Source organism: Anopheles coluzzii, chromosome 2, assembly GCF_943734685.1.
Source record: "Anopheles coluzzii chromosome 2, AcolN3, whole genome shotgun sequence".
Taxonomy (NCBI): domain Eukaryota; kingdom Metazoa; phylum Arthropoda; class Insecta; order Diptera; family Culicidae; genus Anopheles; species Anopheles coluzzii.
This window is the reverse complement of record NC_064670.1, coordinates 60,117,675-60,189,763: the sequence shown is the minus strand read 5'-3', so window position 1 is coordinate 60,189,763 and position 72,089 is coordinate 60,117,675. Positions and strand designations below refer to the sequence as shown.

The following is a 72,089-nucleotide window of genomic DNA, read 5'->3' as shown; positions in this document are numbered from 1 at the left end:
GGGATATGAAAATCTGCAGATGATTCAAGTCTATTGTAGCTGACACACATTTTAATTAATGGGTCGTTAGCGCCAAATGAAGAAGATCGAAATGGGATCCTGATTAAAGACCTGCTTCTAAGATCCCTAGTAGGTTCAGAAAAACTGATCAGATTTAAAATTTTAGGTGCATCAATAAGCCCATTTAATAATTTATGCATGAAAATACATTGAGCATTCTTTCTCCTGTGTCCTAAAGTTTCGAGACCAAATAACTGAAACCTGACATGGTACGGGGGGCGTGGCATTTGGTTTGACCAAGGAAGACGATAAAACATAGCGCGTGTCACCTTTTTCTCAACCTTTTCTATCATGTCTATATAGGTCACTGGGTTTGGACACCAAACAACGCAAGCAAATTCTAGTATAGGACGGACTAGGGCACAGTATAACGATTTAAGACAGAAAGGATCTTTAATGTCGGAAGAAGCACGTAGAATAAGTTTGGGGGGTTTTCCAAGTAGGGTTTCGGATGATGAGTTTGTAGCGGTTTTACTCACGTCCGTTCTCTTAGGTTGGTGAAATAGAAGAGAGCGTTTATTCGTATAATCGTGGGGAGATTGTGTGGTCGGCTCAGAGCCCGGTTTATGTCCTCAAGTAGAGCGTTTGTACCTTTATATATTCACCACATCACATCCCCCTTTCTTTTAAAATTTCCTTGGCTGGTAAATATTCCTACCGTAGCGCGATTGGTGAACTAGTATGCGTTTAGTCTCTGAGTGTTGCTGTGTGTTTTTCTCTACTTCGCTGTCTTGATTCGCGCTATCTACATATGCAGGCTTAAGCCGATCAATCGAGATTGAGGCTTTTTTTCCTTTCACTTCGAGTGTGTATGTTTTTTTGTTCCTGTCTAATACTTTGTAAGGACCGTCATACGGAGGTGTTAGTGATGGCCTGATCTTATCTACTCGCACAAATACATGAGTACAACTATCTAAACTCGAATGTACGTAAACTCCTTTGTTTGTGTTATGATTGGATGTTTGTGTTGGCTTTAGCTTCCTCATCACTACTCTCAAATTGTTTACAAATTCGCACGTTGCATTCGCTATCGTTTTGTTGTGGTCGAAAAACTCTCCTGGTAGGCGTAAACAAGTACCATAAGTTAATTCGGCAACGGTTGCTCCTATATCTTCTTTTAACGACGATCGCATTCCTAACAAAACGAGTGGTAGTGTCTCAGTCCACCTGGATCGATCGTGGCACATTAGAGCTGCTTTAAGTTGGCGGTGAACTCGTTCGATGTGCCCGTTTGCCTGAGGATGGTAAGGAGAAGATTTGAGGTGATCAATACCGAGTGTTTCGGAAAGCTTTTTGAACAGATCGCTTTCAAACTGTCGACCGCGGTCGGTGGTGATTTTGCTAGGTACACCAAACCTAGCAATCCAGTGTGTGACGAATGCGCGTGCGACGGTATCAGCCGTCATATTTGGTAAGGGAATCGCCTCCGGCCAACGCGTAAACTTATCGATACCGGTTAAACAATAAGCATTTCCTTCGGACGGAGGTAAAGGGCCGATGAGATCCATGTGCACGTGCTGGAATCTGTGTTGTGGTACTTCGATGTGTTCTACTTCGGTGAAATTGTGTCTAGTTACCTTGCTTCTTTGGCATTCTATGCAGTTTTTTACGAATTGTTTACAGTCCTTTCTCAGGGCTGGCCAAACGTAGCGTTGTGAAACGAGATGCGTGGTAGCTCGAATGCCGGGATGAGAAATACCATGTATTTTTTTAATTACGTGTGCTCGGAGTGCTTCGAGAACTAGTGGTCGGATTTCTTGTGTGGAAACGTCGCAATATAGTGTACCTTTTTTCGATGGTAGTTCCAATTCCTTCAGAACAATTGAGCTAGATTGTGGTGGGTTTCTTATGAATTTTTGTATGTCATTATCCATTCTCTGTAGCTCTGCCATTTTTTCGTAATCGATGGAATCGGAAGAGACGGCTTCGATGCGACTTAGCATGTCTGCAACGTTGTTTTCGTTACCAGGGATGTGGCGAATATCTGTTGAATATTCGCTAATGAAAGCCAGTCGTCGCTGCTGAGTGGGGTTAGCTCGCTCTGGACGTTGGTGAAACGCCGTCACTAAGGGCTTGTGGTCGGTGTAAATGCAAAATGTTCGTCCTTCAAGAAAATCGCGAAAGTATTTAACTGATTGATATATGGCATACAGTTCCCTATCATACGTGCTTGCTTTTAGCATGCTGGTGCATTGTTTTTTTGAAAAGAATGCTAAGGGTGTTATGCTTTTTTTCCACCTGATGGAGTGCGCCTCCTATGGCAACATTTGAAGCGTCGACGTACAAGCTGAGTTTAGCATATGGTGATGGATGAGCGAGTAATGTTGCACTCGCCAATTCTTTTTTAGAGTTTTCAAATGCATCAATTGTCTCTTTGTTCCAGTTAAGTGGAGTATTGTCATTTCGCACATTTCCTGGTATCATTTTTTGTAAAACGTCCTGATTTGCAGCCGCGTGCGGGATAAAACGCCGGCAAAAATTTATCGTGCCAAGGAATGTTTTTAGTTGTTTTGTAACCTTCGGTCTTGGGAAATCGATAATGGCTTGTACTTTTGATGGGTTCGGTTTGATTCCCTCCGGAGTTATTAAATGACCGAGGAAAGTTACGGAAGATTTTCCTATTTGGCATTTACAGAAAGATCAGAAAGATCGACTACCCAGAATCTCTGGCGTATGGCGGCAATTACTGTTTCGGTTTTTTTATGTTGATATTTTTCATGGTAAAATCGTACGATGAGCATGGTTATATAGTGAGATTTAGGTAATAAAATTGGATATTTTGTATCTGAACGTAAAATTTCGACTTTATCTAGCCTTCCATTTGCTCTCATAATGTTGTTTTCATCTATGATAGGGCAGAGATTTTTTATGTTGCTATTTTTCGATATTGGCAATTTCATGCTAAGGGCTGTTACCTCCTCTTCAAATCCTTCCCATTGTGCTTTCCTAATTAATAGATTTTCAGCCATGTCTAAAATGGGCTTATCTATTATTTTTGGACTTTCTTTATTTTTTGATTTAAGTCGTTTTAAATATGTTAGCCCTATTGCCAATGCTTTCATCAATCTTTTCCAGCTGGAGCACCAATTGACATTTATGACTTCCCAGTCTATTTTTTCCGTTGTGCTAATTGCGTTAAGGTAAATCGATTGCATTTCTTCTACAGTTTCTGACTCGAGATCGAGTTTTGGAATTTCCTGATCTTGCAAAAATTTCGGTCCTGTTAGCCAAATGGATTGCCGCGATGATTGTTTGGTGGCTTCATCGGCCGGATTATCTTTTGAACAAACCCAGTTCCATTGTGCGGCTGAAGTTTTACTTAATATTTCTCCTACTCTTGCAGCTACGAATTGTGTGTACCTTTTTGGTTCTGCAGCAGCTATCCATGCCATTACTGTTTTAGAATCAGTCCAGTAGAACGTGTCGTTAATGTGTACCCTGAGCTCTTTTAAAATTGTATCGGCTAATCTTACTCCGAGAACTGCACCTTGCAGCTCCAAACAGGGAATTGATAAAGGCTTTATCGGCGCAACGCGAGATTTCGCTGCTATAGGAGAGACTTCAATACCATTTGAACTAATTGTTCTCATATAAACGATGGCTGCAAAAGCTTTGTCGGATGCATCGACAAAAACGTGAATTTCCCGCCGAGTTATGCTGTGATTTGTTTGGGAATAACATCTTTTAATATTGATTTTTTCAACTATTTTCATGCTCTTAACCCAAGCGTTCCATTGATTAATTATAACAATTGGAAGCTTGTCATCCCAATTATGCCCTAATCTCCACATTTCCTGCATTATTAATTTGGCTTCTATAAGGTGGTTTGCTAATAATCCTAATGGATCGTATATTTTCATTATTACTGACAAAACTTCACGCTTTGTTGTAAATTCGTTGGCCATATTAAGAAATTTAAGTATATATTTGAAACAATCGCCTTCTGTATCCCACCATTGGCCTAATATTTTTGGGTAAGTTTGATCCTTTTCAGTGATTTTTAATAAACTGCTTTCACTTACACGCTCTGCTGCCAAGTTATTTAATAAGCCTTTTGAATTTGATATAAAATTTCTAATAAAAAAGTTTGCTTCGTCGTGAATGGTAATTACTTCGCTTACTCTTTCTAGAGCTGCTTCTTCTGTATCAAAACTGTCAAGGTAATCATCGACGTAGTGATTTTGAATAATTGCTGTGACAGCTTCGGGGTGAATATTTATAAATTGCTTAGCATTTTCATTTTTTACATATTGAGCGCACGCTGGTGAGCAGGTAGCTCCAAATATCATTACATTCATTTTTAATGTTTTTGGAATACTAGTAGGACTTTCTCTATACAAGAAAAGCTGTGCGGATTGATCTTGCTGTCTTATTTTAACCTGGTGGAACATTTCTTTTATGTCCCCTGAAACCCCTACACTTCCTTCGCGAAAACGAACAAGAATTCCGAAAAGAGATGCAACTGCATCGGGACCTGTTAGTAACTGCGAATTTAATGAAATTCCTGCGTTTTTCGCGGCAGCATCGAAAACTAATCTTGGTTTTGGTTTGGGCTTATTATAATTTATCACTGCGAAATGGGGAATATAATTTATTTTGTTCCCGAGCAATTGATGATGATTATCCTTCACAACTTCAGCATAACCCTTTTCACAATATGATGCAATTTCTGCATGATACCATTCCTTCAGCGCATTATCCTTTTCTAATTTTCGTTCAAGACCTTGTAAGCGTCTCAAGGCTTGTTCATAGCTTTCTGGTAAAACAACTTTATCATCCTTCCAAAGCAAACCTATTTCGTAACCAAGATTTACCTTTTTCATTGTACTTTTCATAAGCGTATTAGCTCTTTCTTCTGATTTTGAGATCAATTTATCCGATCCCGGTTTGACCCCAAATTCTTCTGTTGAGAAATAGTCTCTCATAAGTTTATGCAAGGACATTTTTTGCTCGTTGTTTTCTATGACGGTAAAGAGCTCATGTTTTTCAGCCATGTTTTTTTCTGTGTATTGTGTTTGAATTTCATTGTTTTCACCAAATAGCACCCACCCCAAATTTGTCTCATTAGCTATCGGTTCTCCTGGTTTGCCTGCGCGACTTTGTCGTGCATATATCAAATGTGCGTGAGGTAGCCCAAGTAATACTGTTGGCCTACCATTTTCAAAACTCGCTAACGTTATATCTTCGAGATGTTTGTATCGTGTTTTAATTTGTTCTGCGTTGACTGATTGAGCTGGCAGACGCATTTCTTGCACTGTTCGTAACCCGTTTAGATCTAGGAATTGTCCTTCGACATTTTTAATTTTAACACTTATCACTTCACTTTCGGGCTCCTCTTGACGTACCCCGTTTGTCCACGACAATGATAAAGGTAGCTTAGGACCCGTGGCCTTTAACGCTTCCTTCGTTTGCTTGAGAATCAAGCTAGCCGATGAACCCGTATCGATGAATGCAAATGTATTCAATTGTTTCGCGTTATGTTTAAGTGTTATGGGCAATATTTGAAATAGACATTGTTTGTGATTATGGACATTTAATCTTTCAACGGTATGCGTATTTGGTCGAAAATTGTGAAGAAGAGTATGATGTTTTTTGTGGCAATTATTTTCTCTGCACTGTGGTGGAAGGTAGCAAGTTCGCGATTCATGATTTGTTTGGTTACAGCAATTTGCACATATTCTACCTTGCTTTATGACATTCCAACGCTCATTAACATGCATGTATTGAAATCTACAACAATCAATTAATTTATGACCAAGGCCACAAATGAAACATTTTGCTCTTTGCCTTTGGACAGGCTCTTGAATTACGCGTTGTTGGGGCTGTGCATATGAGCTTGGTTGGTCTGCTTCCTTTGCTCCCTTCGCCTTTAATAAGATTGCCAATTGCTCCTGGGGTCTGAGCCATGCCGCAAGGTCGCCTAAAGTTCTAACCCTTTTTTCACTTAAAGTGTATTGATACCATTTTCGCATTAGTTCGACCGGTAGTTTTCCCACTAAGTTTTCTATGAGCATAGTATCTTGCAAATAATCTGCTCGACCCAACGTGGTCATACTTCCTATCATATTGTCGATTGCATGCATAAAGGTAAGAAAAGTTTTAGGGTTATCCATGTTTGGGTTATCTATGCTCATGAGGTCTTTAACGAGCGTTTGGTAAATTATATTTGGGTTGCCATATTCATTTTCAAGGCGCTCCATGATGGCTTCTATGTTAGCTTCATCGAAAAGCATTCCGCTGACACTTTCAGCTGCCTCCCCTTTCAAACTTTTCTGTAAGGCTCTTAGAATTTCTAAGGCTGAAAAATCTTCCTCGCGTTTAAATTTATCAAACACAGTTTTAAATCGCGTCCAGGTTCTGAAGTTGCCATCAAATTCTGGCAAGTCCATTGTCTGGGGCCTAGGAGGACTTGCGGTTCGTTCCTTTAAAACTTGCACCATGCTCCTGATAAACTCCATTAAATCCGGGCTCGGTTCGGCTTTCGGTATATTTGCGATAGGATTTGTTGTGACATTTTCCTCCTCCTCTTCACCTAAGCTGAAATCTTCCATCTCTTGGGCTTGATTCCGCGTTTTCTTTTTTTAACCGTTCAACTTCTTCCCTTTCGTACGCCCGTTTTTTCTCTAGTTCTTCTTTCTCCCTTTTAACCCGCACTAATTCTTCGTTGTCCCTTTTAAGTTCCGCAATAACATTATATAATTCTGACGGGTCAACGTCGGACCCCTTAGTAGACTTAGATCTAGTTAAAACGTTTGTAGTACTCACAACCTTTTTCGCCGTTTTGCTGGTCTGCATCTCTTCGCTCTGCTGTTGCTGTTGTTGTGACTGCTGCAGCTGCATCCTTTGCTGCTGCTGCAGTTGTATATGTTGCTGTTGTTGCGCCTGCTGCTGTTGTTGCGGCTGCTGCTGCGGCTGCTGTTGTGGCAGCTGCGGGGGCAGCGGCGGCTGGGGCTGCGGCGGCTGGGGCTGCGGCTGCGGCTGCGGCTGCTGTTGAGGCATGCTGTCTCGCCTTGCTGTTCACTGCTTCACTTTTTTTTTTTTTTTTTTTTTTTTTTTTTAATCACTCTCCGTCACTACTTCGCTGCTACACTGCTACACTGCTCACTGCTGCACTGCTTCACTGCTTCGCTGCTTCACTGCAACACTGCGACTTCAGTTTTTTTTTTTTTTTTAATAACTCTCCGTCACTGCTTCGCTGCTACACTGGTTCCTGGTTCTGTCCAAATCGATGGACACATACTGCTCCGTCAAACTTTTCACCAATTTTCCTCCTCTGCTCGCACGCCACTAGCACTTTCCGTATCTTCGATACAAAGCGTTTTCTTTATTCACTGCACTTTTACACACTTCTGCTGCTGCTTCTTTTATCGTCCTAGCTCGGTCCGAGCTGCTGCACTGCTTCACTGCTTCACTGCTACACTGCGGCTTCAGTTTTTTTTAATCACTCTCCGTCACTTCGCTGCTCACCGGTTCCTGGTTCTGTCCAAATCGATGGACACACACTGCTCCGTCAAACTTTTCACCAATTTTCCTCCTCTGCTCGCACGCCACTAGCACTTTTTTTTTTTAATCACTCTCCGTCACTTCGCTGCTCACCGGTTCCTGGTTCTGTCCAAATCGATGGACACACACTGCTCCGTGAAACTTTTCACCAATTTCCTCCTCTGCTCGCACGCCACTAGCACTTTCCCTTTCACTGCTTCTCCTAGCGTCCTAGAGCTCGGTCCGAGCTTTTAAGCGAGAGATTTCGCCCCCTCCGTCCTGGCCTGCCCTGGCTTGGGCTTTCGCGGGGACAGTCCGTCCTGGCCTGCCCTGGCTTGGGCTTTCGTGGGGACAGTCCGTCCGTCCTGGCCTGCCCTGGCTTGGGCTTTCGTGGGGACAGTCCGTCCGTCCTGGCCTGCCCTGGCTTGGGCTTTCGCGGGGACAGTCCGTCCGTCCTGGCCTGCCCTGGCTTGGGCTTTCGTGGGGACAGTCCGTCCGTCCTGGCCTGCCCTGGCTTGGGCTTTCGCGGGGACAGTCCGTCCGTCCTGGCCTGGCCTGGTTTGGGCTTTCGTGGGGACAGTCCGTCCGTCCTGGCCTGCCCTGGCTTGGGCTTTCGTGGGGACAGTCCGTCCGTCCTGGCCTGCCATGGCTTGGGCTTTCGCGGGGACAGTCCGTACGTCCTGGCCTGCCCTGGCTTGGGCTTTCGCGGGGACAGTCCTCCGTCCTGGCCTGCCCTGGCTTGGGCTTTCGTGGGGACAGTCCGTCCGTCCTGGCCTGCCCTGGCTTGGGCTTTCGCGGGGACAGTCCGTCCGTCCTGGCCTGGCCTGGTTTGGGCTTTCGTGGGGACAGTCCGTCCGTCCTGGCCTGCCCTGGCTTGGGCTTTCGTGGGGACAGTCCGTCCGTCCTGGCCTGCCCTGGCTTGGGCTTTCGCGGGGACAGTCCGTACGTCCTAGCCTGCCCTGGCTTGGGCTTTCGCGGGGACAGTCCGTCCGTCCTGGCCTGCCCTGGCTTGGGCTTTCGTGGGGACAGTCCGTCCGTCCTGGCCTGCCCTAGCTTGGGCTTTCGTGGGGACAGTCCGTCCGTCCTGGCCTGCCCTGGCTTGGGCTTTCGAGGGAATCGTCCTTCCTGGCTGTACCCCGACCGGGTTTTCGAGTGAATCGTCCTTCCTGGATCCTCTACTCTGAGTTCCTGTGTAGGTTTACTTCCTCTCTGGAGCCACCATATCCTTAACCGGGCAATAATCCCAATAGAAGGTCTGCAGTGACGGAATCGCAACCCCGTATGCAAGCGGAGTAAGTAACGCTACACTGTTCTTAGGGAAGAACGGAACTAACTTTATTCATTCATATCGGCGTAGCCGTTCTACGCCGCTATCTTACTCTAGCGATGCCTAATCCTAATTTTCCTAATCCTAGTTTCCTTATGCCCTATGTCCTTATCATGAATACCCCCACCCTTATTTTAATGTGGCTTCTATGCCCACGCAATTTACGCGCGCATCCTAATTACTAATACTACTTAAACTACTAATCGCACTAGCTGTCCTAATCTATAAAGTGGGCGTGGCCTTCCTATCTAATCCTATGCTATAGTTCATCCTACTTCCGAATTCATCCTAGTTCTAGTCTTTATCCTAATTAGTTCATTTCTATTTTTAGAATCCACCTTGTTCATTTCTGTCGGCGACAGTCGTTGCCACCTAATTTTGGCTCTAAGGCATCAATTTTTGACAGTGCGCATCAATTTTTGCCTCTAAGGCATCAATTTTTGACAGTGCGCATTAATTTTTGACACTTACGCACCTATTTTTGTCTGTAAGTCATCAATTTTTGACTCTTGTAGGAATCATGACAATTTTACAAGGTATTTAAGCAGATTTTTAACAATTATCATTCCACATCTCATTAAAAATACAAAAACTGTGTAAATTGATTGTTTCTTGAGAAAAAATGATGAAATTTTAGAAATTCTAAAGCTTTTGTTTACAGCTGAAAATACATGCCAATATTTTTCACTCCATTAAATCTTCTAAATTGGCAAAACAATTATTTTATTTTAAATTCTTTCAATAAAATTATTCACTACTTAACCTAATTTCAACCATTTCAGAACACACAGTTTCAGAAATTACGTAAAATTTTGTAAATAAAGCGATCGACTCACAGTCAAAAATTGATACCTTCGAGGCAAAAATTGATGCGCACTGTCAAAAATTGATGCCTTCGAGGCAAAAATCGTGAAACGCTGTCAAAAATTGGTGCCTTCGAGACAAAAATAGGTGAGTTAGAGTCAAAATTTAGCGGCAACGACTGTATCAGCGTTAATTGCTAAACCATTTTCTCTTAGGCGTTTAAAAACTGTTTCGAGGTGCATTTTGTGATTTTCTATGCTACTCGAGGCGATGCATAAATCATCTATATACGGGAAAACGTACGGGAGATCGCAAAATATTGCGTGTAGGTAGCGTTGTAGGGTTTGTCCAGCGTTTCTCAACCCGAACGTCATAAAGTTAAACTCATACTTTTGTTATTTGTTATTTATTAATTAAAATTCAACGGACCGCAAGTGGCCCACTTGAAGCGAATTCATTTACATTAGCATAGTCACATTTCGGTCATTCATTTTTCACGCTTAGTCTTAAGTAACATAATTAACATGTAAAAGGTCGCACGACACGAATACTATTTAACAATGCGGTGCGCGACATGTCAGGTTGATGACGATCACAAATAACATTAAACTCACGGCACATACGAATAAACGGATCAGAGGAGCCAAAGCGAGTGCGGCGTTCCTCCACGTCAAGTAGCGATCTAGCTCGGAGCGATCTCGGCGGGACATACATGTTGAGCCTCGAAAGAAGCGCAGGCGAGTCGATCCGATTGTCAAGAAGTCCCGCGACAAACAGCCTCTGAGCGTTGCAGTTCCGCTGCTTCAGCGTCTCGATGCCAAGCAACGCACAGCGCCCTCATAGTCCAGTTGGACACTCCAGGAGCGCAAAGCGAACCGCGTGAATTTGCGCTGGATCGACTCTAAACGAGCTAGGGGACGAGCAGCTGTAGGCCACCATACTACTGAAGCGTATTCTAACACTGGTCGCACCAAAGCACAATATAGCGTCTTGATGCATATCGGGTCAGTGATGTCTCGTGTTATTTGTTTTAGTAAGCCGATCAATTGGTTACCCTTAGTGACAACGTGCTCTAGCTGGTCGTGGAAGCTCAACTTTTCGTCAAGGAGCACTCCTAGATCCGTGACACAGCTTTTGCAACCAATGGTAGATCCATTTAACGCATAGTCATACACTAAGGGGCACCGCTTTCTCGCAAACGTAACGACAACACACTTCTCGACGCACAATTCAAGACCATTCAAAGAGCACCATGACTGGAAGGCACTTAGAGTGGCTTGAAGGCGGAGTTGGTCTGACCGGTCACGGATAGGCAGGAACAGCTTCGCGTCGTCTGCATACAGTAGGTGGCCGCCAGGAGGGAGCAACCGTGTTACGTCATTCAGGAAAATGACAAACAGCAGCGGTCCAAGGTTACTCCCCTGCGGCACCCCCGAAGAAGCATCGATACGGCGCGACGTATGGGGTCCCATCTTCACGCAGTATGTGCGACCAACAAGATAGGAGCGCATCCAGGCCAGCAGCTGCACGGGCAGACCAAGCGTTTCGAGCTTTGCGAGCAGCAAGGCGTGCGGAACGCTATCGAAGGCAGCCTTGATGTCCGTGTAGACTGCGTCGATCTGCGAGCCGGCATCGATGGTCCTGTGGCAGAGGCTAACGAACTCAACCAGGTTGGTGGTGGTTGAACGCTGAGGGACAAATCCATGTTGAGCTGTGCTAATGTAGTTCGAGGCAGCTGCGAGGAGAGGTTCGTACACCAGGAGCTCGAAGACCTTAGCGCAGGCACAAAGCGATGTAATGCCACGGTAATTACATGCATTTGATTTGTCCCCCTTTTTGTGCACTGGAACAAGCCACGAAGTTTTCCAGCAGGCAGGATAGATGCCCAAACGCAGCGAGTCGCGAAAAATCGAGGCCAGGATAGGCGCGATGGTGGTGCCACAACGCTTAAGCGTGGAAGCCGGGATCCCGTCAGGCCCTGGAGCAAACGAAGATTTCAGCCTGTCAATCGCTTTCGAGACTGAATACTCATCGATGATCGGCAAGTTTGGGGCACCACCGGTACGTTTGATAATGCGTCGGCTATCTGCCTCTCATCAGTTACAGCTGGAAGGAAGGTGGCGGCAAAGCGCGAGGCAAAAATATCACATACTGCAGACGGATTGTTGCCGTTGCGCCCGTTGAAACTGACGGAGCTAGGAAAACCAGAGGATTTCCGACGATTGTTTGCGAAGTTCCACAGTACACGTGAATTGCCGCGGCAGCGCAAAACCGTACGCCGTACGTGCCCCAGGTAGCGGAACCTGTTATAGCGCCGATAGAGAGAGTGCGCAGTATTATAGTTGCGCAATGCAGCGGGACACCTACGCAACAAATAATCGCGATACGCGGCAGCTTTAGCCGTTTTGAGCCTGCGCAGCGTTCTGTCACCCCAAGGGGGGCCTCGTTTAGGTCGTTTCACCGGCGTGCATTCATTCAGGGCTTGCAACATGAACCGCTCAAAATCTTTCACAGCGAGGTCAAGAGTGGCGTAACGGGAACAATCGAAGACATTCGCGAACGAGGCGATCATCGGCAGGAGCCTGTTAAAGTCCGTCCTCGCGTAGTCAAGGCGTGATGTTAGCGCAGGAACGGCTGATTCCTCTCGTGGTAGCGGGATGGCCAACTCAAGCGCAGGGTGATAGGTGTCAATTGCTAACAGCGGGGTGAGGCAAAGTTCAAGCGGAAGGCAAACAGAAGCAACTGCATTATTTGCAAACACCAGGTCTAAGACGCGTCCGCTGCTGTTAAGATGACCATTGATCTGGAAAAGTCCGCTATGATGCATCTCGTCCATAAACAGAGCGGAGAGAGCCGATCGCGTACGTGGCTCATAATGCAGAAATGGCAAATCCGGATCATGCTGAGCGGCTGACCAGGACACGAGAGGTTGGTTGAAGTAACAGTAAACCGTCTCTGGGATGCATAGTTGAGCATAATGAGCGAATGCAGTTTTCGATTTCACGGAGCGTGGCAGCATTTGCGGCAAGTCTAGGCGGGAGGTATGCAGCAATGATGAATAGTCGGGAATTGCCTAGTTGTATTACAACGCACACTAGCTCAAGCGATGGATGCAGCGTTGTGTGTTCCCGTGACGTCAGAGACTGAGAGCACGCAATCAACACACCTCCACCGCGGGAACATGTACTGTTGTCAACACTACGATCGCATCGGTAGACTCGGAAGCTATCGTCAAACAGCAAAGCCGAAGGTAGACTAGGATCGAGCCAGGTTTCCGTAAGCACTATTACATCGAAATTGGATTCCAACTCCGACAGGCGAAACTCATCGACCTTCGTGCGCAGTCCCCGCACGTTTTGATAGTAAACAGAGGCAGTGGAACGGGCAGTGCGAAGCGCATTAGCAGCAGGAACATAACAGGTAGGTGTTTGTGCAGACTTAACAGAGGTTCGTCTATTCGTGAAAGAAACGGTCAAGTGTGGTCTGTTGTAAGTTGGTGTTGGAAGTGCGGCGAATTAAAAGCGGGCCGTCAATGAGTGTTGAATTAGGACCATGAGTGGTGTCATTCAGCGTGTGTTCTCCCAATTGTGGTGATGTTAGTGTTTGAGCCTGTGAAGTTGATGCGTTTGCCGGTGAGTGATAGACAGTGGATGTTGGTGTGCGAGGCATCGAACGGCGATCGATGACAACAGGTGTGCGTGTGAGAGAACGGTGTTTGATGGTGATTGGTGACGATGAGTGTCCATGCTCTCGTTGACGGGACTGTACAAATTCACGTACACCAATACCGACAGGCCAGGACGATGGGGCGAGTGCTGCGTCACGAAGGGCGGCCGGTACTCTCACTTTGAAAGAAAGCCAGTTTACGCTGTCAACACTGACTCCCTTCCTCAGCAAGCAGTATGCTAGGACGTCATCGGTGGCTAAACGGCGTTTCACAGAAGCGACCACTTGCTCCACGGTGACGGCAGTGGACAAGCGAGATAGTCGGATCCATATTCTGTCTGTGGCCGGCTGGGGAAACGCTGCTCGAAGCGGTGACGATAGCGAATCGGTTCCCATGAGTTCTTCCGGTAGCGTAGACGGGGGTGGGATGCCGACTGTAGTGTTAGTGTACGCGCTTGGCGATGACACTGCATACATGTTATTTTGACGAATGTTTACGTTTTTGTTGACATCAGGGGACATAGAATCCTCGATGATACGCCGCCGCTTTGTACCCGCAGCGGGCCGAGGATCGGTATTGCAAAGCTGAGGTATGGGTGCATTTTGCAGTAGAGTAAATCCATTGCGCACCTCGGCGATAATCGGTTCAATAAGCTTCCCCACAGCCGCAACAGTTGAGGTGAGAGCAGCTTGAAAACCGACCTGAGCCCCGATCTCTTTGACTGATCGGCAGCGCGGATTTTTCAGGATATTGGTGCACCCAGTGCAGCTCCAGTGCAGATCGATGTGAGTCAGGACCGCATCAATCAGCTCGGAAGGCAGCCTGCAACAACCGCGGTGAAAAGTAGCCTCACAGTACGCACAGCCGACGATACAGTCGGCAGCATCCAGTGGCACAGCACACGCGAAACAGATAGCCGCCATCGCGAAATTATGCGCGGTTTTGATCACACCACCGTTAACCCGGATTAAAAACGTTAATACACAGTCGTGGGTCAATGAAATAACACACTAACGCGCAACAGTAACAGGAAGCAGGTTGGTAGTCAATTGAACGAGTATTAACTGGGTACGTTAGAAAATACACTTAAATATTTTTGGAAAAACGCGGAGCACAGCGATATACGACCGAGCAGTTAGACGTCAAACGTCAAACGGAGTGGTTATGGCTGTTTTTGGGATGTCTTGCTTTGCTACGGGAATCTGGTGGTATGCGCGCTGCAGATCTATACATGAAAACACGTTATTGCCGTGTAGTATATTGCTTACGTCTTGTATGTGTGGTATAGGATCTCGGTCTGGTTCGGTCACCGCGTTTAAGCCTCTGTAGTCGCCGCACGGTCTCCAGTTACCGTTAGGTTTTTTAACCATGTGCAGTGGACTGGCCCAGCTGCTTTTAGACGGTTTGCAAATGCCTTGTTCTACCATGTATTGGAATTCGGTTTTAGCTGCTTGTAGTTTTTCTAAAGGCAATCTGTGTGGTTGGCAGAAAATAGGCGGGCCAGTAGTGAGTATTTGGTGTTCCACCGTTTTAGTAGTTTTATGTTTAGTGTTCAGCTTTGTGATATCTTTGTATCGTTCAACTATGCTGGCAAATTGTTTGTTTATGCAAATTGTTGAAATTGTATTCTTATTTTGACTTTTTGTACTTTGAATCTCGAGTTTTGTCGAGTTGTCTATTAATCTCTTTCTCTTAACATCGGATAATAGATCGTAAAACTCGAGAAAATCCGCACCTATTATAGGCGTACTGACGTTGGCGACAACAAATGTCCATGAGAATTTTCTCTCGAGTCCCAAATCAAGACTTAACGTTTTTTGCCCATATGTAGCTATTTGTGTGCCGTTTGCGGCTGAAAGTTTTCGTGAAGGCGAAGGGTTAAGTCTCTCTTTCGTATTTGGTGGAATAACCGATATCTCGGCGCCGGTGTCGATTAAAAAACGGTGATGTGAAATGTTATCGGTAATGTGTATTCGGCATATTTGTTCAGAGTTAGTGTTAGTGTTGCTTTCACTCTTCGCAGGTGCTAACGATGGTGAGTGCGGTTGAGGTCGATCTACGGTGTGTGCGTTACCAGGTGCGTGCGAGTGGTGTCTCACCGTGAGTGATGGTGTTCTCGGCAAATCTGAGTGTTTCAGAATGTGTAGCGTTTGGTGGTATATGTGGTTCAGTGTATGGTGAGTGGCTTCGTGGTGCGCTATGGGATGATAAAATGAATGTTTGAGTTCGTGTTGCGCTATGTGGTGATGAAATGAATGTTTGAGATGGTTTTACGTGAGTGTCTCTTGCTGGGAGTAGAAATCGAACTATTTTTTTGGTTGTGTTGGCATCAGCTCGTCGAAAAAAATGCATCGAGTGTTATGATCATTTGGATGATCTTTCTCACATCTTTTGGCTTTGTTGCCAAAACGCAAATGAAACCAGCATATCCATCTGCGCGGTGATTTGTTGTGTGGTTGAGAGGGGGAACGTCTGCCCCATGGCTCTCTTATTCTGGAACGTTGCCGAGGTCGATGCTCGTACGATCTAGGTTGTTGCACTGCGAGCACTTCCTCAAGCCGCTGCGAAAGGGCTTCGATTTTGCACTCTAGGGCAGCGATTTGTGCCGTCGGCTCGTGACGGTTTTCAGCGGATCGTGCGCTCACTGCTAAGACATCGCTATGGGGGGCTTCCATAATTTTGTCAGCTATCGTAGCTTGCTCGTCTAATTACGCGGATGGCACTGCTGCTATAATTGACCGTATCGTTGGTGTTAGCGCTCGCAACCAAATGTTGGATAGTATGGTGTCAGGGCAATGGTCTCCTCCCATTCGACGCATTTGGGCCAGGAGTTGGCTTGGTTTTTGGTCGCCGAGGGATACGCCCGATAAAAGGCTGGTCAACCTTTGGTTCTCCGAGGGCTGAAAATGGTCGATGACAGCCTTCTTAATCGTTACGTATTTGCCGATTGTGCCCGCTTTGTTGCATACTGCGATGGCGGAGTGAAAGTGTTTGGCTTGAGACCCGAGTGCAACAATAACTGCATTGAACTTGTGCTTGTCGAGTTTCACTGCATTCATGTAAAACGCTGCCTCGAGACACACGAACCATGTCTCCACATCTTCCGTATCGAACGTCGGGAAACTGATACGCGGTCCAGTTGCCGCGATCTCCTGTTCCTCTTCGATAGGCACGGCAGTTTCGGGTGTCGTCATTTCGGGCAGCCCAAAAAAAATGGAAAAAAATCGTGTAAAAATTCACTTTCGGTCACGATCACGTCGGGGTCACCAGTTTGGGGGGTTTTTCCAAGTAGGGTTTCGGATGATGAGTTTGTAGCGGTTTTACTCACGTCCGTTCTCTTAGGTTGGTGAAATAGAAGAGAGCGTTTATTCGTATAATCGTGGGGAGTTTGTGTGGTCGGCTCAGAGCCCGGTTTATGTCCTCAAGTTGAGCGTTTGTACCTTTATATATTCACCACAATCCTAACATATTTAATGCTTTTGAGACGATTGTGTGGAAATGGCACGATAATATAAGTTTACTGTCTAACATTATTCCTAAATCACGAGCTACAGATGACCGCGGCACACTGTCTTGACCTATTGTGTAATTAAAAGTTATTGGTATCCTTTTCTTAGAGAAAGTAATGCAGTTACATTTTTGTACATTCACAAACATTTCGTTATCATGGCACCACGTCAAAAAACGGTTTACGGAATCTTGAAGTATTTCGCAGTAATTTGAATTTTCAACAGCAAGGAACATCTTAAGATCGTCTGCATATAGTAAAACATTGACGTTGGGAACAGCAAACACAATATCGTTAATAAATATAATAAATAATAATGGCCCTAATATGCTTCCTTGTGGAACACCAGAAAAGTTACAGAAAGGGTCAGAAAAAGTTTTTCCAATTTTTACATAAATGTAACGGTTCATTAGGTAGCTTTCTAACCATGCTAAAAAAATTGAGTGTACACCATATTTTAATAATTTAGCAAGCAATAAGTAGTGGTTGACCTTTTCAAAGGCAGCGCAGAAGTCAGTATAAATGACATCAACCTGGAGGCCCTTGTCAATATTGGAGTAGCAAAATTGAAGCAAATGAAGCAGGTTAGTTTCAATCGAACGTTTAAGCATGAAGCCGTGTTGCATAACAGATATAGACTACAAACACATAACATAGAGATTCCGCGATAATTACATATATCAGATTTGTCTCCTTTTTTAAAGACAGGAAATTTGTAAGAAGATTTCCATATTAGCGGGAAGCATTTCGACTGTAAGGATTTGTTGAAAAGTTGAGTCAGAATAGGCAAAAGAGCAGCCTTATAGTGAATAAGAATTGCACTGGGAATGTTGTCCGGCCCAGAGGCATACGAAAGCTTCAGTTGCGATATGTTAGTATCGACTTCATCTTCACTGATAATAGATGTGGATAAGTCAACGTTTCCGCGTCGTTGATTGCGGAAAATGCAGAAGATAGGTTAAAAGGTTTCGAAGAATTGCAGGTGTACACGGAAGCGAAATGTTCTGCAAAACCTTTGCAGAGGTCATATTCACCCGAAATGATGTTTCCCTTGAAGTTCATTACAGCTGGAAGACGGTCGCAGGATTTCTTATTTCGTATGAATTTTCAGAATGCTAGTGGATCCTTTTTGAATCTGAATTCGATATTTCTAACGTACCCAGATAGCAAAGCCGAAGGCCTTTGTGTGGGAGCCATCGCGCTGATCAAGACTCACTTTTTCGCGCGCATAAAGCAAAATGTGCGCGAAGGCGAAAAAAACCCGAAAGCGCTTCGTGTCCTCTCTCGTGTTTCTAGTTTTATTCTTTCTCGCATGTCATCACTCTCTCCCAGTTTTTCGGATTGAAATGAGAATTCACTCTGTTGATTTGGTTGCGGCAGTCTAGCTGCTTCACACTCTTTATTCTCTTCTTTTTTCAGTTCCCACAAGAGGATTCACACATGTGTTCTCACATACTTACATACACACACACAGTGGTTGGAAGCCTGGTGCGGTTGTTTCCAATTCTGTTTTTTCTTCTTCCCTCTTCACACCGCGCTGGTGCCCGTGGTGGTGCGCGTGTTCAGCCTGCTTGGTTCAGGAAAGATGTCATCAGATTTGGCGCGCCTCAACCGCGGTGTTGTATGAAGGCTGTTGATGAAAGTACACAATTAATAGACACACTCTGTTAAAAAAAAATACACTTGAGATGTGACAAACTTACCTTTGTGCTTGAGGATCAATTGAGCCTTGAACGCCCGTGCACACAGTGTCCCAATTTGAAGAGGTTTGGAGAACAGCTAGCGGCAGCAGCACACATCTGAAACTTGTAAAGTGCAATGTTTTAATTAGAATAAATGTCACATAGCACTAGACACTTAGAAAAGGACACTTACCGAAACAATTAGATGATAACAATTCGTCCTCCGATAAAGCAAAAAGAACACCGCGGATGGTGCAGTACGGGAAAGTGGTTTACGCAGGTAAAATAGTTCACGCAGCACACAAACACACACTCTCATGTCCACGGTTCAGAGCACACTGAAGTCGCTCTTTGGCTTGGATGGAAAAGAGCAAACACTCAGATGAGTCCCTACCAACATTAAACGGCTTTGAAGGCATTCAGAAGGCATTTAAGGCTTTAGTCGCCTTAGAAGGCGAATAAAGATTTCAACCGAAACTTTCACGGCTGTAACGGGTTCTCTTCGAAATCTTTCAACTTTTTGATTCAACGAGAACAGATAGCTTGCCGCCATCTTAGCTTGTTTATATACTGGTTTTGCACCCTTACTATTGTAACTGCCAAATAGAGATGTGACAGCGCTTTTGGTTCCGAACCGAGAAAGCGTGTGTTCAAATCCTGATTTTTATAATCTTTTTTCTTTGTTTATTTCTTTTTAAATTCATATTTTCTTGCTATAATTAATATGTTAATTAATTAACAAAATTTATGAGAAGCAAAAAAATATAATACCTTTTAAAAAACATAATAATTACATTATGTTCACCCTTCATTATCAGGATGGGAGAAATATGTATCTCATTTCTCCTTTTATTCGAGTTATCGAAATGAAATGAGAATATATCAAATATTAACACCTTTTAACGGGTTGGTCTTTAACAACCGAATAATGCAGCCCATCTTTAATAAAGTGAAATAGCTCAGAGCTTAACGCAAGAGAACATAACGCGTAAATCGTGCTATCTCACGCTCATATCAGGGAACACTACAACAGTGCAGTAGTGCTGAAGACGCTTGTAAGGTTTTCTTTTGACACTTGCAATTAGTGTTGGGTCAAGAGCGAAAGAGGTACCTCAATCGCTCCGCTCTTCTTATTGTGCGCGCTCCCGCACTGCCCACAGGAAAAACAGGTAGCTCCGCACGGAGCGCTGCACACAGGAGCGATTGTGCGATGCGCTACCAGGAGCGATTGTGCGATGCGCTCCCAGGAGTGATTGTGCGATGCGCTCCCAGGAGCGATTGTGCGATGCGCTCCCAGGAGCGATTGTGCGATGCGCTCCCAGGAGCGATTGTGCGATGCGCTCCCAGGAGCGATTGTGCGATGCGCTCTCAGGAGCGATTGTGCGATGCGCTCCCAGGAGCGATTGTGCGATGCGCTCGCAGGAGCGAAATTTCGCACTTTACTGAGCGCTGCACGCAGGAGCTTTTGTGCGATGCGCTCCCAGGAGTGAAATTTCGCACTTTACTGGGCGCTGCACGCAGGAGCGATTGTGCGATGCGCTCCCAGGAATATTATTCCTAATAGAAAATAATTTCTTATGATTTATGCAAGCTAGTGTTGGGTAACGTAGCACAATGAAGTGTGCTGTGCGTACACGCACATTTCGCACTGTGCGCGCTCTCCGCATTGTGCGCGCCCTCCGCACTGTGCGCGCACTTCGTACAGTGTGCGCACTTCGCACAGTGCGCGCACTTCGCACAGAGCGCGCATTTCGCACTTTTCGCACAGTGCGCGCACTTCGCACTTTTCGCACAGTGCGAGCACAATCCGCACGTTGCGCGCACTTTTCGCACAGTGCGTGCGCACTCCGCACTTTACGCACACTTCGCACAGTGCGCGCACACTCCACACTTGAGAGAGAGAGAGAGAGAGAGAGAGAGAGAGAGAGAGAGAGAGAGAGAGAGAGAAAGAGAGAGACAGAGAGAGAGACAGAGAGAGAGAGAGAGAAGCTGCACTTCATTCCTCGCTCTTCTTTTCCACCCTTTTACGCATGTCGAAAGCGTAGAACGCTGAAATACACGCGCGCAGCTGAAAACAATACAATTTAATCATCGTTGGCCCAAGGCATTGGGTAGAGCGAGAAACATAATTCTTTGCCAGTGTGCACGTGCATAGATGGCCGGTGCACGAGCACACCGAAACTGTGCGGAGACATTTTCTGCGAGAATCGAATGCACAGAACGCTGCGCTTGACCACCATCGAAAACCCGTAACACAACCACAAGCATACAACACAGACAAAAATTTAAAGGCCCCGAAACACAATATCAACACAGCGGTCCGTAGCCGTAGAAACTATCAGGAAAAATCGGCTGGTACCAAGCACGCGTCTCTTTAAAACAACTATGAATTGTGAAGGTCGTAGGTAAACGACGCTCCAGTGAGTTGAGGTTTCTCTTGAATTTGGTTGAGATGAAACGTGTCTGTGCTTGTACTCGGAGCCACTGTTTTGCGATTGTGCAATAAAACAGACAGCTGGTTTCACGCGAAAACTGTTATTCGCGTCGCAGGCTTGCGATAGCAGGGCATGTTTAAATGCAAAAAATATAATTTTCACTCGGAGCCCTAGTAAAATTTTGTAATTAACTAAAGAGAAGGGTACATGGGACAGGGCGACAAAGAGGGAGGGTGGGGGGGGGGGGGGCGATGGGCATGTGTGTGGTATGTGTGCAAGCGATTTATGGACATTTGATTCGCCCCGACTTCAACTCGTTGCATCAACGCATCGGAGTCGCTAATGCTAACTGATGCTAATGCTAAAAGGCGGTTTGTCAAAGTATGCTCAGTACTACACCAACTGACTTCCTATAACATGGTACGAAGTGTGCTCGCACAGTACAAAGTGAAGCACTGCACGAAATTTTCTAAATATGCTCGCACTGAGCGAAGTGTGCTCGCACTGTGCGAAGCGTGCGTAAAGTGCGGAGTGCGCACGCACTGTGCGAAAAGTGCGCACACCGTGCGGATTGTGCTCGCACTGTGCGAAAAGTGCGGAGTGCGGGCACAGTGCGGAGTGCGCGCACAGCGCGGAGAGCGCGCACAGTGCGAAATGTGCACCGTACACTGAGATGTGCGTGCGTGTACGCACAGCACACTTCATTGTGCTACTTTACCCAACACTAGCTTGCATAAATCATAAGAAAATATTTTCTTTCAAACAGGTGAGTAAAAATAATTGGCGCATTCCGCTCACATTCCGCAAGTTAAGGCCTGGATTTATGCAAGCCATCATTTTCTGTGCGAAGCTTTCAAGCGCACATCTTCTAGCTCCTGCGTGCAGCGCTCCGTGAGGTGCGAAACTTCGCTCCTGGGAGCGCATCGCACAATCGCTCCTGCGTGCAGCGCTCAGTAAAGTGCGAAATTTCGCTCCTGGGAGCGCATCGCACAATCGCTCCTGGGAGCGCATCGCACAATCGCTCCTGGGAGCGCATCGCACAATCGCTCCTGTGTGCAGCGCTCTGTGCGGAGCTACCTCAAGCGCACCGCACACTTTAGAGAGCGAGAGCGGTGCGCCTCAACCGCGGTGTTGTATGAAGGCTGTTGATGAAAGTACACAATTAATAGACACACTCTGTTAAAAAAAAATACACTTGAGATGTGACAAACTTACCTTTGTGCTTGAGGATCAATTGAGCCTTGAACGCCCGTGCACACAGTGTCCCAATTTGAAGAGGTTTGGAGAACAGCTAGCGGCAGCAGCACACATCTGAAACTTGTAAAGTGCAATGTTTTAATTAGAATAAATGTCACATAGCACTAGACACTTAGAAAAGGACACTTACCGAAACAATTAGATGATAACAATTCGTCCTCCGATAAAGCAAAAAGAACACCGCGGATGGTGCAGTACGGGAAAGTGGTTTACGCAGGTAAAATAGTTCACGCAGCACACAAACACACACTCTCATGTCCACGGTTCAGAGCACACTGAAGTCGCTCTTTGGCTTGGATGGAAAAGAGCAAACACTCAGATGAGTCCCTACCAACATTAAACGGCTTTGAAGGCATTCAGAAGGCATTTAAGGCTTTAGTCGCCTTAGAAGGCGAATAAAGATTTCAACCGAAACTTTCACGGCTGTAACGGGTTCTCTTCGAAATCTTTCAACTTTTTGATTCAACGAGAACAGATAGCTTGCCGCCATCTTAGCTTGTTTATATACTGGTTTTGCACCCTTACTATTGTAACTGCCAAATAGAGATGTGACAGCGCTTTTGGTTCCGAACCGAGAAAGCGTGTGTTCAAATCCTGATTTTTATAATCTTTTTTCTTTGTTTATTTCTTTTTAAATTCATATTTTCTTGCTATAATTAATATGTTAATTAATTAACAAAATTTATGAGAAGCAAAAAAATATAATACCTTTTAAAAAACATAATAATTACATTATGTTCACCCTTCATTATCAGGATGGGAGAAATATGTATCTCATTTCTCCTTTTATTCGAGTTATCGAAATGAAATGAGAATATATCAAATATTAACACCTTTTAACGGGTTGGTCTTTAACAACCGAATAATGCAGCCCATCTTTAATAAAGTGAAATAGCTCAGAGCTTAACGCAAGAGAACATAACGCGTAAATCGTGCTATCTCACGCTCATATCAGGGAACACTACAACAGTGCAGTAGTGCTGAAGACGCTTGTAAGGTTTTCTTTTGACACTTGCAATTAGTGTTGGGTCAAGAGCGAAAGAGGTACCTCAATCGCTCCGCTCTTCTTATTGTGCGCGCTCCCGCACTGCCCACAGGAAAAACAGGTAGCTCCGCACGGAGCGCTGCACACAGGAGCGATTGTGCGATGCGCTACCAGGAGCGATTGTGCGATGCGCTCCCAGGAGCGATTGTGCGATGCGCTCCCAGGAGCGATTGTGCGATGCGCTCCCAGGAGCGATTGTGCGATGCGCTCCCAGGAGCGATTGTGCGATGCGCTCCCAGGAGCGATTGTGCGATGCGCTCTCAGGAGCGATTGTGCGATGCGCTCCCAGGAGCGATTGTGCGATGCGCTCGCAGGAGCGAAATTTCGCACTTTACTGAGCGCTGCACGCAGGAGCTTTTGTGCGATGCGCTCCCAGGAGTGAAATTTCGCACTTTACTGGGCGCTGCACGCAGGAGCGATTGTGCGATGCGCTCCCAGGAATATTATTCCTAATAGAAAATAATTTCTTATGATTTATGCAAGCTAGTGTTGGGTAACGTAGCACAATGAAGTGTGCTGTGCGTACACGCACATTTCGCACTGTGCGCGCTCTCCGCATTGTGCGCGCCCTCCGCACTGTGCGCGCACTTCGTACAGTGTGCGCACTTCGCACAGTGCGCGCACTTCGCACAGAGCGCGCATTTCGCACTTTTCGCACAGTGCGCGCACTTCGCACTTTTCGCACAGTGCGAGCACAATCCGCACGTTGCGCGCACTTTTCGCACAGTGCGTGCGCACTCCGCACTTTACGCACACTTCGCACAGTGCGCGCACACTCCACACTTGAGAGAGAGAGAGAGAGAGAGAGAGAGAGAGAGAGAGAGAGAGAGAAAGAGAGAGACAGAGAGAGAGACAGAGAGAGAGAGAGAGAAGCTGCACTTCATTCCTCGCTCTTCTTTTCCACCCTTTTACGCATGTCGAAAGCGTAGAACGCTGAAATACACGCGCGCAGCTGAAAACAATACAATTTAATCATCGTTGGCCCAAGGCATTGGGTAGAGCGAGAAACATAATTCTTTGCCAGTGTGCACGTGCATAGATGGCCGGTGCACGAGCACACCGAAACTGTGCGGAGACATTTTCTGCGAGAATCGAATGCACAGAACGCTGCGCTTGACCACCATCGAAAACCCGTAACACAACCACAAGCATACAACACAGACAAAAATTTAAAGGCCCCGAAACACAATATCAACACAGCGGTCCGTAGCCGTAGAAACTATCAGGAAAAATCGGCTGGTACCAAGCACGCGTCTCTTTAAAACAACTATGAATTGTGAAGGTCGTAGGTAAACGACGCTCCAGTGAGTTGAGGTTTCTCTTGAATTTGGTTGAGATGAAACGTGTCTGTGCTTGTACTCGGAGCCACTGTTTTGCGATTGTGCAATAAAACAGACAGCTGGTTTCACGCGAAAACTGTTATTCGCGTCGCAGGCTTGCGATAGCAGGGCATGTTTAAATGCAAAAAATATAATTTTCACTCGGAGCCCTAGTAAAATTTTGTAATTAACTAAAGAGAAGGGTACATGGGACAGGGCGACAAAGAGGGAGGGTGGGGGGGGGGGGGGGCGATGGGCATGTGTGTGGTATGTGTGCAAGCGATTTATGGACATTTGATTCGCCCCGACTTCAACTCGTTGCATCAACGCATCGGAGTCGCTAATGCTAACTGATGCTAATGCTAAAAGGCGGTTTGTCAAAGTATGCTCAGTACTACACCAACTGACTTCCTATAACATGGTACGAAGTGTGCTCGCACAGTACAAAGTGAAGCACTGCACGAAATTTTCTAAATATGCTCGCACTGAGCGAAGTGTGCTCGCACTGTGCGAAGCGTGCGTAAAGTGCGGAGTGCGCACGCACTGTGCGAAAAGTGCGCACACCGTGCGGATTGTGCTCGCACTGTGCGAAAAGTGCGGAGTGCGGGCACAGTGCGGAGTGCGCGCACAGCGCGGAGAGCGCGCACAGTGCGAAATGTGCACCGTACACTGAGATGTGCGTGCGTGTACGCACAGCACACTTCATTGTGCTACTTTACCCAACACTAGCTTGCATAAATCATAAGAAAATATTTTCTTTCAAACAGGTGAGTAAAAATAATTGGCGCATTCCGCTCACATTCCGCAAGTTAAGGCCTGGATTTATGCAAGCCATCATTTTCTGTGCGAAGCTTTCAAGCGCACATCTTCTAGCTCCTGCGTGCAGCGCTCCGTGAGGTGCGAAACTTCGCTCCTGGGAGCGCATCGCACAATCGCTCCTGCGTGCAGCGCTCAGTAAAGTGCGAAATTTCGCTCCTGGGAGCGCATCGCACAATCGCTCCTGGGAGCGCATCGCACAATCGCTCCTGGGAGCGCATCGCACAATCGCTCCTGTGTGCAGCGCTCTGTGCGGAGCTACCTCAAGCGCACCGCACACTTTAGAGAGCGAGAGCGGTGCGCTCCGCTCTTGCAAAAGAGCTACTTGACCCAACACTACTTGCAATTTCAAATTTCAAATTAAAAGCGAAATTTTTCATTGACATATTTCAAAGGCATTTAATTACTGCTAAATGCACTGCTGATCGCCTTCAATTCGCCGGCGATTACAAGGCGATTAGAAGGCATTTAACGGAAATTTGCGGGTAGGGGTGCGATGGAAGAAAATGACTTGTGTTCAACAGGGATGGGAAGAATCAAACACACGAAGTGTGCAGGAGAATTCTCTTCGTGTGGCAAGAGAGAATTGACTAACACCCTGATGAGCGAGAACGCAACAAACGTTGTAGAATGTAGAAATGGGATAGGAATAGTGAGCGAAGGCAGTTTTTGGACATGAGGGGGCTGAAACTGGGAGAAAAAAGCTTCGGTTGCTACTTGGGTCACTTGGTCACAACATTGTTGTCGGCGATAATCGCGACATTCTTGGAATATACTTGGCGCGTAGGCTCTAGCAACAAAATGAGCATGCTTTCTCCCTCTATCTGTTTTGATTATCTGTCGGGTCAAACAGAGCGAGAAAACATGCTCATTTTGTTTCTTGGAACCACTCGCACGCAATGCATATCTCCCGTGGCCATCGCGACACATGCGTAACTAGGCGGCTCCATAGGTGCCTAGTGTAGCGTATTTCGTGTATTCTACAAAAATATATTCTACGTGACTTTCATTTCAATTACGAAGCTGTGTATCTTAGTTTCAGCTCATGTACTTATCTTATATCTAAATTTCTATTCTAACCTAACTTTATCATTAAATATAATGAAGCAAATCAGAACCAAATACCTTTTGGTCCTACTGCAGATTATAGAAGGATATAAGGAAAGTAATTCTTAAATTATACGCATAACAGGAAAACGTTATGAATACAGTAGCATCTATTGGCGTTTTGGGAGAAGAAACTCCCAAAACTCATGACAAACTAAATATAAGGATAGAGGGGAGAAGCTACAAAGAATATTTTGCAAGAAAGAAAATGCATCCAGAAGGACATTTTGTATAATGAGCTGTATTCCTCTGATTCGTTTACCAGTTCAATATCAGTAGCTACACGCACTAAAACAAAGACAGGGTTTAACTTTACAAATGAAGTAAATACTTAGTTTGTAGCTATCGTGCAATTTTGATTTTTTCAGATAGTTGTAAAACCAAGAAGGATTTTTAGTTTTATTAACCCTTCTGAAGGCAGTACAGCACTTGGAAAGGTATTGGATGAATATTCAAAGACAAACAATATGTGCTGCTTTTCATTACGAATTTGGGAAGTACTTTATTTCAATGCACCTGCTCTATCTAATTATTTAAATGCCTTTATTCATGTCTTTAGAAAAGTGAACTAGACGTCAGGAGCTTGTAATAGCATCCACCTAAGTTGTGTATGTAAATTTTTAATATTTGTACTACCTGTGAGTAAAAGTGACGAGAATTAGCTACAATTGTCCTATACAAAGCAGAAAAAATTATCTTATTCAAATTATTATGTTTTGTTTATATATTATTATTATTATTATTTATTTATTAAATCTTCATTATGGAACATTACAGTATATTTTAAAATGGTTTACACTATTAGCAACAAATAATACAAGAAAAAATACACACAAAATTAATAAAACTAAGCAAAGATCCCTTAAACACTATTTTATGTAGCGCCACCTGGTGGTATGGATGCGAACTACAAATAAAATGTTATTTACTATCATAATACTTTACTACAAATGATAAAAACTAACAATTTTTGCAAAAATAATTTTATCCCGCAATTTGTTCTAAACTGCCCATTGTGCATCGCGATGATCACCGACTGCAAATGTCGCGACCAAGTGATTGAACACGAGTTGGTTGCACACAATGTCACCAAGCATGCGATGGTCGCACCAACTGTTTGAGACTCGCCTCTGATCTTCGCAGTAGAGCTCGTGACACTGAGATGATTTTATTTCAGTCGGATTTTGTTATGACTATGTCAGTGACATTTTGCAAAATTGATCACAGCAAAAACAAGTCGTGATACAGTCTCTGACCAAGCGATGGTCGCAAACATGTCATGAGCATGTATTAGTCACACCAACCGTTCTGAGTATCACCTCTGATTGTCGACGCTGACGCTGATATGGATTTTGTTTCAGTCAGATTTTTTATGACATTGATAGTGACATTTTGCAGTACTGGAAGCAGCTTTCAAGAAATTTAAAGAAATACTGTCATCAGAGCTGCTATTAACACACTACGATCCTACAGCAGAAATAATTGTATCAGCAGACGCTTCATCCTTTGGAATCGGAGCTACTATTAGCCATAAATTTCCAGATGGAAGCGTTAAGGTTATACAGCATGTTTCACGAGCGCTGACCAAGGCGGAGTTTAACTACAGTCCGATTGATCGCGAAGACTTGGTCCTGGTTTATGCAGTTACCAAGTTCCATAAGATGCTATACGGCCGTCATTTCAGACTCCAAACAGACCACCGTCCCCTGCTCCGGATTTTTGGCTCGAAGAAAGGCATTCCCATCTATACAGCTACCAGATTGCAGCGATTTGCCCTGACCATGAAGCTGTACGACTTTTCTATTGAGTACGTGCAATCAGGAAATTTCGGGAATGCAGACATCCTCTCGCGGCTTATAGCCGTTGCCGTCAAATTTTGGCTTGAAGTCACCAATTTTTGACAGTGTATATCAATTTTTTATAAGCTACGAGCACTTGCGTATGTAAACATGTACAATGTTTACAGGGTTTTACAAGTCAGAATAGAATGTCAGCAAAACAATTTCAGAAGCTCAAGATTCACTTTAGCTGTCAAACGTTGTTGTTTCACCGCACCGATGCTATTTTCAATAGCGCAAATTGATTTTTAAATCGCTCAAGTTGTTTTTTTAGAGGCCTTTCGCATCGTTTTGCAAATTCAAACACGAATTTTGAGATTATTTGTATACAAATCAATTATTTAGTGCATTTCTAGCGTTATATGTATGAAACATTACGTATTTATGGTAAAAATGGCGATTTTCTGTGCAAAAAGCTACATAAACATTGTACATGTTCAAAACACTTCAAACTACACTGGTTCAATTTTTTTCGAAGTAACCGCACTACAGCAGCGCACCCATATTTTGCGCATACGGCTCGAGCAAACCTTCGACAACAAACACAATACACTCACCTTCTACGATAAGTTCGCGCAATTGCAACACCCCAGCGCCTACTAACACTATGCAACAAGCACCCACTGATCGAGCGGCTTGTATCACTGTGTACTATCAGAATGTGCGTGGCCTGCGTTCTAAAGCTGATGAGTTCCGTTTGTCGGTTCTTGAGACGGAATACGATGTATTGGTACTCACTGAAACTTGGCTCGATCCCTGTATTCCCACCGCTCTCCTTCTAGGAGATGAGTATCGTGTTTACCGATGCGACCGGGATGCCACTAACAGCTCTCACTCTCGTGGGGGTGGTGTTTTAATTGCATGCAACGTTTCTCTTCTCTCTTATGTGCTTCCTACGTTGCCGCAACTGTTAGAACTCACTTGCGTATGTATTCAGTTATGCGACCACCGTTTGTTTATTGCCGCTGCCTAACCATAGCATGAATGAGGAGAAAATAAGTGCATTGATCGACTTCGTTGCTAATATCTGCACAACTCTTGGTCCGAGAGACAGGTTCATGCTTATTGGTGATTTCAACCAGTCTACGCTATCCTGGCCATCGGCGTCAGAGGAAAATGGAGCTGCTTTTGATTTCTATGAGCCTCATGCACGCTCCGCGCGCAGTGTCCAGTTCGTTGATGGTTTGCATCAGAGTGGACAATACCAGCTTAACTTCAATACTAACTCAATTCTTTTAACTGTTCGGACTATTCAACCATTGACGATGCCACTGAAGCTTTTTGTGAGTTCATGAGATCTGCTATATATTCCTGGATGACACCCATCTACAAGAAGGGCTGTAAGAATGATGCTGTAAACTATCGTGGCATAACCTCACTCAGCGTGTGTGCAAAGGTGTTCGAAATGCTAATCTACGAGCCATTGTTGGCCTCGGCCTGCAACTATATTAGTGTGAATCAACATGGTTTTGTACCCAGGCGATCTACAACGACTAATCTACTAGAATTTGTTAGCAAATGCCATAAATCTATCGATAACGGTTTACAACTAGATGCTATTTATACGGATATCAAGGCAGCATTCGACAATGTATCGCACTCGATCTTGCTAGCGAAACTCGACTTACTTGGTCTCCCAAACCCTATGATAATGTGGCTTAGATCGTACCTTACAGATCGTCAATATTCTGTGAAGTTAGGCCCGTACATGTCAAGTCCAGTGCATGCATCTTCTGGAGTCCCGCAGGGCAGCAACCAGGGTCCTTTGCTGTTCCTTCTTTTCATCAACGACGCGACATTGATCCTTCCGGCTGATAATCATCTACTGTACGCAGATGACGCGAAAATTTTTCGTATTATTCGTGAACCAGAAGACCACGCCCGACTGCAAACTTCCTTGCATGAGTTCCAGTGTTGGTGCAACCGTAATGCTTTATCCCTGTGCACACATAAATGTGAAGCCATCACTTTCAGTCGTTCTCGCTGCCCATCATTGTATGAATATGCGCTTGATGGACAGTCCTTGGCGCGAAAACAATGTGTTAAGGATCTAGGTGTTTTGCTCGATACAAAACTATCATTTAAGGATCAGCTGGATCACGTAGTAGCCACCAGCAATAGAATGCTAGGACTAGTTATCAATATGACTCGCGAGCTTAATGATATACCTTGCACCAAGGCGCTCTATTGCTCACTTATCCGGTCGTTGATGGAATATGCAAATATCGTATGGTGGCCAACTGCAGCGCGTCCGTTAGCTCGATTGGAATAAATCCAGCGCAAAATTTCACGATTTGCACTTCGCTCATGGAACCAAAGGCTCGATTGCCGGACTAGGTGCTTACTACTCGGGCTACCCACCCTAAGTGAGCGAATACGAAAAGCCAGGTTGTCGTTCATCACGGGACTTCTCGACGGCCGTTCTCCGTCACTACTGGCTGCCATCAACCTGTACGTTCCGGCCAGGCCGCTCCGGACTCGGGCAATGTTGGCCCTCGACGACCGTAGAACGCAATTTGGCTCCTCTGACCCGTTCCTACTCATGTGCCGTGCTTTCAACGCAGTCAGCGACGCTTTTGAGCCGAGGATTTCGCCAACTGAGTTTAATGGTCGTGTTTCTGTGTTAAATTTGGTTCCATAGTGCACATTTTTATGTTCTATGTTATTGTAATCCATTTTAAAGAACTCATTGTAAAACATTGCTAAAATGGTTCGAGAGGGCATTATTGTCCATTGATAGACAAATAAACATAAACATAAACATAAACATAATTATTAAAATATCAAAATATGTTGGCGTTTGACGTTTGCGGTGAACGGTCGTGTTTAAGTTTGCTCCGTACAAATCAGATAATTTTTGCGTTATTGTGATCGCGCTTGTAGTATCACTAGTTTGAAGACTCTGAAAGTAGAGAATTAACTGCAGTAGTATGCTGTAACACTTGATTAGTGGCATTAAAATCGGTCTGTTTCGGGTACAGTATCGGACAGAAAGATAGGGCATTGGTTTTTTAACGCACCGTGCACCCGTTGGGCCAAGTTTATGTGTGGTTTGTATGTGTTTGTGTTTGTGTGTGTGTGTGTGTGTATGTGTGTGTATGTGTGTGTGTGTGTGTGTGTGTGTGTGTGTGTATATTTGTGTGCATGTGTGTGTGTGTGTGGATGTATGTTTAAATGTGTATTGATGTGTGTGTTTGTTTCACAAGTAGGTCGTTTCGGATAGATTTGTAAGTAGTTTTTTGTGTTTTGGGTTAGGTTTTTGGTGTGATAAGCAGGACCACCGCCCTCGCGATCAGTGTGTTTTCGATATATTAACAATGTTACGGTCTTCTTTCGCCGTGGTCTTCTGAGGGCGTCCGGTTGACTTGCGCGTTTCGGTTGTCCAAGCGCGTTTCAGTTGTCCAAGCGCGTTTTGGTTGTCCAAACACATTTCGGTTGTCCGAAGCGCGTTTGCCACAAAAGTGCGCGATCGTTCCATTACGAACTCGATCCTTTTGCGCTTAATGCCAGCAGCAGCCATTCGCTTTTACATATGGCGCTGATGATCGGTACAACGTTTACCTCGACCCATTGTTACTAACATTGCTTGCTTGGACCGTCAAGAACGCGCTGGTTAAAAACTTGGACACGGCTGATCCCGTGCTCTGCCTGCGTTCTACTTCTATACGCGATGAATTACATCGTTTTTGAGCAGCGAAAACATCGCATGGATAAAACTATCAACGAATACGCGAGTAAGCGTCTTCCCTTCAAAATCGAGAAAAGAATACTGCCGCGCGATGACATGAAACAAAACGCCCATTGAAAAGAATAACTGCGCGCCAGCCACAAAGTTTACCATTCGCACACAACGTGCAACGCAGAGATGCACGAAGGCCTTTCAATGGCGTGCACTGGAGAAACACCTGTGAGGGAATGCCGAGTTCATTGCTATTGTGCGCGTGTCCATTTCGCACCGGTGTCGCATTCACATTCATGAAACAGCACACCTGCGTTTTCGTCCGAGGAACAAGCGCTGCTGTCGATGCAAACTTTAGTTTTTATCCAAGTGTAAACGCACAATGTTTCACATGATAACACACATAATAAGAATAATTTCAACGCAATATGACATCATGGCAAGCTATGTTTTTCAGACACAAACCCGCGCACTTGCAAATACACATTAAAAAGCACACTCTCTTTCTACTACTACACACACACACACACATGCACACACACACATACACACACACACTCACACACACACACACACACACACACACACACACACACACATACACACACACATACACACACACAAACACAAGTAACGTGGCAAAACAAGTGCACGGTGCATTGAAAAAAAGGGTCCTATCTTAATGTCCGATACTGTATAATTTCCTGTTTTCGTCGTGCTCTGCGTCGTGCTATTGCTCGTCAATTCACCATGACTCACTGCCGGATTTGCTCACTGGACACCGAGGAAGCAGTTATCATATGTGGCGGTAACTTGAATATCTCTTCGTGCAGACAGGCTTTCCATCCAAAGTGTCTGAAAATGCCAAAATCGAGCATAAAAAGTGTTTCTCATAGCAATAATATTGTTTGGATTTGCAATATGTGCACCAACAACAACTCCGATAATGGCTTGGTTCTTGGTGAGAAACCAAGCCACTAATACTTCATAGTTCATCGAAAGATTGGCTTCCACTACTACACTGAACACTACGCCTGTTCATCCAGTCAAAACTATTCACAACACCACGAGCTCTTCGGAAATGCTGCCTGGATGTTCTCATACACGCAATATCACTCACACTCTTTCATCTACTTCACCACGCGAACAAACACAACGAAGAATCGGTGTTGACAGTGCAGCTTCGGCTAATCATTCCTTTAATCATCGAAACGCATTGCTTACCGGTGCAGCAACTGATGCAAGTTCATCGTTTGAAGGCTTCGTTCCAAATGTTGAGCCACGAGTATGGATGTTTGTCACTCACAGCGCACCGCACGTTACTGAAGAAGATATGACAACTTTTATTACCAATCGCCTTGAAAATAAAAATTGTACGGTAAAAAAAATACTTCCTCGTGATCGTGATCCTGCAACGCTTCGATTCATCTCCTTCAAGGTCAGTCTCCCAAATGCACTTAAGAATAAAGCACTTTCACCTGCAACTTGGCCCCGCGGTTTCGTATACGCCGAATTTGAGTTCCGCAATAAAAAAACAACGATTTTTTTACACCACATACCCTATACAACTCACCAATATGATAATGAGATCACAGATCGTCCCGAACACTCTCACACCCGAAGAGAACAACCCTTTCGATATATTATCAAAATGTGCGTAGGCTACGCACTAAAACAGCTGATTTATATGCAGCAAGTTATGAATCAGAATATGACGTTATAGTTTTAACTGAAACATGGCTCGACGATGCTATTTCCTCGACGATGCTTTTTGACGATAACCGCTTCACAGTTTACCGTACCGATCGTTCCACTACTAATAGTACAAAGACAAGAGGAGGGGGAGTTCTTATTGCAGTTAAAAAAAAAAATTGCCTCTAGCCCTTCCACTCCTCTCTCAAACATAACTGAGAGTCTGTGGATTCAACTGAGAACCCCTAAGAATTCTCTTATAGTTGGTGCTATCTACCTTGCACCGGATCGTTGCAACGACACCCACACAATAAATGCTTTATGCTCCACTCTTCGGTGTGTGCGGGATAAACATACTGATGATACAATGATCCTTATGGGGGATTTCAATCAGTCTCAGCTCGTATGGAGCACATCAAATGAAAATGTTGCAGTTTTAAATACATTGGAATCCCGGATTAATCTTTCCTGTTCAGTTCTCCTCGATGAATCCTCATGGTTCTATACTGGACCTTATTTTGGCTGATGATGGGATTCCTTACCACTTATTAAAGTTGGAGCTCGTTCTTGACCCTTGGATTCAACCAGACTCTTACCACCCGGTGATTGCTCTCCGCATATTTTCTGAATCAATCCACACCACAACACCACAACATACATCAAATATCCAGAGTCGGAACTTCCGAAAGACGAATTTTATAGGTCTCTCATCGGCTCTTACCAACGTTGACTGGAGCCATATCACCAGAGACCCGGATCTCAACCAAAACATTTTGTTGTTTACAAACAAAATCACAAGCTTTTACGATCAGTTTGTCCCTCGTTATCGGACCCCAACCAAGCCACCCTGGTCTAACTCACGGTTAAAAGACTTGAGAAAACAGAAAAAAAGACTCCATAAAATGTTCCGTCAACATAAGAACGAGGTCAATAGAAGAATATTTATTAAAGCTGCCCGTCTGTACCAGACACTTAATCGCCGAGCCTACGCCAACTACGTAAGAAAAATAGAAAACCGATTTAAAAGGGATCCAAGAACGTTTTTTAGTTTTGCTCGACAAAAACGAAATAGTAACAGACTTCCAACAATGATGCTTCTGAACGGAAGATCGTACACCGGTAATGTTGAAATCAGTCAAGCATTTGCTGATTACTTTTCATCAACATACGTGAGTAACTCGCCACCAGTCACTAATGCTGTTACGTCCAACCATATACCTGATGCTGCCGACATTCCTCTTCCTGTTCTGTCTGAAGCTGACATTGCCTCGGCTATCAACGAGTTGAAGCTTTCATTCGCTACTGGGCCTGACGCTATACCCAGTGCTATTTTCAAACGCTGCAGAGATGCTTTAACTCCTGTCTTGACCACATTGTTCAACAAGTCTTTGCAGCAGAAACGCTTCCCTCAAGCATCGAAATCTTCTTTCATGTTCCCGGTTTACAAAAATGGAAATAGAAATGACATATGTAATTACCGTGGTATTTATATGTTATGTGCAGTCAGCAAAATTTTTGAGATCACCATTTTGAAACACCTATCAAGTGGTTTTAAAAATATAATCTCCAATGATCAGCACGGCATTCTACCCAACCGCTCAATTGAAACAAACCTTCTCTCTTTATTGAGCACCTGCTATCCTGCAATGGACAATGGTAAACAGGTAGACGTAATCTACACCGACTTCAGTGCTGCCTTTGACTCCGTAAATCACTCAATGCTAATTTCAAAACTATCAAGCTACGGAGTAAATGGGGCGCTAGTCCATTGGCTCTCGTGTTATTTAAGTGATAGGCATATAACAGTGAATATTTCCTCCTCTATATCTGCACCATTCACCAACACGTCCGGGGTTCCACAAGGCAGTATTCTCGGACCTATTCTTTTTAACATTTTCATAAACGATGTTATTTATGTTATACCAGATTGCGAAAAATTGTTTTATGCAGATGATATGAAAATGTTTCTACCGATATCAGATCAAACCGATTGTTTTACTCTTCAAAACTGCTTAACTCGATTTAACTCATGGTGTAATTCAAATTGTATGCGTCTCAACATATCTAAATGCTCTGTTATATCCTATACTAGAAAAAGAACCCCCATTGTTTACGATTATAAAATTGATGATAGATCAGTGCCGCGTAAAAATGTGATTCGCGATTTAGGCGTTCATTTAGATAGCAGACTAACGTTACAGAACCACTATGAAGCAATACTTTCAAAAGCCTTCCGTTTGTTAGGATTCATTTTACGTGTTGCGAAAGACTTCAAAGATCCATTCAGTATAAAAGCTCTTTATTGTGCAATTGTCCGTCCTACCTTAGAATTCGCTAGTATTATTTGGACTCCGACACAGCAATATTTAATAGATAGGCTAGAATCGGTTCAACGCAAGCTCACTCGTTCATTGTTTTACCGTCTCCCGTGGTCTCGTAATTCTGTTTGTCCCTCTTACCGTACAGGGTGCCTGTTATTTAGACTAGAACCTCTGCAACATAGAAGAAAGACGGCACAGTGCTTATTTATACACAAACTTGTTAGCGGATCTTTAGACGCCCCGTCAATTCTGAGTAAATTGAACTTTCAGGCCCCCAGTAGAATGTTAAGAACCAGGACATTATTTAACATAGAATTCAGATCGACTAATTTTGGATCTAACGATCCTTTATTAAAAATGAAAAGTGCCTATAACTCGCTAGGAAACAATGTCGACTTGAACTCAAACTTAAACAATTTACGGACCTTTTTACATAGCTTAATATGACGCTTCCACAGTTTATGTTGTTTTTTATTTTTATTTGGTTGATTGACAGTTAAACTTGTTATGTTTTTTGATGCGTTTTTGTTAGCACTGTTCTTTAGCATTAACTATAGAAATAAGTATGTTATGTAAGCTTATGCCAGCTGGATAACTTTCGGAATAAATAATAATAATAAAATAATAATAATAAACTAACGAAAAAGTACCAAGAGACAAAAATTTGTGACCATGAGCCAAAAATTGGTGTCTTCAAGACAAAAATTGATGCACACTGACAAAAATTGACGCATTCGAGACAAAAATTGATGCGCACTGTCAAAAATTGACGCCTTCGGGACAAAAATTGATGCACACTGTCAAAAATTGACGGCTACGAGACAAAAATACATGACTTACGGCCAAAATTTGACGGCAACGCCTGTATAAGACACCACGTGAAACCGGAACGCTAATACGTAATCGCCAGCCTTAGTTTGGAGGAAGATATAAGGTCAGTAGCAGTGAATGCAATAATTAATTCCTCTCCTCTTTGTTTTAGAGACGTAGAACAAAGTACGCAATCGGATTCTTTGCTGCGAGAGGTTTACCGTTATATACAAAAAGGCTGGCCGCGTGAGACTAGCTACGGCTCGGAATTAGCGCGTTTTCATGTTTTCAAGAGGCACTATCGACGGTTGAAGGGTGCATTTTGTTCCATTTTAGGCCCGCACCGCAAGGACCACCGTAAGCTGGAAAGCTTACAACCGCACACACGACTCCGCATGAAGTAATACGCACCACAGCGTACCGGCCAGGTTGGGTGAGTCGGAGAGGGGAATGGAATATGCTCACTCTTCGTTAACAAAAAAAAAAAAGGGTGCATTTTGTTCGGGGAGAGGCTGATTATACCCGCAGACCTACGAGCACAGTGCTTGGAACAGCTCCACCGTGGTCATCCAGGAATCCAACGGATGGAATCGCTTGCGCGAAGTTATGTGTACTGGCCGCTGATGGACAATGAAATAGTACAGTACGTAGCTACTTGTGGACTATGCGCGGCGGCTGCCATGTCACCATCTCAAGCAATACCAGCACCGTGGCCGAAACCTTCCGGCCCTTGGCAACGACTACATGTGGACTACGCTGGGCCAATTCAGGACGCCTACTTCCTAGTACTGGTGGACGCGTTTACCAAGTGGCCAGAAATTATAAAAACTTCCACAACTACTACACGAGCTACGGTTGCCATATTACGAGGATTATTTGCACGTTTCGGAATGCCTCTTACAAATGTGAGTGACAATGGACCGCAATTCACAAGTGATGCATTTAAAGAATTCTGTAAAAATCACGGCATTCAACATATCTGTTGGATTTTGAGATAGGCAGAACACACCCGCAAGTTAGGCAATGAATTAACAACGCCTATGCATAGGCAACACGCATTACATGTATTTTCCCATTAGATAGAATTCCCATTTAGACCAGTTCAACCAGTTCCAGTTGGAATATTGCCAACTTAACAGGATTTAAACAGGAAAATGTATGTATCGCTAACGGAGCACGTCGGCTCCTGATAAGAACCCCCCAGAAATCACCAATAAATCGAGTTAGAATTCCAGTGCTAATACTTAGTTCTTCCTCCAGTTTTTGTGAGCATTGCTCTTCTTGGGAAATTCGATTCTCATTAAGAGTGGCAAGACCTCTTTGGCAATATCCGTTGTTAGATAGGCATCGGAAGTTTGCATCGGGGTGCCAGCCATTTTCAAGGCTTTTGCTCGGGAGTACTGCTCCCCTTTCTTAATACAGTCCACGAGACGGAGTAGGCCGTAGAAACCTATATTTTGGTCCTTCGAACCGGATAACGCAACAAGGTGCGTTCATCACCAGGAGACAACCAACCAGGGTTGGTCTCATCTTCGGCAATCGGACGGATTGCATTTTCGGCGGACACCCAGGCGGGTTGGTCCCATCCTCGACGGACAACCAACCAGGGTTGGTCCCATCTTCGGCAATCGGACGGATTGCATCTTCGGCGAACAACCGGGCGGGTTGGTCCCATCCTCGACGGACACCCAGGCGGGTAGGTCCCATCTTCGGCAATCGGACGGATTGCATCTTCGGCGGACAACCGGGCGGGTTGGTCCCATCCTCAACGGACACCCAGGCGGGTTGGTCCCATCTTCGGCAATCGGACGGATTGCATCTTCGGCGGACAACCGGGCGGGTTGGTCCCATCCTCGACGGACACCCAGGCGGGTAGGTCCCATCTTCGGCAATCGGACGGATTGAATCTTCGGCGGACAACCGGGCGGGTTGGTCCCATCCTCAACGGACACCCAGGCGGGTTGGTCCCATCTTCGGCAATCGGACGGATTGCATCTTCGGCGGACAACCAGGCGGGTTGGTCGCATCTTCGACGGACAACCGGGCGGGTTGATCCCATCCTCGACGGACAACCGGGCGGGTTGGTCCCATCTTCGACGGACAACCGGGCGGGTTGGTCCCATCCTCGATGGACACCCAGGCGGGTTGGTCCTACTACAAGTGGAACAAAGATAACAGCGATCATCATCAGCACACGTGGAGATTAGACTTGCCCAATGTCAATCACACGTGTATCTCCTGTGGAAGAAGTTTTTCCAATCATCGAAGACCAGGAAGGCGACGAAATGGCACAAGCCAATCTTCAAGAAGGACGTGAAGCGTCGCAGCCAAACTCTTCAAAGTACATCCAAAGTCTACGCGCCAAACACAAAGGCTTATGTCGCAAGCTGGCAAACATGAACACCGAACAGAAAGACGAGAGCATATCTCAAGTCCAACGAGGTATGCTGGAAGAGCTGAAAGCGTTGCAGAGCCACGTCATGGATTTAATCCTGGAAGAATTGCCAGATGACGTAGACAAAGATTTGGCAAAAGACGAAGCATTTCACTCACTATATGCTTCTAAGGCAGCGAAGTTGGTCGTAATCGACAAAAAGCCATCATCAGCTACAACAACTCCTGAAGTTGCATCATCAGCGGTCTCCATCCAGCATCATCTCAACATCCCAATGCCGACTTTTGTTGGTCTATACGAACACTGGCCAATGTTTAAGGCCATGTTCTTAGACATCATGAAGCGGACTAATGACTCGGATGCAGTAAAACTTCATCATCTCAACAAAGCGCTGCAAGGGAAAGCAGCTGGCATCCTGAACACGTCCATCCTGAATGGCAACAATTTCCAGGCGGCATGGGACGTCTTGGAGAGGCGTTTTGAGAATCCTCGGCTGATTGTCGACAAGCACATCGCAGGATTGCTTCAGCTGAAGCATGCACCCCGAGAATCTGCAAAGGACCTACGGAAGCTAGCGGAAACGTGCAAGAGTCATGTGGATGGCTTAGTGTTTATGAAGCAGACTATCGACAGTACCAGCAACCTCATCATCACACATCTTCTCAGCTCATGTATGGACGCTGACACAAGGAAGGCATGGGAGAGTTCGTTGGAACATGGAGAGTTTCCGGATCTCTTCAAAACTCTCAATTTCATCAATCGACAGTGTGAGGTGCTCGAAAGCTGCACGCCAGAGACGTCACGGAAATCAACAAGCACCAAAGCCTTCACCTCCACCACAGCTGCCAATCCATCGTGTGTTCTGTGCCAGCAGCATCATACTCTTCAGAACTGTCATCGCGATGTCCGTATTGCAGAGGAAGAGCAAAGTACAGTCATTGAAACGCTGTTTCAATTGCCTCAGCGCTGGACACCCGGTTTCGCAATGCCGATCGAAATGGACGTGCCGTATCTGCAAGAAACGTCATCATCATCTACTTCATGAGGAGCAGCTTCCAGCAGCACCATCTCTTCAGCCTCCAGACGCCGCTGCAACATCTCATCAGCTTCCAGTCGATGCAGCTCAACCAACATTCATCGGGGCATCGATGACGTCATTGACGACAGCAGTGCCATCCACAGTGTTATTGTCAACAGTAGTGCTCAACATCACCGATCGTGCCGGAGTTAGCCATCCATCAAGAGCTCTCTTGGATAGCGGAGCTCAATCCAACTTCATCACCGGCAGGATGGCACAGTTCCTGGAATTGCCGCGGAAGCTGATCAATCTTCCGCTATCAGGCATTGGTGGCAGTACAAGATCGAATGTGCGACATTCCATCGAAACCACCATCCATTCTCGATGCTCGAGCTATGCTGCATCATTGGAGTTGCTTGTGCTACCGAAGCTGTCAGCAGACATACCAACTCAACGAATCGACATCAGCCACTGGAAGATTCCGGAAACCTGCATCTTGGCTGATCCATCCTTCAATCGGCCAGGAACCATTGACATCATCTTGGGAGCAACACACTTCTACGAGATCCTGAGGACCGGACGATTCTCCCTGGGTGACAGTATGCCAACCCTTCAGGAAACTGAATTTGGTTGGGTAGTCAGTGGCAGTGCTACCATCGCCGAACCCATGTCACCGGTAATGTGCGCGGTGGCAACACACACGAACGAGTTGGACAACCTGATGAAGCAGTTCTTCGCCATCGAAGACCTGAGCAACATACCGAGTTGGAGCATCGAGGAACGAGCCCGTGAGGATCATTACACGGCAACCACCACACGAGAAGAGGATGGCAGGTACATGGTTCAGCTTCCACGCAAGCCAGAGATGATTGGCAAGCTTGGCGATTCAAGGACTATCGCACTTCGACGGTTCCTAGCACTAGAACGTCGACTGCAACGGGAACCCGACACCCAACGTGCCTATGTGGACTTCATGGATGAGTACCTTCGCTTAGGTCATATGAGCAAGGTGGCAGCTTCTTTAAAGAACGATGAATCGTTTTATCTACCACATCATCCGGTCTTCAAGACCGACAGCACCGCGACGAAGTGTCGAGTGGTGTTTGACGCATCGAGTAAATCTTCAACGGGTGTGTCTTTGACACACTAATGGTCGGGCCGACCATTCAACAAGATGCCACTTCTATTTTGCTGCGGTTCCGGACTCAACCAATCGCGCTTACCGCTTACGTCACAAAAATGTACCGGCAGGTTTGGATTCATCCAAAGGACCAGTCACTGCAACGCATCATTTGGCGGAGTTCACCGAACGATCCGATTCAGGAGTACGAACTCAACACAGTAACATATGGGACAGCATCCGCTCCATTCCTGGCAGTGCGCTCGTTGCAACAAATCGTAGCGGACCACGGAGGAGAGTTTCCAGCCGCCGCAGAACGGTCCTGTGACTTCTACGTAGATGACTTCGTTTCCGGCGGGCAATCATCTGAAGCGGCGCAGATGCTGCAGCGGCAAACTGAGCAACTTTACGCAAGTGCAGGATTCGAACTGCGGAAGTGGGCTTCCAGCGACCCATCAGTACTCCAGAATGTCAACCAGGAGAAGATAGCACCCAGCCCTTATGCTACCAGTGGATCGAAGGGACTTCTCGCCACCCTCGGTTTGATTTGGGACCCAGCATCTGACACGTTGCAATTCAAAATCAACACCCCATACGTGATTGGGGCAATCACCAAGAGAAAGGTGCTATCGTGCATCGCCAGGATCTATGATCCTTTGGGCATCGTCGATCCCGTAAAAGCCATGGCCAAGCAGTTCTGGACCCTGCAAACAGAGCAGCAACAGCCCTGGGGATGGGATGACGAGTTGCCACATCATCTACAAGGAGAATGGATCAACTTCCACAACCAGTTGATACATTTACAAAAACTACACATTCCTCGTGTAGCCATCAGGCCAGATTCGACATCAAGCCAGTTCCATTTTTTCTGCGATGCATCGGAAAAGGGATATGGCGCATGCTGCTACAACAGAAGCCGAGATGACAACGGGAACATCACGATGCAACTGTACGCGTCGAAAACTAAGGTGACACCGATAAATAGCAAACATTCCATTGCTCGACTGGAATTGTGCGCTGCACAATTGGCCAGCTTGCTATATGATCGGGTCAGATTAGCGGTCAAGCTCTCGTCTAATGCAACCTTCTGGACGGATTCAATGACCGTAGTTCATTGGTTACGAGCATCGCCAAATTGCTGGAAACCATTCGTCGCCAATCGCGTCTCCCAAGTGCAACACCTGACCCAAGGAAGTGTTTGGCGACACATCCCCGGAGTCGACAATCCAGCGAACTTAGCATTGCGTGGTTGCTTGAGCAAGGACCTTCTAGACAACCCGCTATGGTGGCAGGGTCCTTCCTGGATTCATCTACCCGAGGACCAGTGGCCTGAATCACCAGTATCATCATCGTGTGAAGCAGCAGTAGCAGAGCAGCGAGTCACCACAGTAGCTTGTCCAGCTACAGAAAAACCACCACATCGCATTTTTACGCTATACTCTCATTCTCCAAGCTTCGAAGGATTGTGGCATATTGGGTGCAATACTTCAACAGGCGCTTCAAGCGTCGACAGTACGCGGGTATTGGACTTACAACCCCAGATCTACGGGAGGCTGAGGAAGTATTGTGTCGGCTGGCACAGCAGGACCAATTTGAGCAGGAAATGAAGGCTCTTCAACATAACAAGCCGATACCTTCATCATCGAAGCTGAAATGGCTGCAACCGCAGCTAGGAGTAAACGGCATCATTCGCGTTGGAGGACGTCTGTCCAATGCACCTCTACTAGAAGACACCAAGCATCCAATCTTGGTTCCCAACAACCATCCATTGGCTGAGTTACTAATGGACCACTTTCACAAAACTCGACTCCATGCGGGGCCACAACTGATGCTGAGCAGCAGTCGCTGACGGTACTGGATCGTAGGTGGCAGGAACATCGCCCGACGTGTGTATCATCACTGCATCACCTGTTTCCGAGCCAAACCTTCAGCTTCAGAGACGCTAATGGCAGATCTACCATCCAGCAGAGTGACACCTGGTCGACCCTTTTCAATCACTGGGATTGATTATTGTGGTCCAGTATTCATCAAGGGACCACATCGAAGAGCCGTTGCTACAAAGGCTTATGTAGCAATATTCGTTTGCTTCACAACACGAGCTATTCACATCGAGCTCGTGTCCGATCTCACCACGGAGGCGTTTTTATCAGCATTACGCCACTTCGTCGCTCGTCGCGGTCTTCCCGAAGAGTTGCATTCCGACAATGCAACGAACTTCAAAGGAGCCAACAATCAGCTAAATGAGCTGTATAGACTGCTACGAACACCTGAACACCAACAAGGCATGCAGAGTTGGACATTGGAAAGGCAGATCAACTGGAAATTCATCCCACCACGTGCGCCTCATTTTGGTGGGATTTGAGAGGTAGCTGTGCGCTCGATGAAGCACCACTTGGTTCGAGTGCTGGGACACACCACTCTATCTTTTGAAGACATGACAACGCTATTGGCTGAGATCGAGTGTTGCCTGATTTCCCGTCCTCTCACCCCGATGATGGAGGACCCATCAGACGCAACAGCCCTTACCCCAGGCCATTTTTTGGTTGGGTCACATCTGCAGCAGGTTCCAGACGCCGAGACGACGATCGTTCCTGAAAACAGACTCACTCACTGGCGCCTAATACAACAGCTAAAACGCCACTTTTGGAGAAGATGGCACCAGGAATACCTTCAACAACTTCAGCCGCGTTCGAAATGGGTAAGCGAAGGACAAGCGATTAAACCAGGTACGTTAATACTAATCAAAGAGGACAATGTGCCACCAACGACATGGCCATTGGCACGCGTTACGGAAGTACATCCGGGAAAAGATGGAAAGATTAGGGTGGCAACGTTGCGCACAAGTACAAAAATGAACATCACTAGGCCACTCGTTAGGTTGTGTGTTTTGCCTATCAGTTAGAGATTATTAAAATTGTTCAATTTTAAGGTGGCAGAATGTTGGATTTTGAGATAGGCAGAACACACCCGCAAGTTAGGCAATGAATTAACAACGCCTATGCATAGGCAACACGCATTACATGTATTTTCCCATTAGAAAGAATTCCCATTTAGACCAGTTCAACCAGTTCCATTTGGAATATTGCCAACTTAACTGGATTTAAACAGGAAAATGTATGTATCGCTAACGGAGCACGTCGGCTCCTGATAAGAACCCCCCAGAAATCACCAATAAATCGAGTTAGAATTCCAGTGCTAATACTTAGTTCTTTCTCCAGTTTTTGTGAGCATTGCTCTTCTTGGGAAATTCGATTCTCATTAAGAGTGGCAAGACCTCCTTGGCAATATCCGTTGTTAGATAGGCGGAAGTTTGCATCGGGGTGCCAGCCATTTTCAAGGCTTTTGCTCGGGAGTACTGCTCCCCTTTCTTAATACAGTCCACGAGACGGAGTAGGCCGTAGAAACCTACAATATCAACAACGCCACCTTTTCATGCGCAGTCCAACGGACAGGCAGAGCGGTTTGTGGACACCCTAAAGCGCGCATTAAGAAAGATACAGATAGGAGACATGTCTCTAGATGAGGCGCTGGACACTTTTGTGCAGTCGTACCGTACCACTCCTAATCCGGCGCTTGAGGGGAATGAAACGCCAGGGGAATTGATGGTTAAGTTTCCCGTAAGAACCCACCTCGGTCTATTGCGCCCGCCAACTTTAATTGAAGGGGAAACTAATATCGTTTATGGAGGATTTATGCCAGGTGACGCTGTTTTAACAAAAGTGTATGGGCGGAATTCATGGAGATGGATATCGGCTGAAGTGATAAGTAAGTTGGGGAACGTCATGTATCAGCTAAAAGGGTCAGATGGCAAAATGCTCCGAAGACATCAGGACCAAATGCGGGAGCGAGCATCGAAGGTCATCCCTCAGATACTGCAGCCAGGTAGCGAATCCATTCAACTACCCATTGATGTTATACTGGATGAATGGAAACTTCCGTTGGTGAGCGATCAATTACCACTAACCAATACATCAGGCGGATCGTGCTCGGACCCTCTCTCTTAACCACTCTCCCCGGAGCGGACAGCACACCGGGAGACCAGTACTACCATGTTACGTTCACCTCGTCGGTCTCTCGGCAGAATGAGAGGGCATCAAGCGGGAACCGAGCGGCGGTCGGGCACTCGGCACGGGCATTCAGAGGAGCAAAGATATCATTAGCGAATACACGGTTTTTACCTACATCTTAAGCTTAAACCCTTCCCGCGTTGTTGGCCGTTGTTAAGTAGCGCAACATATCACAACATAAAGTGCAATGTTTTAATTAAAATAAATGTCACATATCACTAGACACTTATAAAAGGACACTTATTGAAACAATTAAAAGATAACAATTCGTCCTCCGATAAAGCAGAAAGAACACCGCGGATGGTGCAGTACGGGAAAGTGTTTTACGCAGGAAAAATATTTCACGCAGCACACAAACACACACTCTTTCCTCCACGGTTCAGAGCACACTGAACTCACTTTTTTGCTTGGATGGAAAAGAGCAAACACCCAGATGAGTGCGATGGAAGAAAATGACTTGTGTTCAACAGGGATGGGTAGAATCATACACACGAAGAGTGCAGGAGAATTATTTTCGTGTGTTAAGAGAGAATTGATGAACACCCTTGTTGGGGACTGCGCTGCCCCAACGTGGGAAAAGAAGAAGACAGTCGAGGTTTGTAAGGCCTCCACCTCGCGGAGAACAACCGGTGAAAAAAGAGCTGAAGCCCACTAGCTTCAGCCTGGAGGAAAACCGATTTTCTTTCTGCCTAACACGAGGAATTGATACACTCGGAGTACCAAAACAGGACTGGTTGTGTTTATTTGCACGTCTGCTGCTTCGAAAGTTCTAAACCAACAATCTCTCTCTCAGCGCTGACTCGCGCTTTTAACCGTTCGCGCATGGGAGAGAATCGTAAGAAATTGATATGTGTGGGTGTGAGAGAATAAACTCGATCGCGCACGAGAATAATGCAAAACGTTAACGTTAAGAATTCTAGAACTTCTCTCTCTTTCTTCTGCTGCGTGTTTCACACGCGCTGCAACTGGTTCACTGTCGGAGCGAACCGTTTGGGCGCGAACATGCACCCTCGGGCTGAGAAGAATCCTCTGAAGCACTGCAATCAGGTTTGCAGTTGTCTTCGATCGGCAAGATGTAAATTTGGGATACGGCTCGTCGATAAATCGCTCCGTCGATTTTAACGTCCACAGCTCGTACGAGGTTATCTGGTCCCGGGTAAATGTTCACGATTTTGCCCAGCTTCCAGGTCTGCAAAGGCAAATCTCTTTCCTCAACTAACACGATCATTCCAGGGCGAATGTTAGGAAGTGTCTGTTGATTCTTGCTGCGCGGTTGCAGGCTCTGAAGATAGGCCTTTCTCCACTGCTTCCAAAACTGCTCCCTCAGTTGTTGCAGGTATTGCCACCGAGACAGACGATTCATCGGAGTACTGTCGTAGCTTGGCTCGGGGGTAGCAATCAGAGAACGACCAACAAGAAAAAGGCCGGGCGTGATGACTTCTGGATCTGAAGGATCAGCGGAGATCGCAAACAGCGGTCGCGAATTTAGAATAGCTTCCACTTGAGCTAGGACCATTGCAAACTCCTCGAATGTTAGTTTAGCGTCCTTCAGCGTTCGTTTTAGATGGTACTTAGTGCTCTTGACGGCTGCCTTCCAAAGACCTCCAAAATTTGGCGCTTCTGGTGGGATGAAATGCCTCACGATCTCCTTTGGCTGACAATATTTCTCGATCTCGTCAACGGTCGTTCGGTTTTGAAATAGTTGGTACAGCTCATGTAGTTCCGAACTAGCCCCCTTGAAATTACATCCATTGTCCGAAAAGATTTCCTTGCTCAAGCCGCGTCGACTGGTAAATCGATGAAATGCAGCAAGGAAAGTCTCGCTCGACATGTCCGAGACTAACTCCAAGTGTACCGCCTTCGTTGCCATGTAGACAAAGACAGCAATGTAAGCCTTCACAAGGCGAGGTTTGTATCGGCCCTCCTTGACCCATACCGGACCAGCGTAGTCTATTCCTGTTTTCTCGAACGGATGGGCTTGAGTCACTCGACATGACGGCAGGATGCCCATCAACTGGCTGGAACTTCGAGGCTTCATTCGGAAACAACGGACACAGGATCAGGGTGATCTTACGGACTGATGATCGTCCATTTAGCAGCCAAAACTTCAATCGAAGCGCCGCTAGGAGACCGGAGAGACCCGCATGCATGAGCTCTTGGCGAAACGTCAGGATGATGAGATCGGTGATGGGATGCTTTGGTAGCAAGATTTGATGTTTACTGGACAGTGGTAGATTGGAATTCTGGAGTCTTCCTCCGACTCGCAGAATCTCGTCGATGATGAACGGATGCAGAGCTTGAATCCGCTTACACGGCTCATTAGTCTTCACTCGGTGGATTTCGTCAGCAAGAGCCTCATACTGAATGACCTTCACAATGACGTTTAAAGCGCTTCGAAGTTCGGAGATGGTACAATGTTGGCAGGTTACACGCCTTGAAACGTCTCTTTGTCGACAATTCATGATGAAGCGTTGAACTAGAGCAATCACTCGTTGCAGTTTTCGAAAAGAGCTAAACTTCAAGAACACGGGTAATTTGTCTTGATTGATAACCAGCGCTGCAACGACGGGTGACGCTCTTAATTCTGGAATGATTTCGTCAGGAAGATCTTCCGGAATCTCTACGCCGTAATGTGCAGAGAGTGGTTGTCTTCAAGGTTTCTGGCAGAAGACCTCGAGACACGATGTCAGCTGGATTTTCCTTCGTTGAAATGTACGTGCAATGGAACGTCCAGCGGTTCGGTAAGGTTGCAAATTTTTTCACTTCGATTTTGCACAAACACTTGCAGGTTTGTAAGTGGTTTCTTCAGCCAAGCAAGGACAATTTGGCTGTCAGTCCAGAGTATGATGTTGTGGAGGTGAAGATCGATGGACCCAGCAACCTTGGAGATCAGCCTTGCAAGAAGATGGGCTCCTAGCAATTCCATGCGCGGAATGGTTACTGGTTTCACTGGTGCAACCTTCGATTTGCTGCAAAGCAAACGAAGACTTGCAGTTCCATCAGGAAAGATGCAGCGAAGATACAACGCTGCTCCGTAGGCTCTTTTGGATGCATCAGAAAAACCGTGCACTTCAACAGCAATGTGGTTAGGAAACACCACACACCTCGGTATTCTGATGCCATTTACGTTCTTCAGGGATGTACGAAACTGCAGCCACTCTTGCAGCAGTTCTCCTTCTAGGCTGGTGTCCCATGGAAGTCCAGCCAACCAAATCTTCTGCAAAATAAGCTTCGCAATGAAATGACTGGCGAGAGCAAGCCAATCGGGACAAATAGTTTGCTTATCTCGGAAAGAACGGATCGCTTGGTTGGTGGATTGGAATGTTGCATGAACTGGTAAACGACGAATGCAAATTCGTCTCGATGTGGATTCCATGTCAATCCGAGTGTCTTCAAGACACCTTCAATTTCGTCGCCGAGAGTTACCAGTTCCTCACGGTCAGCTTCGGGGACGTGTTTCAGGAGCTCTGGAGAGTTCGAACTCCACTTGTGAACTGGGAATCCAGCGGAATTGAGTAACCCGAGGAGCTGGGTATGACACTCAATTGCTTCAGCCACAGTGCTGGCTCCGGATAGGATGTCGTAAACGTAACAGTCGTCTCGGATGATGTTGACTGCCTTCGAATACGACGACGCTTCGTCGATGCTCAACTGCAGTAAGCACCGAGTCGCAAGGAAAGGAGCACATGATGTTCCATAAGTGACGGTTGTCAACTCTAAGACGCGAAGAGGAAGTGCTGGATCAGCACGCCAGAAGATGCGTTGAAAACACGAGTGGTCGGAGATGACCTTGATCTGCCGATACATCTTCGATATATCAGCTGTGAACACAACCAAGTGTTTCCGGAAACGGACGAGGATGACAAAGATGTCGTTCTGCATAGTTGAACCCACCATTAAGGCTTGGTTGAGAGCTACATCGGATGTTGTAGCCTTGGCGGTTGCGTCGAAGACCATTCGCAGCTTCGTACTGGAGCTCGATGGACGTAGGACAGCATGGTGAGGTAGGTAGTAGCAAGCCTTGTTCGGTTCGTCGGATTCCTCTTTGACTTCATGGCCATTGCTTGTGGTCATTACCAAGAGCTTCGTAGTCATCGATGAACTTGGAGTACTTGAGCTTCAGGGAATGATCTTTCTTCATTCGCCGTTCTAAAGAGAGGAAACGACGCAAAACAAGCTCTCGATTGTTAGTTAGTACAGGTGGATACTCACGAAATGGTAGGGTGACAATGTATCTTCCATCATTGTCACGTCGGTGGGTAGCAAGAAAAATCTTTTCGCATTCTTCATGCTCGATCGTTTCATCTTTATCTCCGATGTCTTCAACTTCCCAAAATTGATTCATGGTCTCGGAAAGCGTAGTGGTGGTAGCGATGAAGCTCTGCTGATTGGTTGACTCGTCCTCGACGTCTCCAGGAACAACCCATCCGAAATGAGTCTCTTGCAGGTCAGGCAAATCTTATCGTAGCTGCATTCTGTTTGACTTGAGAAGACACATGAAATGGGACACACCCAGTAACATGTCGATTTGACCAGGCGTATGAAATTCAGGATCGGCAAGAAAGATATCGGGTGGTAGTGGCCAATTTGACACGTTGAGCTGGCTTGCGGGGATGATTCCTGTGACCTTAGGAATCACGAGGCACTCGGCGGTTGTTGAGAAGGTTGAATATCGAGATTCGACGTTCATGACGACTTTTTCCCGAGCACACGTTTTAACTGTACCGACTCCAGTAATCGGCACAAGTGTGGGGATACGCGGGGTGAGGAGGCGATCGGCCATCGACTTCGAGATTAAGCTCACCTGTGAGCCGCAATCCAACAGCGCACGACAGGGGATCGTCCTGTTGGATTCATCTCTCAGGTTCACGAGAGCTGTCATAAGCATTGTCGTCCTTTGTTCCAACGGTCGGCTGTATGGAACGGCGGCGTTAGACGTGGGATGATTCGATGCTTGAGCCTGCTGCTCAAAATGCATGGATTGGATGGGGCTTGCCATCTGTGCTTGGGTATCCGGCATTTCTGGTGGTTCCTCATGTAGTAATGTGTGGTGTTTACGCTGACATTTAATGCACGTTCTGTTGGACGAACAGTTGTTGGAACGGTGACCGGGTCGAAGGCAGTTGTAACACAGTTTCATCTCCTTCACCTTGGCATTGCGTTGTGCTACTGTGAACTGTTTAAAAGAGGGACACTCGTGATGAGGATGTGCCCTGTTGAAAAAGAGGCAGAGCTGGTTATTTGTAGTAGGTGCTGCAGCATGTACTCTCTGGCTTGTGGATTTCGAACATGATGGTTTAGAGCTTCCTTGGTTCATGGAAGTTGCTTGTGGCCGACTCTGGAACCGTTCTAGAACCTAACATTCGCCTTGCAGGAACTTTAGCGTTTGGTTAAAGTCGGGCAACCTTCCATGTTCCTGCATTCGTTCCCACAGTCGAACAGTTTGTTTGTCCAGCCGTGAAGTGATGATCTTTGTTAACAACAAACCAGACAATTTGTCGACCTTGATGTCCTGATACTCTAAACCTCCAACGTGCCGTTGAACTGTCTTTACGAGCAGGTTGAACTGTCTTTACGAGCGAGGTTTCAAATCCAGGAGATCAGCCAGATGTGTGTCAACAATGACTCGGGGGTTCTCGAACTGGGACTTCAGCTGTTTCCACGTTTGCTCGAAGTTGTTGTCCTGAATCATCTTCACTGTGATCCAACCAGAAGCATCTCCAACCAAAGCCTTATCGAGATGATGCAGCTTGATGGCGTCGGAGTCTTTGCCCTTGGCAACAATGTCCTCAAACATCGTCTGGAACTTTGGCCAGTTCTCCACCCTTCCGTCGAAACTTGGAATAGGCGCTCGCAATGGTTGCTATTGCACGATGAATTGCTGCGTAACAGTGCTATCTGCTGGGGCCATAGGCTGCGACCGCGCTTCAGATAGCTGCTCGATTGTGTTCATGGCTTCGGTGTGTAGAACATCGAATGCCGTTAGCATCTCATCTTGCTCATCGAGTTTTGACGACGGAATCGATTCCAAGATTTCTCGATGCACGGCGGAGTATTCTTGATAATGAATATCGAGCTTTTTTGCAAACACCTTTATTCTTATTTATTATTATTATTATTATTATTATTATTATTATTATCATTTACGTTATCGGGCAATAGGCCTAAATAACAGATACAAATTCTTAATTAGTAAACAACTTAAACATAAATAACACTAGCCCTTTACAACTGACGAAGGTGAGAAACAGGGATATGAAAATCTGCAGATGATTCAAGTCTATTGTAGCTGACACACATTTTAATTAATGGGTCGTTAGCGCCAAATGAAGAAGATCGAAATGGGATCCTGATTAAAGACCTGCTTCTAAGATCCCTAGTAGGTGCAGAAAAGCTGATCAGATTTAAAATTTCAGGTGCATCAATAAGCCCATTTAATAATTTATGCATGAAAATACATTGAGCATTCTTTCTCCTGTGTCCTAAAGTTTCGAGACCAAATAACTGAAACCTGACATGGTACGGGGGGCGTGGCATTTGGTTTGACCAAGGAAGACGATAAAACATAGCGCGTGTCACCTTTTTCTGAACTTTTTCTATCATGTCTATATAGGTCACTGGGTTTGGACACCAAACAACGCAAGCAAATTCTAGTATAGGACAGACTAGGGCACAGTATAACGATTTAAGACAGAAAGGATCTTTAATGTCGGAAGAAGCACGTAGAATAAACCCTAATATATTTAATGCTTTTGAGACGATTGTGTGGCAATGGCACGATAATATAAGTTTACTGTCTAACATTATTCCTAAATCACGAGCTACAGATGACCGCGGCACACTGTCTTGATCTATTTTGTAATTAAAAGTTATTGGAATCCTTTTCTTAGAGAAAGTAATGCAGTTACATTTTTGTACATTCACAAACATTTCGTTATCATGGCACCACGTCAAAAAACGGTTTATGGAATCTTGAAGTATTTCGCAATGATTTGAATTTTCAACAGCAAGGAACATCTTAAGATCGTCTACATATAGTAAAACATTGACGTTGGGAATAGCAAACACAATATCGTTAATAAATATAATAAATAATAATGGCCCCAATATGCTTCCTTGTGGAACACCAGAAAAGTTACAGAAAGGGTCAGAAAAAGTTTTTCCAATTTTTACATTAATGCAACGGTTCATTAGGTAGCTTTCGAACCATGCTAAAAATTTTGAGTGTACACCATATTTTAATAATTTAGCAAGCAATAAGTAGTGGTTAATCTTGTCAAATGCAGCGCAGAAGTCGGTATAAACGACATCAACCTGGAGGCTCTTGTCAATATTGGAGTAGCAAAATTGAAGCAAATGAAGCAGGTTAGTTTCAATCGAACGTTTAAGCATGAAGCCGTGTTGCATAACAGATATAACAGGCAAGAAAGCGTAGGACATGTGGCGGAACATAACTTTTTCAAACAGCTTACTACAAGCACATAACATAGAGATTCCGCGATAATTACATATATCAGATTTGTCTCCTTTTTTAAAGACAGGAAACATGTAAGAAGATTTCCATATTTGCGGGAAGCATTTCGACTGTAAAGGCCGGGCTACATTGATCATACTCGCAAGTGTAATTTCGATTTTCACTAGCGCATCTGGCTGCGACTGGTGGAAGCTTTTTTTGGTCATCGAGGGAATGGTCATGCCAAATCTCAAAATTTAGTAGTTTTTCCATCGTTTTCCATTGCAAAAATGGATGCAATGCGTGCAAAACATGTGTATCTACGTTTTACAAAACTTTTCTCCTCCGATTTAAATAAAAAAAACATGGAAAATTAACGTATTTCTGGAGCGGCTCCAAATTGTTTGGCAAAATGCTTCGGTCAGCCACCGCCAGATGCGCTAGTGAAAATCAAAATTACGCTTGCTAGTACGATCAATGTAGCCCGGCCTTAAGGATTTGTTGAAAAGTTGAGTCAGAATAGGCAAAAGAGCAGCCTTACAATGAATAAGAATTGCACTGGGAATGTTGTCCGGCTCAGAGGCATACGAAAGCTTCAGTTGCGATATGGCAGCATCGACTTCATCTTCACTGATAATAGATGTGGATAAGTCAACTGCGTCGTTGATTGCGGAAAGTGCTGAAGATAGGTTGAGAGGTTTCGAAGAATTGCAGGTGTACACGGAAGCAAAATGGTCTGCAAAACCTTTGCAGAGGTCATCTTCACCCGAAATGATGTTTCCCTTGAAGTTCATTACGCCGATGTTTCCCTTGAAGTTTCCCTTTAGCTGCGTTTGAGTTACCTTCGTCGGGTCTTCTTTGGCTTTCTCTAGCATGTTGTTGATGAGAGTAACTCTGCGCTTGATTTGGCCACGCTGGTGAATCAGCACCTTAGCGTCGATAGCTTCATCCTGGGATCTCTTCGGAGTGTGATCCTGGCCACCCATCCTGGTACGTATGCCTGTCGATGAAGCTATTTACACTTTTACCCAGAAAGCGTTGTCAAAGCCACGCTCACGCTTGTTCACACTTGCACCGAACACGGTATTCAAATTCACGGAATTGTTCAAGGAATTACTTGAGTTTTTAGCGTTGTTTAAGCCACGCTAACGCTTACGCACTCACCATGCATGAAACAACAGCATGCGCACGAGTCTGGGATCATACGCAAAATACAAGGAACGCGCACCTTTGTGGAAATGTCTCGAACATACATGAACGAAACACTACTGCGCGCACTTCTCGCGCGCGAGTCTGCACACACATACACGAGACAAAGGCAACGCGCCAGACAGAGGAATTGTTATCGCGCTCGGACGTACGACTTCGCTATGCGCGCTTCTTCTCAGGCACACACATAAACGCACACGAAACAAAAGCCACCCCGTCCGGCAAAATGAGTGTATTTTTTGAGTGATTTGAGTACCGTCCCCCGTTAGCAGTTACTCTTGGAGGAATGAGTTACACCCTCGCGCGACCCGTCCGGCAAAATGAGTGTATTTTTTGAGTGATTTGAGTACCGCCCTCCCTTAGCAGTTACTCTTGGAGGAATGAGTTACACCCTCGCGCGAGCCCTCTCCCTTCCCACCCGGAACGCACGGTGGGCTCTGTAGTTCTCAATGTGTTGTGTTCTTTCCAATCATGCTACCAACACATCCAAAGATATTTGTTTCTTTCGTTTCTCGTTTTCTTTCATGCATTGCCACGATCGCAAATACGCACTTATTCTAACAACAAACACAAACACGGTCATTTTTGGTTACATTATACACTTTATTGAAACATAAATTACACTTTCACAACACATTTAGAATCCTTCATACTCACGAATGGCGTCATACTACAAAGTACCGGGTCAAGCCAGGCTGCGGGAAACTTGTCGACAATCTGTGTTGCCTCTGTTCAGCAAATTCTTACCTGTCGATGCACGCACTGCATGTGCGTCTGTGCACACTGTTTATTCACTTCACACTTCACCAAAACACACCGGCGCACGAGACTTATAACGAAATGCGCATCAACGCACAAACACTACGCGCGGGACTTAGAACAAATCGCGCACAACCATCTCCGGCAAAGCGTCGCGCTGTACTGGTGGTTTTGTACGCGTAGGAGGGGGGACATACGGAGCGATGGTTCGATGCTGTAGTGTAAGCGAGACAACACGATGTGACGAGCAGCTCGAAGTTGTTGAGCTCGCGGAAAGAAGACACACACATGCACAGACGGCTCGTCAAAGCACGGTATTTGTATTGGTGTTAGTGAAGCGCGCGTGTAAAACAGAATGCGAACTCTCATCGCCGCGCGTTTCTCCTTGCCTCCTCAAGCTTCCTCAAACCCGTCGGCCTGAATCACTCAAAATTTGGGGTCTCATTGTTTGCGTGGACGCGCCAGACAGAGGAATAATTTTTCGCGCTCGGACGCACGACTTTGCTAAGCGCCCCTACGGACAAAGAGCGGGTAATTTTTATCATGGTGTGCGTAAAAACCTAGTGTCAAGCCGATGGAAGATTTCCCTACGGACAAAGAGCGGGTAATTTTTATCATGGTGTGCGTAAAAACCTAGAATCAAGCCGATGGAAGTTTTCGTAGGCTTAAAAAAAGGGGAGAGAATCGGTACCACGGTTCTCTCCCGTTCCCATATAAAATACACGGTGCGCTCTCTCGGTTTCCGAGGTTCTTTCTCGGTTTCCGATAATACTTTTAAAAGAACCTCGGAAACCGAGAGAGCGCACCGTGTATTTTATATGGGAGCGGGAGAGAACCGTGGTACCGATTCTCTCCCCTTTTTTAAGCCTAGGAAATCTTCCATCGGCTTGATTCTAGGTTTTTACGCACACCATGATAAAAATTACCTGCTCTTTGCTTGTAGGGTCTTCCATCGGCTTGATTCTAAGTTTTTACGCACACCATGATAAAAATTACCCGCTCTTTGCTTGTAGGGGCATGCTGTTTATTGAATAATATTCCTCTCCCTTCCCACATGTGTTTTGGCATACTCTCGCTGTGTAGACGGCAGAACGCTTTCCCCCTTCCAAATTTACCGTTCTTCCTCCTCTCGTTCTTCCTTCCTCCTACCGCGCTCGGGGTACCATCCGTGCTGCGCGTGTTCAGCTGACTTCAGTTTAGTCATGAACAGGAGCTGCGCGTGTTGAACCGGCTTCTGTTAAGTAATGACGTCCTCACCGGGGGCTGAATGAAGCAATAATGAATGTAAGTAGTATGTATTACTATGGAGAGATTAGCGCATAGGATTAGATCAAAACTTACCTTAATATTTTAAAACTGGAAAACGTTTTCTTTCCGTTGCTCACTTCGAAGATTGTTGACGAGGCCAGCATGCAGTCGTTGATAAATAGCGCACACACCTGTAACTTTTTAGACGCCAAAGGTTATTTGAATGTACCTGCACAAGCACACAGCAAGAAACTTACCTCAACAATTTGCTAGGATAAATCATTCTATAACTGAGGAAGAAGGAACCCGGCACAAAACGAAAATGAGCAAAGAACGTCGCACAAGAAACCACACCTTACTTCAGTACATTCTTCCATAGGGACAGTTCTGGACAGACTGAGGATGCCTAACACCCGGATGAGCGCGATAGCAGAAAAATCATGGTGGATCGAGAGAGATGGGTAGACTCGGTCCAGTGTTATCCGCTGGTAAATGCATGTGTGTGTGACGAACGAAAGACTTCAAACCCCGCTTCCCCCGTATTTCATCGATAATTTTTCGTCACACGCACACACCTCTACACGGGCGGCGGTTTGCCGTCCAAAATCTAGAGAGAGAAGACAGAGCCTCTCGCTTTGGCACAGAGAAAAACCTCTCAACAACTTCGGCTCTGCTACTTGGGCGCTTTCTTTCATAAATTGCCACGATCGCAAATACGCACTTCTTCTAACAACAAACACAAACACGGTCATTTTTTATTTCATTAAACAATTTATTGAAACATAAAGTACACTTTCACAACACATTCAGAATCTATCATACTCACGAATGGCGTCATACTACAAAGTACCGGGTCGAGCCAGGCTGCGGGAAATTTGTCGACAATCTGCGTTGCCTCTGTTCAGCAAATTCTTACCTGTCGATGCACGAACTGCATGTGTGTCTGTGCACATTGTTTGTTCACTTCACACTTCACCAAAAATCACCAGCCCACGAGACTTTGAACGAAATACGTATTAACGCACAAACACTGCGCGCTGGACTTAAAACAAAACGCGCACAACCATCTCCAACAAAGCGTCGCGCTATACTGGTGGTTTTGTACGCGTAGGAGGGGGGACATACGGAGCGATGGTTCGATGCTGTAGTGTAAGCGAGACAACACGATGTGACGAGCAGCTCGAAGTTGTTGAGCTCGCTGAAAGAAGACACACACATTCACGGACGGCTCGTCAAAGCACGGTATTTGTATTGGTTTTAGTGAAGCGCGCGTGTAAAACAGAATGCGAACTCTCATCGCAGCGCGTTTCTCCTTACTTCCTCAAGCTTCCTCATACCCCTCGGCCTGAATCACTCAAAATTTGGGGTCTCATTGTTTGCGTGGGTTACTCTTAGAGGAATGAGTTACACCCTCGCGCGAGCCCTCCCCCTCCCCACCCGTAACGCACGGTGCGCTCTGCAGTTCTCAGTGTGTTTGTGTTCTTTCCAGTCATGCTACGAACACATCTAAAGATAGTTGTTTTTTTTGTTTCTCGTTTTCTTTCATGCATAGACACGATCGCAAATATACACTTCTTCTAACAACAAACACAAACACGGTCATTGTTTATTTCATTAAACACTTTTGTTGGAACATTTATAAGGTTCCACGGCACTGTCAGCGTTATGAGGGACAAAAACACATAAATAGGTGAAAGGTGTCAACTTTCGGCCTTTCTCTAACACGATTTCGACCAGTGTAGAATAAAAACTAATTTTTTGGCACTCGTCCACCAGCCTAAAAAATTTGGTTATTAATTTCATGTTAGAATTTCTAACATTCCAAAAAATTATTTCGAGCAAACTATACCGCCTTTATAACCGCGTAACAACACCGAAAAATCCGCGTTCGCATTATTCCGTGTAGTGGCAAATTTGCAGTGCAAGTAAGACAAGATGGAAAACCAGCAGGAGGTGTGCAGGGCAATACAGGAGTGCAACTCTACACCCATCGTGAATCCGGCTACGAGGCGTGAAGGAGTTCAAGTAACCAGGGCGTCAACGAGCTCGATTCCGGAAAGTGAGAGTACGCGGCAATCTCCTTTGGAAGCGAGCACGAGCCAGAGCAAATTGGAAAGGCAGGTGCAGGGCGAGACAATGAGGGATGCTGAATCCAAGATACCAGCAGTGCACACGGGCTGCTCGGGTGAGTCTTACCATAGCCACGAAGGCGAGACGGGAAGCGAAAGGATGATAGTGAGTGAAAGTTTACGCATGTCTACGGACCAACGACGCCAACGAATGGCTGAAATCGAACAAGAATTCCGTGAGCTTCGCGAGCTTCTCGAACTCGAGAAAGCGGAAGAATGGTGCCGGGAAACGGATCGTTTGGGGGCGCCAACATCAAAATCGCTGAATTCCGAGGGTCGCGCTGATCGAGAAGCGTTTGAAGAATGGATTCTTGCCATGGAAAGTTCGATGAGGCGAACCCCACAAAAAGAAAATGGCTTGGCTAGAGGTCAAAACGAATTGAACAAAAGATACGACAACGATTGGTACCTGCCCATCTTCCCTGTAACCAACCCGAATAAGCCTGGAAGGATACGGATGGTTTTCGACGCAGCAGCAAAAGTACGTGGAGTCTCACTAAACTCATTCCTTCTAGCTGGGCCAGACATGTTAGCCGATCTGCTTGCTGTCCTGTGCAAGTTTAGAGAGTATCGTGTGGGGATAGTAGGAGATATCCGCGAAATGTTTCATCGCGTGGGCGTAAAAAAGGAAGACCAGAGAAGCTAAATTATATTTTGGGAAGGCGACGATCACGAGGCTAACCCGGTTGTTTACGTCGTTACCGTAATGACGTTCGGAGCATCTTGTTCGCCGAGCTCTGCACAATATGTGAAGAACCAAAACGCAGACCGGTTCGAGAAGGAGCATCCCCGCGCAGTCGAGTGCATCAAGAGCGAACACTACGTTGACGATATGCTGGCCAGCGTAGAAACTGAAGAGGAGGCTAGCGATTTGGCAAAAACAGTCCGCTACATGGAAAGTTCGAAGAGGCGAACCCCACAAAAAGAAAATGGCTTGGCTAGAGGTCAAAACCCTTCAACCCGAGGGCAACGAGTGACGTACTGTGATGGCTACGGAACGACGTCACTAGCGCAAGGGCCGTGTGACAAGCGCGCGCCCTACGGTGTGATGCCCTATGATGAACGCACCATGTATCATGAACGCGCGACGTATGATGACCGTGCCACTTACAATGAACGCGTTACCGCTAACGAGCGCGCGGCATATGATGACCGTGCCACTTATAATGAACGCGTTACCACTAACGAGCGCGCGTTGTACGATGAACGTAAGGGTTATGGTACCAGCGATATTTGTGAACGAAGAGGAACGGGTGTACCCCGCGAATCAGGACCATCCTTGTACACTACACACACTGAACCGCACACATCATACGCAAACTACACACAGCACGCACCACAAAACACTTTTTTGAACCACTCACAAATAACTGCATGGCAGGGTTTCCCGCGGATTTACCTACGTTCGCAGGATCAGTTGAAGAGTGGCCACGATTTATCTCCACCTACACCCGTACCACCATTGCCTCCAATTATTCGGACGACGAAAATTTAGTGAGGTTACAATACTGCCTGAAAGGTGCAGCACTAGACGCTGTCGGGCACCTGTTGCTGTTCCCGGGCGGGTTGAGTGAAGTAATCAGCACGTTGAAGGCCAGGTATGGAAGATCAGATTTGATTGTGGATCGAGCGGTAGAGAGTGTTAAACGGCTACCCACCCCTAGAATGGAGAAATTGGACACGATTGTAGAATTCGGGTTCGCAGTGAAGCGTTTGATCGCGACGGTCCAAGTTTCGGGACTGGTAGGCTACATGTACGACGTGGTGTTGCTTAAGGAGCTCACGAGGAAGCTGCCTTCAGTACTGTGTATTGAGTGGGCTCGATTGAGAAAACGATCACACGAAGTGAACATCTTCTTGTTTGGACGATGGATTGGAGAATTGGCGGACGATCTCTGTGGGGTCATTGATATGCCCAACACTGAAGTGGGCAAAGGCATTCATCAGGTTCGACCCAACCAACAGCAACCCCCACGTACGACAGCTGGACCGAGCTATCGATCCGGAATGGGACGTCCAAGCAACGCGTACTGCAACACTAACGTTGTGCAGGTAGACCGCTCTACCGGCAACTCTTTGGTTGACCTTTCATCGTCGGTGTGTATCCTATGCGGAGGTACATGTGGTTCGCTGGCCAGTTGTAACAAGTTCCTGAGGGCGTCGGTAGCATCAAGGAGGGCGTTCGTGAATGAACGCAAATTATGCCGCAAGTGCCTCGACCATCACTACGGCAGATGCCCCGTCACGGCCTCATGTGGTGTTAATGGGTGCGATCTTCTACATCACGCGTTACTGCATCAATTCGAAGGCTCACTCGCAGGACCCAGGACGACGGCGCATGAAATGAGAGGTACACACGTTAACACACATTCAAGTACTAACGAAAGCGTTCTTTTAAAATACCTTCCAGTAGTCCTACATGGTCCGAAAGCTAATGTCGAAACATATGCATTTTTTGACGACGGCTCCACATCCACCTTCATGGATCACGACCTGCTCGAAGAACTAGGTTTGAAAGGTACGCCACGTCCGTTGTGCATTCAGTGGACAGGAAATGTCACGCGGGAGGAGCACGATTCGGTACAGGTAGCGGTGCACATATCGGGGAAGCAGAAGAAAACAGCGCCCTACGAGCTGTCAACTGTACGCACAGTTCACAAACTGGCTCTTCCTAGGCAGACCATGGACGCATCCCAACTCGCAGCCGATTTTGCACATCTGAGGGGCTTACCGCTGGAGTCTTATGTCGATGTAGCACCACGCATCTTGATCGGCGTTGATAATTGCATCCTGAGACAACCGCTGAAAAGTTTAGAAGGAAGAAATGACGAGCCAGTTGCGTCTAAGACCCGCTTGGGATGGGTCCTGGGAGGGCCGTGCTCGGTGGCGACCGCCACGCCAAAAACACCCCTACCGCTGTTCCATATATGTTCATGCGACGACTCTGATGAAACACTCAATGCTGCAATAAAATAACACTTCGCTTTGGAATCTATCGGCATCGATAAGACTGTGGACGTAAGGCAGTCCAAGGACAACGAACGTGCCCTTTTGCTATTGGAGCGCGAGACAAAATTCGATGGATTTTGCGCGGCGTTATGAAACTGGTCTCCTGTGGCGGTACACCGACATCAAGCTGCCATGCAACAAAGCTGCCGCGTTAAAAAGGTATGAGTGCCTGCAACAAAAAATGAAAAAAGATCCCATTTTAGCAGAAGCAGTTCGTGAAAAGATGGAGGACTACAAGAGGAAAGGGTATATAAGACGCTTAACCGAAAACGAATTGAACAAAAGATACGACAACGATTGGTACCTGCCCATCTTCCCTGTAACCAACCCGAATAAGCCTGGAAGGATACGGATGGTTTTCGACGCAGCAGCAAAAGTACGTGGAGTCTCACTAAACTCATTCCTTCTAGCTGGGCCAGACATGTTTAGAGAGTATCGTGTGGGGATAGTAGGAGATATCCGCGAAATGTTTCATCGCGTGGGCGTAAAAAAGGAAGACCAGAGAAGCCAAATTATATTTTGGGAAGGCGACGATCACGAGGCTAACCCGGTTGTTTACGTCGTTACCGTAATGACGTTCGGAGCATCTTGTTCGCCGAGCTCTGCACAACATGTGAAGAACCTAAACGCAGACCGGTTCGAGAAGGAGCATCCCCGCGCAGTCGAGTGCATCAAGAGCGAACACTACGTTGACGATATGCTGGCCAGCGTAGAAACTGAAGAGGAGGCTAGCGATTTGGCAAAAACAGTCCGCTACATCCACGACAGCGGAGGCTTTGAAATCCGCAACTGGGTTTCGAATTCGTCGATGGTTGTGGCATCGTTGCAAGAAACGTCGTGTACTGAGAACAACGTCAACATGGAATGCGGCTCCACAACAGAGAAGGTGCTAGGTATGTGGTGGGATACTGTATCCAATTCATTTACCTTTCGGCTATCTCCGAAGTATGATCGAGACCTATTAATGGGAGAAAAAACGGCAACAAAACGAGAAATCCTTCGAACACAAATGAGCCTATTCGATCCGATGGGTCTGCTAGGTCATTTTATCATGTATTTGAAGGTTCTTCTTCAAGAAATCTGGCGTAGCGCATACACCTGGGATCAGCAACTCGACGGGCGAATAGCCGAAAAATGGGCAACATGGTTACGAGTTCTTCCAGAAGTCGAAAAGGTATCAGTGCCAAGGTGCTATCGAAAACTATGCACAACACAGGCAAATGTACAAATGCACGTATTTTGCGACGCGAGCGAAAGCGGGACGGCTGCGGTGGCATATTTCCGTTTTGAAGAGGAGGGGAATGTAGAAAGTATCATCGTGGGTTCTAAGACGCGTGTAGCACCACTAAAGTTCGTATCCATTCCTAGACTCGAGCTGCAAGCAGCGGTTATAGGTGCTAGATTGGCTGATACCATACGTCAAAGCCATAGAATGGCAATAAGTCGGACGACCTTCTGGACGGATTCACGAAATGTGCTTAGTTGGCTACACTCCGATCATCGACGGTATAGCCAGTTCGTGGCATTTCGTGTAGGGGAACTCCTCGAAACCACAAATGTCAACCAGTGGAGGTGGACCCCGACCAAGCTCAATGTTGCAGACGACGGCACCAAGTGGACTAAGGTACCAGACTTATCGCGAACTAGTCGATGGTTCTCTGGCCCTGAGTTCCTTAAACATCCCGAGTCTGGTTGGCCAGCAAAGGAAACACCGATGAGCGACACTACTGAAGAAATACGGAAGAGTATATACGTCCACAAAGCTATCCAGCAGTTCATTCGGTTCGACCGCTTCTCTAAGTGGAAGAGAGTATTGCGGGCGACAGCATTTGTCGTACGGTTCACCAAGAAAACACGATCAACAACGGACAATACGTTCAAAGGACCACTTACTCAGGAGGAGCTGGCGGAAGCAGAGGTGATCTTGTTAAAAACCATACAACGAGAGGCCTACTCAAGCGAGATCGAAAGTCTACAAAAACCGGCCCCGAGGGCGCATCCATGGAAAAAAGGGATAGATAAAAGTAGCTCACTTTATAAAGTATCACCGGTAGTCGACAGCCGCGGAATATTAAGGGTCGGAGGACAGCTATCTGAATACATTGATATCAGCGAAGAAATACGTAACCCAATTATTATTCCCGGAAATCATCGGGGAACGTACTTGCTGATGCAGGAATACCACGGAAGGTACATGCATGGCAATCACAGCACGGTGATTAACGAGATACGGTCGCGGTACTACATTCCGAAGTTATTAGGAGAATATCGTCGAGTAAGGAGAGCATGTCAGCACTGCAAAGTAAAAAACGCACGACCGGAACCGCCTTTGATGGGAAACGTGCCTTCTCAACGTGTAGCAGTAGGACAACCTTCTTTCTCATTCACAGGTGTTGATTATTTCGGACCATTCCTAGTCGCTGTGGGAAGGCGCGTTGAAAAGAGATGGGGCGCAATATTCACCTGCCTCACAACCAGAGCCATACACCTGGAGATGGCCCACTCTCTCAACACTGCGTCATGCATCATGGCTATCCGAAGGTTCATTGCGAGACGCGGAACGCCTTTGGAGATAATCAGCGACCGGGGGACAAATTTCGTCGGAGCATCTCGAGAGCTGGGTGCGGCTTTGACATCGGTCAACCAGGAGGAGCTAATGACAGCGTTTTGTGGACCGAACATGAAGTGGACTTTCAATCCGCCGGGAGCCCCACATTTTGGTGGGTGCTGGGAGCGGCTAGTTCGGTCTGTAAAATCGGTGCTGGGAAAATTCGACCTGCCACGACGACCAACGGACGAGGTTGTTAAATATTAAAAGCAAATATTAACGGTCAATTCGATGGTACAGTGGTGTTTTCCGTCAATCCCGATAGAGGACACTATCGAAGTGGAGTCGTGCTGATAACGATCGGGCCGAGCAGTCCCGATAGCACGCAAATTCCCGAACGTGGCAAAGGTTACGATCTTTAGCCATTCTTTCACCGATCCCCGAACCAAGCGACTGATTTTTTAGCTACAATAAACTAACGTTGCTTAAAAAACGCTTGTGTATCTAATATTTATTGTACATTCGGGTGAAAGAAAGAATCCTGTTGATAACGTCTCAACATTCTAAAAAATCATTCGCTTTCGAATAAATAATTTTCTCCACATTGTGATCCCTTGCTTCACCCGTTGCCGGCTAATAATGATTCCTGAGGCAAATCGGAATCACCGTGCTGAAGTGAATACAAGACAAATTACTGTGCGAGGAAATATGTTATAAGGATTACGCGCGTGTTTAAGAAAAGGACTACGGATTAAGTTAAGTTAATTGTGTCGTTTCCTTGCGCATCTCACCCGTTGCCAGCGATATAAAGTTCCTGAGGAAATTCGGAGCATAGTTGTGCTGAAGTGAACTTGCAGCAGGAGAAGTGAACCATACAGAGGACTAATTCGTAGTGCTTAAATAGTTTATGCGAAAAGATTACGTTTCGCCAAATGGATATGAAACATGTTGTTTCAATATGTGTTGTGTTGTTAAAGTTGCTTTGGATAATCATGGCAAATGATTTAGGGAGAAGTGAATCGCCATTTTTAGCGGGGGAACAAAAAGGTCATGCAGTGCACATCAACCAGGCAGGGGATGGCAACCTATTAGTGCGCAAGAAAATATTCAGGCGTAAAAGAGCTAGAAGAAAAATAGCAAAGGATAGTTCAGGCATTTACCCCAAAATGCCAAAAGTATGTGCGGTCGTGAACAAAACATCCAACTGCCACCATCGAATTGTACCAATAAGAGTGTTTGCCTGGCTCGCAAACACTGGGGCCAGTGTTAAATATTAAAAGCAAATATTAACGGTCAATTCGATGGTACAGTGGTGTTTTCCGTCAATCCCGATAGAGGACACTATCGAAGTGGAGTCGTGCTGATAACGATCGGGCCGAGCAGTCCCGATAGCACGCAAATTCCCGAACGTGGCAAAGGTTACGATCTTTAGCCATTCTTTCACCGATCCCCGAACCAAGCGACTGATTTTTTAGCTACAATAAACTAACGTTGCTTAAAAAACGCTTGTGTATCTAATATTTATTGTACATTCGGGTGAAAGAAAGAATCCTGTTGATAACGTCTCAACAGAGGTATTAGCGTCAACCTTTACGGAAATTGAAACTATTATTACTTCCAGACCCCTCACGTACGTGCCGCTGGACAACGAGATGGCTGGACCGATCACTCCTAATCATCTACTGCTAGGGAGTTCGAACGGAAGCAAGCCCTCTAATGCTTTACATGAGGGACCAGCAGCGGTGAAGTCAGGATGGAAGGCGGTTCAACTTAATGCGGACATATTCTGGAAAAAATGGGTTGCGGAATACTTACCAACGCTTACACGAAGAACGAAGTGGTTCCAACCGGTCCGGCCCATCCAGGAAGGAGATATTGTTATTGTGGTTGACAACACGCTTCCGCGCAACTCGTGGCCCTAAGGACGCGTCAAGTCCGTCGTGTGCGCCAAGGACGGTCAGGTCAGACAGGCGACCGTGGAAACAAGCAGCGGAATTTATGTGAGACCTGCGCATAAAATAGCAGTATTAGATATAGAACGAAAGTAATTACTTACCTCGCAAGCAGACCTCATTACGCAACCACGTTATCAGAACGGAAGGTAAACAAGGCTGACAGTTAGGATATCGTGAGACGACCGCATAATTGATCTAGATCAAATAACAACGTCTCACTCGGTGGACAATGTTGGAACATTTATAAGGTTCCACGGCACTGTCAGCGTTATGAGGGACAAAAACACATAAATAGGTGAAAGGTGTCAACTTTCGGCCTTTCTCTAACACGATTTCGACCAGTGTAGAATAAAAACTATTTTTTTGGCACTCGTTCACCAGCCTAAAAAAATTGGTTATTCATTTCATGTTAGAATTTCTAACAACTTTATTGAAACATAAAGTACACTTTCACAACACATTCAGAATCTATCATACTCACGAATGGCGTCATACTGCAAAGTACCGGGTCGAGCCAGGCTGCGGGAAACTTGTCGACAATCTGCGTTGTCTCTGTTCAGCAAATTCTTACCTGTCGATCCACGCACTGCATGTGCGTCTGTGCACACTGTTTATTTACTTTACACTTTACCAAAACACACCGGCGCACAAGACTTTGAACGAAAGGCGCACCAACGCACAAACACTGCGCGCGGGACTTAGAACAAAACGCGCACAACCATCTCCGACAAAGCGTCGCGCTGTACTGGTGGTTTTGTACGCGTAGGAGGGGGCCCGTCCGGCAAAATGAGTGTATTTTTTGAGTGATTTGAATACCGTCCCCCGTTAGCAGTTACCCTTTCAACAATCTCAGAGAGAGTTTGTATGGAAACCGCTTATGCTTATTCTTTGCTTATTCTCTGCTGCTTGGTAAAACCAGAACTCAGAGAATAAGCATAAAATGAACCGGCACTCAGTGACGTCACGGATCGGATCGAATCCCGTCCGGAGAATGATTGTTCCAAATCGCTCAAGCCATCACCACACCCGCTGTCAAAATGAAAAAAATCAAACTGTTTTTTTACTGTTTTGTTTACTTTTTATTGTATACAAACTGCGTGTTATGCCCATGTAGTGTGTACGTCGAAGCTTCCGATTTTTTCGATTTTAAACGCTAAACTTGTCTGGAGGAAGGCATAGTCGAGCTCTGCTAATAATCTGTAAGTATAAAACTAATAATTATTTGTGATAAATTTGAACATATCACTTCTTTTACTAACTTTTCCATTATTGTAGGCGTCTTGTGATACCGACTTCGTGTATTCGTGTAAAGTTATTTTCTTTTACTGTTTTCTAGTGCTGCTTATCTGTAAGTATATTTTTAGAGCATCATTATAGTTGTCAACAAAACAAACTACAAAATTGATACTTCCTTCGTCGTCATTGTAGGTAATGATGGAAAAATCTAATGCCGGTAATGGAAGTGTTGCTGAAAGCATTGCTATACAAAATAACAGACAGCTACATACGCTCACCAATATGATTTCTGACGTCCATATGAAATTGGACGAGGTACTTGTGCAGCAACAACAGCTTTTAACACAACCTTCTCCGAATTCTAATGATGACCATAGTGTTCCGGTTGAACAGGTAACTGAATTTGTGTTTGCATTGATTGCATCAGAATCAGCCCTGGAAGAGCTGCCTTAAAAGCCTTAATTTGGAGGAACAATTTGTTAAAATGAAGGAATGGCTTAGTAAACAGATTGCAGCTGTACAAGGGAAAAGAAGAATGCATGATGCATTGTATCTTATGTTCAACAGGGTTTTTCTTATGGAGTGCTGTTGGAGCGGAAGAGGTCGAAATGGTCGAAAAATAGAGTTTAGAAAACATAAGCATGTACTAAAATTATTCCGTACAATAGGTGCAGTAGGAAATATTGATGTGGGAGACAAAGGCGTTGAAAAATTTTTCGTCTCTAAGTTCAGCAACGCTAAAACAGGGGCCAAAAAAACAGGCGCTATAAAAAGTGTGAGCCGGGGCGAATACACACGCAAAAAAAAGAATGTAAAGAGTAGTTTGTAAGGTTTTGTAAATATATAAGCATTAGTTTTAGTTTTTGATTACTGTTTAAATGTATAGATTAGGCTTTTAAAAAACTTTTTGTAGACATGAACTAAACTTCCGAATATGAACTAATTCCAATAAAAGTTGCTATTCAACCGTATATATAACAGCTATTATTTATGTTATTTTGCAGTTATTTTCAACCCAATTTTTAATTTTTTTTTTAATTTTTGATTTATAATAATTTTGTGACCACCATGACCAGTACATAATCAATTTAGTTGCGTCGTTATGTTTCACGATTAAAATAAAATATGGGTAGGAATGATTACTTACTATCAAATCAATTTCAAAACTAGAATTCATAGCTACTTTCGTTAAAATATGTTAACCCTCCTTAAGTATTAATGGCTATAGCAAGTGTTTGAAGTGATGAACCCTAAAAAAACGAATTCATTTGTTATTTACTATGCTTAGTTAGGATGCATCATACCTCCATATAGTTCAAAACAGTTTCTTTAAGTTACGCATAATGACATTCATTCTTACTACCCTTATTAGCAGTGTTAGTATGTACAACTATAACCAAACAGAACACTACTTGCTTTCGTATTAGCTTCTGCATAAGTATCCTGAATTGCTTCCAATCTAACAACGCAGTTTGTCATTTGATTACTTTGGTCTAATGGCTTAGACGTGTGGCTTAAAGTGGCCCGACAATCTATATCTGTAGGCTGAAAATATAATGAACATACTAGCATTAGAGCGTGTTTGGAATAGAGGTCCCTAAAGTGTACTTGCCTGAAGTAGTGTATGCTTAAGCGGTTTATGTTCATGCATCTGCTTAAAGATTAAGCACAAGCAGGCAAGGTCATTCGTCGTGATCCTCCTGCTGCACATGGAGATTATCCTCTTTTGGCATGGCAAATTTAAAATCGATCAGCAACAGGTGGCACGCTTCGCATATCAGCTGCATATCACCGTACTCGATGCCGTTGTGTACCATATTCACAAAGTGACCGGCATTCAGAGAACGGACCACCTTTCGATTTGATGCAAATAGTCTACTGAAAGAAAGGTGACGAACCGGGTTAAATATCAGTCAATTGAAACACAAGATTAACTCACCTGGTAGATCCACGGTAAAAGCATCCGGGTGTCCACCGGGCATGAGAGAAGGAACTATAAATTTTCCCCGCCAGAGTAAAGTCAGTCTTCGCGGTAAAGTTGATGCCTGATTACCTAAAAAAGTAGAATAAAAAATAATCTAAATTAAACACAAACATTTACCGTGCGATTTCTTAAATGTTAAGAATTAAGTAATATTTTAAACTTCAATTTGTTCGTCACATCAATTTCTTCTACGCAAGTCCTTTGACTTTAATTATAAACATTAACTTACAGTACTAGTTATCGATCCATCCTTCCTCTACTGTCGTTATACTTCATGTCAAAAAAGTTTCCTGGAACATAAAAATGAACCCCACGAGCATATTTAAACTGTTTAATAATAATTCGCTTTCCTATAAATAAAATGTCTCTTGCACCTTGTATAATGTTAATGTATCCCTGTGTTAATTTATTTTATCCCGCCAGGCATTGAAACATCCCAATTACTTTCCTTTACAATCCCCTTTCCGATTTGCCATGTGCCACCTTCCGCCCGAGTAGTTGCAAACTAGTCCGTGTATCGTAGCTTGGCTGGCACATGTTAACACTCTGCACGACAAGGACGTGTCGGAATAGGAGTTGAATGGGAGAGCCTCTATTATCCCTCAAAGGGGCTTCGGATCCCATCCCTTTGCAGAGCATGTTAGTGTATTAGTTTGTTAGTCAAAATGGGTAGAATCCAAAGAGACAAAAAAATTAATCAATTAAAGAATATAAACAACCATCACCCATATCCTACCATAAAACCCCTGCTTCCATGATCACGAGGACACAGTAGCTCTTAATTAGAGATCTCAACGGCTCACTAGTACAAGACTTGCGGAAACGCGGGCATTACAGTGCATGGGGCCCCGCATGGCAAACATAAAGCTATGTACCACGACCTGGACGGACCATTTTCATCTATCTTATAGATATGTAGGTCGGTAGACGATAAAAAAAAATTTATAATGCCATTTTCGGTGGTTAAAAACCATTGATCCTTAAAGTTTGGCAGTAGGACAAAATCGGCGGTTACGTGTATACCGGCACCATTGCCCTTCAACCGGGGGTATGTTTGAGTAACACGATTGGTAGCCACTTGCACTGATGCAATTTCTTGCATACGGCCGGCTACCTGTGTTACTACATGCGTGCCCGATCTCACATATCGGCGTACAATTTGAAGATAATTCTCATACCGATATGCGGAATATTCAGGAACCGCTCCTAACATGTTAACGTCTCCTGACACGTGCAGGAGATTGTGGACGTTGCTGGTCATATGGGCTCGACCATAATACTGCGGAAAGTTCTTTACAAAGTTGTATAAGAACTTTTCCGCAAGAGGCCAAAGATGCTTGTGTGCCGTTGAATTAAAAATCGTCACACTGCAAAAGTAGCACAAGAAGTGATTGAATGCATCAGAAGACATAAAATCCTTCAAGACCGCAATACTAATATGAAGAAGGAAGGACCGAAATTCGGTGGCCTTCCAAAAATGGCGATATCGGAAGGATCGCATAGGGCGATTCACTTCCGAAGGAAGCCGTGTCTTTATCAAAAAAGTATTCACGGCTTCCTTTTGTCGGGGTGACCACTCTTCAAAATTTTCAAAAATTCCCTCGTATAACCCTAGAACAAGCTTTAGGGTCACCCCGCGATCAAACTGATGGAGACCTTCGTAGGGAACACCGTCGATCATATTAAAATTTTTGAGCTTTTCTAATGGTGATCGCCATGGTTTGTGGTGGTCTTTGTCTACTCGTTGTTTAAAGCCGACGTCCGTACGCAGTTCGGCGTCCACGGATTCAAAAATCATTTTGTGCTCCGAGTTGAGGTGTACCCCTACACAGGTACACTTTAAGCACCCATGCGCTGCATTAAAGCAAACAGTACCTGGAAAGAAACAAAACATAAAATAAAAAAAATATTCTTAATTTTCATAACAATAGTGCTTTGCATACCTTTAGCAAATGCCCGCGCTGGAGAATCGGCGACAAATGCGCTTGGTAATAAGCGTACCACTTTGTCGCCGAACCGCAAGCCAGTTTCTTGGAGTCTATTAAAGTCCTCCACTAGTGGGCCTAAGAACTCTTCCACCAGCTCCGGTTTAGTTTGTCCGCAAAAAAGCCCAACAAACATTACCGGAGCTTCAGGCAAACTTTCTACCCATATTAGAATTGGCCACAATTGCTTAGTGGAACTCTTAAATAGGGGAAGCCCGTCGATCGACATTTGTATTTTTAAAGTGTCGTGTTCGGGAATGGTATTTCTGTAAGAAAGGAAAAAAATAAATTAGGAACACTATGCAACCCAATAAATAAAAATTTATAAGCACTTACCAAAAATAGTTGCGTAGGACCGTCTCAATCCCCTGGTACCAAAATTCACCGCCCGAGATCGTTTGTACTTCCAAACCGACCTCGGTGGGGGTTTTGAGGAATGTCCGCGCATCTTTTGGAACGTCTAAATGATACAAATTCCGCAAGACCGCCAAAAGTAAATTGAGCGACGTTCGCGGCACGTTTTTAACAATAGCCCATGTTCTCAGGCCTTCAATGGGTGATAATTTACCCATGAAGGCCCAGGCTTCCTCCCAACACGCTGTGATATCTTCATCATCACTGCCGCGATCGGTATCCCCGTGATCACTATCTGTGTTATATTTTCGTTTTCTTTCGAAGAACGCTAAGAAACGTTAACGCGTTACTTCCTTCAAAACGATGGGATTAGAAAGTCTTTGTTTATTATTAATAACTCGTAAACAATTTTGCCACCACTTTGTTCCACGACCTTTCTCAAGCGCGCGCCATATCTTTCTCCTCGATCGGCACTCACGCATCGTGCCGAGCGCGCGTTCGCTGACCTCCCGATAGACCGCACACACACTTCGATCTACGCCCGATGAGTGTCCTCGGTAGCGATCTACGGGATCATCAGGTTGGCCCATAACATCTCCCCCTTTTTATTGCAGCAGATACCCATCAAGCCTACGCGGGAATCGTCTGGACCTGTTAGATCGGCGTGGCGATTGTACCGGCTGCTGACGTCTTCTTCGTTGGACAGGTACTGGTCGTGGAGATGGTAACGGCGGTGAGGAGGTCATACCACGGACCTCGTCGGATGATGAT

At 45.4% G+C, this 72,089-nt stretch overlaps 2 protein-coding genes, 1 long non-coding RNA gene and 1 pseudogene across 3 annotated transcripts; 2 read left to right on the top strand and 2 right to left on the bottom strand.

Annotated features, from left to right (window-relative positions):
* Nucleotides 1–11,000: 11,000 nt before the first annotated feature.
* On the bottom strand, nt 11,001–16,534 carry LOC125908311 (uncharacterized; annotated as a pseudogene).
* A 23,858-nt stretch (nt 16,535–40,392) lies between these two features.
* On the top strand, nt 40,393–41,412 carry LOC120961176 (uncharacterized). Its single transcript, XM_040384865.1, has one exon. It carries the CDS (start codon nt 40,393–40,395, stop codon nt 41,410–41,412), a length of 1,020 nt encoding a protein of 339 aa, XP_040240799.1.
* LOC125908310 (uncharacterized) lies at nt 41,412–43,231 on the top strand. The gene is made up of 2 exons (XM_049611001.1): nt 41,412–42,770; nt 42,836–43,231. The coding sequence occupies exons 1-2, from the start codon at nt 41,412–41,414 to the stop codon at nt 43,229–43,231; spliced, it is 1,755 nt and encodes a 584-aa protein (XP_049466958.1).
* A 10,426-nt stretch (nt 43,232–53,657) lies between these two features.
* On the bottom strand, nt 53,658–57,633 carry LOC120951186 (uncharacterized). Its single transcript, XR_007451834.1, has 3 exons — nt 56,376–57,633; nt 56,212–56,309; nt 53,658–56,133 (listed from the first exon to the last, which is right to left on the bottom strand). It is a non-coding gene; the product is annotated as an uncharacterized LOC120951186 (long non-coding RNA).
* Nucleotides 57,634–72,089: the final 14,456 nt, after the last annotated feature.

Coding starts and splice junctions, on each gene's coding strand:
- LOC120961176 (XM_040384865.1), top strand. CDS start 40,393: ATGACGTCATTGACGACAGCAGTGCCATCCACAGTGTTATTGTCAACA.
- LOC125908310 (XM_049611001.1), top strand. CDS start 41,412: ATGGTCGGGCCGACCATTCAACAAGATGCCACTTCTATTTTGCTGCGG. Junction 42,771..42,835: donor CAGAGCAGCGAGTCACCACA/GTAGCTTGTCCA, acceptor TCATTCTCCAAG/CTTCGAAGGATTGTGGCATA.